Here is a 72,089-nt window from a genome sequence, read left to right on the forward strand (position 1 = left end):
TTGCAGCTTCCCTGAGTTGGTAGCCTTAAAAGTCTCTGTGTTTTGCTTGGATATAGTTTCAGGGTGGAGCCTACAGCCTTGGCTTCCCTCAGCCCCACCCTATGCGGCTCCTGAGTCTCAGTATTCCTTAGGGTCCTTCAGTATTTGTTGTAAGCACCTCTGAGAGAAAGGTGCCCTCGATTTTCACCTGCTACCAAACAGTCTAGGCTCTCCCCCAATGAGCCCGGAACTGGGGTTCAGTTCAGTTGGAAGTGGGGTTGGCAGTGGGGTTCAGAGCAGTCTGGAGCTTTTGTCTCCTTCCCGCCAGGGCAATCCCACGGCATAGCCAACCGCCCTTTCTCTGCGTGCAATGTGTGTGCCTCCGGGACCTCCTTTCGCCACTCCCCCAGGTTTCCGCCTTACAGCCCAGGCTCCCTCTGTTTGAGCCTGGGTCCCCAGGATCTGGCCTAGAACTGGGGTTCAGAGCTGTTGGGTCTGGGGTTCAGCACAGTCCAGAGCTTTTATGTCCTTCCCGCTAGGGAACGCCAGCCAGGCACTCAGCCTCCCCCTCCTCTCCAGCTCTGTCCTCTCTGAGCGCGCAGCGTGTCTCCATACCTTAGGCTTTTACAGTTCCTCTGATTTTCCTTCTGGTTTTCTCTTTCCTTCTTGTTGTAGAATTTCCAGTCAGTCAATTTTCCTGTAGCTCTGGGCAATGTCCATTTTATATTTTAGTTGTATTTTATCAAAATTGTTGTGTGCAGCTGCAGTTAGGTGTTTACCTGTGCAGCCATCTTGGATTCTACATTGTTCTTTGTTCACATTTTACTTTCTTCACTTATTCACAAAGCAATCTGTGAGATAAGCAATGTCTTCTCCACTTTACAGGTGAAGAAGTTAAGAAACATGCTTAGGGTCAGGCAGTAAATGGGAGGTGAGCTGGGTCTTAAATCTGTAGTCTTTCTAAAAGGAGGAATTTTCAGAAGATTTTATTTGTAGAAAATGTCCAAGGTCTCCATGAAAAGTTGAATTTTCTGGGAAACTATAAATGATATTGAAGAATACTCAATGTGGTATTCTGGTGACTCTGCAATTAAATAACCTTGTTTTCCAAATAAAGAGACTGTGAAAGAGGTGTAATGACTTTCCCAGAGTCAGAAGGTCCACATAAGGCTTTCTGTGTTCCTGGCATTTGTAAGTAGGGGAGCAAGTGCTCTCCTGTTGGACTGGCCTATTGGATGTTATTTATCATGGTTCTCTGTGGGGATTTAGAGTCAGGGGCAAAGAACATCAAGGTAATCATAGTCCTTCTTGATATGGATGGCCATAACAAAAGATAGTACATATCAACCTCTCCAGAGCTTCAATGGGATCCACGGGTACTGCAGAAGTATTGACTAAAACTTGGGTTTAGTTGGCCCTCTTCTTCTGGGACTGTGTGAATTATGCTGAAACTATCATGATGGTCTCAGAATCAAGTAATACAGGTTGACTTAGAGCCATGCTAGGCTAATTTCAGCTTAAAATTTGCATCTCTTCTGATAAATTTAGACCATGTATTAGGACAGCAGCAAAAAGGTACTTGGCTGTTGAAATAGATGGATTTAAGTTTTAACCTTGGCTTGTCTCTTTCTGGTTAGTTCCCTGAGGCAAGTTATTTTGCTTCTCCCAGCCTCAGTGTTTACATTTGCACAATGGGGATAATGCTGAAATTAAATGAGACAAAGTATGAAAAGATACCACTAGCCTGCTTGGTGCATGGTCAGTGTACATCTAGTTTAGATTTTTTCCCCCAGGAATACAGGTCAGGACCTCTCGGCAGGGCTGGGCTGGCCTCACCTGATGTCATTCTCACTCCAGTTTCAAATTGGGCTGCTTGCCTGTGACCAGGGAGTGTATTCCCAATGCATTCCTGTTTGCCAGCTCAGGCCTTGGGGCTGCTGTGACGTTGCATTTCTTTTCATGGAGCTCCTGTGTGGGACAGGGTGTACCCAGCTCTTAAAGTGCTTTGATGAAAATGCCTTTGTTCTAAAAGCTCTATAAATATAAGGAGCAGATCTGGGTGTGGTGCTTCCAGAATACTTCCCAAGCTGGCCATCATCAAAGGCTCAGGTCACAGAAAAGTTGGAAATGGAAGTGGTTTGCCAATTCAGTGATTCTCCAAAGCAGTAACGGCTTTTCTTTTTTAGCTTTCGCTTCTTTGACTCACTGAGCTTGATTGTACTAGGCCCATCTTGCCTTTCTTGTGTCTTCAGATTTACAAAAACCTGATTTAAAATATCTTTGAAAAGAACTGCGAATTATAAACCATTTCTCTATGTACTCTACCCTAGCCAGCTGACCTATTATCCAATACCACCCAACAGTACCCCCTGGTGGTCAGCATGGAGCTTCTTCACCATCTCTTTATCCTTCAGTAGGAATGTACTCATCCATTCATTCACCCACTCATTCATTCATTCCTTCAACAACTTTTTATTGGTTACCTATGAGGCATCAGGCACTGTAGACACTGGAGATACCAATATGATTAGATATGTTCCTGCCCTTAAGGAGCCACAATTTAGTTAGGAAACATACAAATAAGTTATTATAATTATAAAATGTTTTAACCATAACAGAAATATACACAGGATGCCACCAAAAGACCCAAAAGCATACTTATCTTGAAGATAAGGAAGCTAACACTTGAGGGGCTGCTTATTTGCATAGGACCCTTCCAAGGCCCTAACAATGTGTTTACTGGTACACAGTCACATATTTTAATAAAATCCACAAAAGTAAGCTATTTTAAAGGAATCAGTTAAAATTATGTGTTTTTTTTTCTACACTGAACTCTCTGTCATATTTCTTCTTGCATTTGGTGGCACAAAAGCACCCAAGAAAATTTTTTAAACTGGCTATAGAAAGGTTGAGTTTGGTTACATTTTGTTGGGTTTAGTGAGATGTTTTTATGTGGTTCATTGTTAAATTATTGGTAGCCTCCTCGCGCTCCTAGAAATAGCTTCCAGAAATATTTTTAATCCACTGTTTTGGCTCACCCATGCTGTGATGTAAAACTTCATGATCAGAGGTTATATCACAGTTTAAATATGTCTTCTAGTTCCTGGCACCAGGATTATGTGAGTAATGGAAGAGACATGTGATTTAAATGTATAGAGCCAGAAGCTGGTCTGCAGAATGTCCTTTAGGTTAACAGATATGCCTGTCATAATGTAAGCAGAAGGCTTGGTTATGGAAAAACTTGAGAGAAGTTTCCCCAGATTTAGCAGCAATCTTAAAATTTTTATATGGTATTACCAATACTGAGCTGTGAAAGGTAAAATAAATGTTTTCAAATAATGCATTATAGAAATCAAATTACCATCAACTATGTTAGAGGACAGATAATTGATCTTTCTATTCTCTGTAAAGTACATAGAAAATAGAAAATTATTCTATTGAAAAGTGATCAAAGAGTATGCAGCTAAAAAGTAGAGGGAAGAAATTTATTATAAAGGATTTATGGTAATTGCTATTACAAAAATACTTGTGGCATTTTTCAGTCTGTAGCTATATAGTCAGTCTGTGACTGTTTTTCTCATTCTTAATGAAAGTTTACTTTCACACCTAATTTTTCTCTTTGTGATTTTTTCTTATTTTCTGTAAAGAAGGTCTCCTTTATAATGTATCTAATCTCAGACCCATAAAACTTGGGTCAGGCCTCAGAAAGATACCTTAAGTTTGCCCAGGGGAGACCAGTGGGATTTCTCAGAGGGCCAGTGTGTGAGCAGAGAGATGGAGGAAATCTGTGAACTTGCTGAGTAGAACATGATGATGGGGATTTTCTAGGCAGAAGAACAAAGGTGAGGGCCATGCAAGAGCTTTTCTATTCAGCAAAGAGGGACACTGTGACTGTGGGCACAGGAGGCTAGAGAGGCCTGACGACAGACAATGGAGAACTGGGAAGTTTGGGCCAGATTTGGGAGTTTACTCTGTCTCTTGCAGGTTTTGGTTAACTCTACCTTCTTAGTCTTTCTCATCTCTGTGTACATACCCCCTTTATTCTTCCTCCTGTCTCATATTTGTGGTTATTTAGGAAACTATATCCCTGTGTACCCTCCTCTCTGTCTTGTGCAAGCACCTTTTTATTTATCTCTCTCATTTTTTTTTTGTGCAATAGGAATGGCTACAATCATCAAATAAAATAATAATATGGATGAGCACTACTATCTTAGTCTGTTCAGACATAACCAAATGGCACAGACTGAATGGCTTATAAACATTGAAATTTATTTCTCACAGTTACAGAACCAGCATGGTTGAGTGAGAGTCCTCTTTCCAGTTCAGAGGTGATGCTACTTCTCCCTGTGTTCTCACCTGATGGTGGATGAAACTAGAGACTTCCCTGGAGCCTCTTTAATAAGACACTAGTCCGATTCCTCAAGGCTTCACCTCATGACTTAAGCATCCTCCCGCTGATATTATTATATTTGGAGATTTTTTAGAGACACAAACATTAGGACTATAGCACCCACTATGTGCTAAGTGCTGAGAAGTTAGTTGATAATGAAAAGAGCAAAGACTTTACTCTCATGGATTCTATGAGTCTACTGGGAAGTTCAGCTAAACAAGCAACCAGACATCTGAATTTTAATAAGCTCTGGTAGAGAAACCATATACAGCACACTTTGTTTAACCTTTCACCCATTGATAGACATTTGGGCTGTTTTCACCTTTTTGCTATTGTGAATACTGCTACTATGAACTCCTCCTATGCATAGGCATTTGTTTGAGTACCAATTTAGTGGAATTGCTACCACCTGTGTCTTTGATGCTTTGTTGATCTATCTCTCTGGAATCTTTATTTATCAATTATTCCTTTTGCTTCTTCAAACTTTCCATCACTATTGTCTCCTTCTCCCTTGAGTATGAGCACATTGAAAGATTCCATTTGAAATATACATTCAAATTCCTTAAAGGAAAGTTCATGATTTTTGGATACAGAATACCTCAGTGTCAATCAGTTGTGGGAAATAATTATAAAAGAATTTGAAAAGTATGATGATAACTGAGAAAAAAAGAAAACCTCAACAAATGCAGTTATTGCAAACTTCTTCTTGTCAGTTTCATTTTTAGAGACATCACTATAATGGTTGGCAGTTTCCATTTCTATGTTGTTTGGGTTTTACCATATTTATGGCCTTAAGATAACAAAAGTTTTATACAGATGAAGGCAAACTTTTCTATGCTTCCATATGTTAATTTAGTTCTTGTTTTGATGACTTTGCACGTATAGATAGCTTGGGGTTGAGTAGAATAAAGGTAATGAAGTCAGCATACTGCAAACGCCCTCCTGTCTTGTAGCCAGAAGGACTAGGTTTGGGGCATTCCAGACTATAGTCCTAGACAAACAACCAAGAGCATTCTGTAATCTGCAGAATTTGAACACATCCTTCCAGCAATCCCCAAGTTGCTTTCTAAGTTTTTTTTGTTTTTTTTTTCCTGCTTTGAAAGCCTAAGATTTTAAATAGAGTGCTGGCTTTGTCATGTGATCAGATACAAAAATGGCACCATTCCTATCAACATTTTTTACTCCAAGTTTAAGCATAAAAGATTTGTTGAACTATAAATTTGCTGATAAACATACTTCCATTCCTTAAAAGTACATTTACTTCACTTTGAACTTGTAAGCTGTACATATTTCATGTGGCATGTTTGGTAAAGAATGTCTTGGAAGAAGGTCCTGGTTTTAGCAACTTGAGGGAATTCTTTAGTTGAAACTTCATGTAGTTCTTACCAGATATTTTCAATTCCCTAAGTAGAAAGGAGTAAAATATATTGAAGTTTTTCTAAAACTCTTAAAAGACACTGTTTTGTTTGGCAAAACTCTACCATTTCATGCAACTACTATATGTTCTTTGATTAACCTCAAAGATACTTGCTTCTCCATGAGTAACTTCATTTGTTGTTGTTTTTACATGCTACAATTTCTTTTACTTTTTTATACTTGGATGGAATGTCCATATCCATGACATTTTTAAGAAGCCTGCTAGAGGACTGGGATGCTTATTTTATTTGGGTAAGAGATGGATATTTACTCATTTGGACTTGTTGGTGCAGCTGTGTCACTTGTGAAGCCAGATCTGTTCTCATGGAACCTCTCCCTGTGTCCACTTATCATTCCTGAGGTGGGTCTGTTGTGCTTTGCTTCCATCCACCCACACAATCTGCTGAGGTAGTTTCCCTTCCCTTTGCAACTCTTTCTTCACACACGTCTGTCTTGTTTGTACCTACTTGGAGACACAGTGCCTCACTGATTCTTCCTTGCAGTGTTTTCATTACCTCATTATGTTATAATTCTAAAAGGGACTCACTCCAACCACATCTCCAGGATAACTGGAATGAAGGTCTTGGATACTTAAACATTTCCTGCCTGTGTGCATTTTTAGGCATTGACCCTGGCTGCCTGATGAAGATACTGCTCTCTCAGGGTGATCTTCAGGGGTCATCATGTCTACCAGTTAAACCATGAAGATTTTGTTGTTATTGTTAGTCCTCACCCAAGGATATTTTTGCTCATTGATTTTCAGAGAAAGTAGAAAGGAAAGGAAAGGAAGGAAGGAAGGAAGGAAGGAAGGAAGGAAGGAAGGAAGGAAGGAAGGAAAGAAGGAAGGAAATATCGATGTAAGAGAGCTACCTCGATTGGGTCTTTCCTGTACCCACCCCAACAGGACCATGATCTAACCACTGAGAACACCAGCCAACGCCATGGAGATTTCTAAAAACATGTATTTAGTTTGACATTTTATTATGTGAAGTTAGAGCTGCAATGCCTTCTCTATAGATAGATGGGGAAAATTCTACATTTTATTCTTATTAAGTCTCAGTAAGGTGTTTTTTTTTAAATAAAGGCCAAACAGTTTGTAATCTATAAGAATGGGGGTCCTCGGGAGTTGGGCATCTTGGCACACTACAGCCCTGTCAGTATTTCTTTACCCAAAAAGAATTTGCAAGTATGTATTTCATTTGAAAGTATTTGCCATTTTTACTGCCACATAATGTGCATTGTGCAAATGCTCCCTTCCTCAAGGATTTGTTCACTAAACAAATACTTATTGATGGTTATTGATGGTCCACTCTGTGGGAAGCACTGTGCTTGCCCTGGCACACAGATGTCCAGAGTCAGGCCTTGTGCCCTTAAAGGGCTTGCAAAGTTGCCAAAAGGGGAAAAGAAAAGAAAAATGTAATTGGGAGGCTATCTGCATACAAACACTATGCACCAACACTGGCAAATTTAATAATGGTGTCCCTAAGTTAATAGTCAACAGCTCTCCAGCCCCAAAGGCTTTGTGCCTGCTGAGGCTGGGTAAATAATTTTACCACAAAATATTAGATTAGAAGAAATTCATTTATGGTTTACATGGGTTATAACAAAAATGTGAGTGCCACTAGAATGTTTTTTACTAGTCTAAACTCAGAAAAACCTCTGAGCTATTTCCTTTCAGTAAATTAGGGAAATTTCTGGCTGCTTTTGGACCTTTGAAGACACAGACTGAGAGAATCCAGGATTTTCCCTTGTTTGCCTCAGTCCCTGCTTTGAATCTTTTCAGAATGTTGAGTAATGATCCCTAGAAATAATGAGATACAAGTTTTGGATACATCAAGATAAAGTTTGTTTGGCCCTTGTGTGGTTTTGTTTTGAAGACAATTCAAAATACAGAAATGGTCTCATGGGCCTTTAGATGAAAAGCCATCCAGAGAAAGTTCATAGGGAAGGAGGAACCAAATCCTGTCACTCCCACCAGAAGACCGCTGGCACCTAGCTGGGCAGAAATGCAGCTTTCTCTGGTGTTTGTGTGGTTTTCTCTATTGTTTTCCCTCTGTGCTGTTATACAACAAAAGTCAACTGAGTAAATTTGGAGATCTAATTGGTTTTATTAAATGATTCATGAAACGGGCAGCATCTCATCTAGCAAGCAGAGGGAAACGGAGCAGTTATGGAAAATGGAAGGTTTTTATAGAAAGGAGGGTGAAGCAAGAAAGTCATTAGAAAAAGAAAAGTAACAGTTTATTGGAGGAAATTAATAGCACAAGGAGACAGCAGCTTCTTGTTGGCTGTGTTGTGGCATTTCTTATTGTTGGGCTAGTAGCCGGGCTGGAAGGAAATCTTCCTTCCTCCTTCCAGGGTAGCAAAGCAGAAACATCTTCCTGTTGGGGATGCAAGGTATGGCTCTTCCTGGTGGCATAACTGACAATGACTGGTAGGGTGTGAATGCTCCCTCTATAGGCCTTGACAATTCCTATTTCAGTTGAGAATTCATTCATTAATTTTTACAGTGCTGATAAGAACTGTAACGGGCATAGGTAATCTGTATGTCCACCGTTATTTTTAGAAACAAATGCGAGGCACTAAATAGGAAGCAGTGACTTATGGAACCCATGTTAATCGTTCATTACTCATCTTAACATGTTTAAACATTATAACATAATGTTTCTATTGTTTGAGAAGAAAATTCTGAAAACAATATTTATACAAATCAATTTTTTGGCCTTCACATTTCAAGGAATGGGCTGCTGTGGAAAGCAATGCAACGTGCTTAGAGGATTGTTGAAGTTTTAAATTCTTACAGCCAATGTCTAGTTCTCCTGGCGTTTTCCCATTTTTCTTGCCTGGGTGAACATTTGTCCCTAAACAGTCAATGAGCTTAGTGAGGATTTGCAGTGGCTCCTCTTGCACTCACTTTATCGCTTTTGTTAATTGTTTCCTTACCTTTTCCTATTCCTAAAAGCACACCATTAAAATTAATAGCACAAAGAGAAATGATATTTTATGCCTTTTGGTCTTATAAAGGCAGAACTAGAAGCAGAGGGTGAGATTTTAATTCAACAGAGCAATGCCTCTTCTAATCATCAGAACACCCCTGTGACTGGGACACCTTGACAGTAGTGAGCAGGATGTTGGAAGGTCTATGGGGTGAAAGGCTGCATCATGCCTCTGGGGAAATCAGAAATAGGGCACTGACATTAGGAAGAAAGTGGTAAAATTTTCCCTGTTCTGTCAACCTTAAAAATAAAAGAGCCAATTACTTCTACCAGCAAATGGCTTCATTTGAGAGTAGCAGGGAATTGCAATTTGGGACAAGCAAGCTATGGCAAAACCATAGGCAAGTCCAGAGAACAAAGGATAAGGGCTTGCTTTTATTAGGTTTTAGGAGGAAATTGGGGAGGGTTGTTTTGAACAAAAGTTACTGGAGAAAAACAGGAATTCAAGGTTGTGGGGGTTTCTCCTTGACCTAGAGCAGTAGTTACTGCATTGTCCATGGGGCAGGGAGGAACCTTTCTCCTTTTTCTTAAAGAAAGGAGATGAAATTCCCATGTGATCAATATCCTCCTTTGTCAGAATAATTCTTATCTTCCTTCTTCCTGCTTGTTATGCAGATTGCAATAAGTGGTACTTCAGTGAGATGTTCCTCCTTCACTGTTTCCCAACTCCATTTTAAATGAGGTCTTTATTTATTTTTACATTTCCAGTCATCTCAGTAGTACCAAAAGAAGGCCTTTCCCTCCAGATTTCTGGCCACTTCCATCTCCAGAAGAATAGTGCATGATGCAAGAGGATGAAGCTGTTTTCGATGTTTGACCCTACTGATTTTTTCAGCTTAGTGTCAGGTCCTGGGCTGTGGGTGGACCCTGCCTACTATGGTCTGAATGCTGTCCCTTCAAAATTCACGTTGAGCCTGGCTGCTGTGGCTCAGTGGTTGAGTATTGAGCCAGGTGGTTATAGTTTGATTCCTAGTCGGGCACATGTCCAGGTTGTGAGCTGGATTCTCAATAGGGGGCATGTAGGAGGCAGCTGATCTATCTCTGTCTCTCCCTTCCTCTCTGATATATATATATATATATATATATATATATATATATATATATATATATATATATATATATATATATATATATATATATCCCTCAAGGGGATGATAGAAGGTAGGCCTTTGGGAGGTGATTCATGAGTGGAACCCTCATGAATGGGATTAGTGTCCTTATAAAAGAGATTCCAAAGATCTCCCTCGCCCATTTCACCATGCAAGTTCACCGATAGAAGATGCTGACTATGAACTAGAGAAAGGGCTTTCACCACACACTGAGTAGCAGCTTCCTTGATCTTGGTCTTCTAGCCTCTAAACTGTAAGAAATCAGTGTAAGTTGTTTACAAGCTGCCCATTCTATGGCACTGTGTTAGAGCAGCCTGTGATGACTAAGGCACCACCTAGCTGGACTTTGTGGACTGATGCGTGCATGTCTGGTTTATCCACATACATGCCAATTCAGGCATTCTGATTAACTGAGCCATCATTTAGGCTAAGTAGGTGCAGAGATTCTCCCGTGGAGACACTATTGGCTCTGTGGAGAAATGTACACATGTTAGAGCCTAGAATGAATTTACGGTGTTGTGGGAAGGAGGCTTTGGGTTGGGGAGAAGAGCAGGGGAGCTTTCATATTAGAAGATGATGGAAAAAATGTCAGTGTTTGCAGACAGTTAAACCCACACTTCTGGGCTCTGGACAAGCAAGAATCTTAACCAACAGAAAGCACTTTCTCAGTCCTTCTGAAATCCTGGGACAGTTTCACTGAGGAAGCCATGTGGACTCAACACAGTCTGGATTCTGCTATTGAAACATGAATGCTATCTAAGCTTTTGATTAGGCAACACAGAAACACAACTTGTGAGTTTTAGCCTGGCTGCTTGAGGACCGGAGCTCATTGGTCTTCTTGAAGTCTCAGTGCGTGTGCTTTGCTTGGGCAGGAGTGAGAGCAGGCCAGCTGGGATCTCTCTCCACCACTTGCCCAGCCTCCAGCCCATCCCTGCCCTGCTGTGCACATATTTCCTTCCCCATCATAGAACCCTTCCTCAACACCCTATAGGATGTTTTTATAACTAAGTCAAAGGCTAAAACATTTGGTACTAGTCCCTAATGGGTATTTTTTATTACTGCCACGTTTCTGTTACTGAGAACTTGATTCCTGGGTTGAATGTATGTTTTGATCTTCTATTAGGTGATATATTTTATTTGCCTATTGACACAAATTGCCTGGAGAAACTTTGCTCATTTTATGAAGAGTTATTCCTAATTAATATAGGAACACTGAGAGAGGGGGCTCCATTATTTTCTGTATCCAGAAAAAAAACCCTTTCTGAGAATCCACAAATGTAATAAACTTTCCCATTTCAAACACCAAAATCTTAAACATTTGCCTTCTTTTCTTGTCACAACCCCAATATATGTTTATAGCATTTCTGTACATTTATATATATTCTACAATTATACAATTAGTAGCACATTTCATGATCATTTTTCCATGTCACTCAATATTTTTCTTCCTGTTGTCACAAACTTATACTACTTCCAATTTTCCTTTTTTTTTGCAATACCAAAAATATGCATACTTCTCTCAGAAATATGGAATAGCATCTATTTACTCCAAAACCATCTACAGAAAATATAATAATTTAAATAATTTTAAAATCAATTTAATAGGTAATGAAGGCATCTTATTGTTGCTAAAATGTGCATCTTTTTGATAACTTATTAGAATAATTATCTTTCAAATTATCTGTGCATTTTTGTGAATTTGTGAATTTCCCTTTTTATTCTTTGCCTATTTAGGAAAGGAGAATGCATTTCCCCTCAATTAATTATAAGTGGTTTTAAAATTATAGGTGTAACATGTTGCAAATACATTTTTTTCATTTGCCTTTAAATTATATTTACAATATGGGTTGTTGGTTTTTTGTTTGTTTGTTTGTTTGTTTTGTTTTTTTACATAGAGAAAATTTTAATTTTAATGTCAAGACTGTTCCAGAATTCTAGAAGAAATAAACAGTATGTAAGCCACTATATCGGTTCTTAAGGAGCCTGCAATTCAGTTGTGGAAATAAGATAAAAATGTGTGCAAAACACACAATATGATATTTAAAGCAGCAGCTTTTCATGAAGAAGGGATGTAACACTGTTAGATGGGCTATTACTTGCTCAAAATTTGAAAACGCCTTTCAGGCTGCTGGTCCTCACTGTCTCCTACCTGGTTGATAACCACAGATTTACATGTCAGGCTAGACAAGAATCAAGAGTGTCTCCAGGCAGTGTGTGACTAATCGCACACAGATGTGCTGATGTGCTTGGCTGACCCTCCAGATAGCACTGAGCAATTCTCTCCTCTGGGTAACTGAATGCATATTTGTGCCAGCACCTTTGATAGCTTTAGCGATATAAATTGTGTTTATCTCTGGTTTATGAAAACTTATGAAAGTGTGTGGAAAAAATTATAGGAAGAATGAGAAGGAGCATGAGTTTTCACTACTTTCTTTTTGTAACTTTCAAATTATATTGTGTTGTCATGAGAGCTGAGGTATTGTTGTTTTGTGTACTTGTCAGAGTATTGACCACATTTGTTAGAATTTTTAATGTGTTTTAAAGACTCCAAGCTAATGAGACTTCACTCTGGTGCGTGTGTGTGTGTGTGTGTCCATGTGCGTGCTTGTGTTGCCCAGGTTGACCTGGCTCGTGTGTGGGGATGCCTGAAGGGCACTGTGGAGACATCTTTCTGGATGGTGTGGCAAAGCAGCAGAAGATGTCTAGAGAACAGGAACTTTCCCAATGCAGGTAGGCTTCAGCCAGTGGTGCTGGTAAATGTTTAACAACCAGGTCTTTGGGGGAACCAAGTCCTAATGTGAAGCATTTGCCCATTTTTTTTTCTGGTGCAAATGCTCCCACTGTTGTGGAGCTAGAAGGCAATGTGCACTATGGGCTCTCATAAGCCAGTTTGAGTTGTCATTCATTCATAACAGGACCACAACCACGTCTAGGGACAGAGACAGAGGGGCAGAAGTCAGCACCACAAGGGAGGTCATAGCACAAAGCAGACAGTGTGTCAGGGCCCAGCTCCATTTGCTGGAGTTAGTGCCTGGCTTAGGGGCAGCTAAACCAGGTACCACATCTTAAAACTGAGTTCAGTCCAGAGCAGTAGGACCACTGCACTCACAGAGGCTGCACTAGCCTCTGGCCAATTTCAAACCCTCCATCATGAACCAGTGGTTGTTGACACTTGGAAGCTGTGATGTCCTTCCTCCTGGTCAGACAGACCTAGTTCAGACCCAGACAAGGGCAAATGGCTGACAGAGAACAGCAGGGACTCCAAAACAGGGTCAGATATTTCCAGACTTCAGTAAACACCCAATGAGTGAATATGATGTCTTCATTTGTACAGGTATGAAGGAAGAGAGGAGTTCTACAATTTCAGTATTTGGATCTTGTGAAGAGTTACATTACACCAGTTATTTCATCAACAAGTATTTTTAGGTGAACAAGAATGACACAGTTTTGCTCTTCTGGAGCCTGCATTCTTGTGGAGGAGACAGATGGTAAACAATTTATAAAAGGACAAAATAGTTTCAGATGAAGATGAAAGCTATGAAAAGCTAAGCTGTGACAGAATGGGGACAGGAGATGGGCTGCTTCAGACAGGCGTCATGTTCCTTCTGAGAAGACAGTGTTTGAACTGAGGCCTGAAAGATGAGAAGAAAGCAATTGTTCAAAGAGCTAGGAGCAAAGGCAGAAGGCAAAGTAAGTCCCATGTCCCTGAGGCAGGAAGAAGGGAGAAGCTTAGCATGTTTGAGGAAAAGATAGGCAGAGTGCTATTGAAGTGTGGTGGTGGGGACAGAGGCACCAGCTGGAGGCAGGGTGGTAGGTGGGCCCCAGATCTTGCAGGGCCTAAAGGTAAAAATAGATGGTTGGGTTTTGTTCTAGGTGAAATGGGAAGTCCTTGTTACTCCTTGCTACTCAAAGTGGGGTTCGTGGACCAAGAAAACAGCTTCACTCAGGAGATCCTATCTCTTTACTGAATCAGAATCTATTTTAACACAATCCCCTCATGGTTTGTATGTTATTGTCTTAGTCAGCTCTAGCAGCAATAACAAAATACCACAGACTGGGTGGCTAATACAACAGAAATGTATTTGCTCACCGTTCTGGAACTTGGAAGTCTGAGATCCTGGTGTGAGCATGATAAGGTTCTGGTAAGATGTCCCCCAACACCTGCAGATAGCTGCCTTTTTATTGTGTCCGCAAATGGTATGTGTGTTTCAGGTGGGAGGAAGAATGAGAGGGAGAAGAGGGAGATCTTTCTCTCCTCCTGTTCTTTTTATATATATTATTGATTTTTTTTACAGAGAGGAAGTGAGTTAGAAACATCGATGAGAGAGAAACATTGATCAGCTGCCTCCTGCACACCCCCTACTCGGGATGTGCCCTCAACCAAGGTATATGCCCCTGACTGGAATCGAACCTGGGACCTTTCAGTCCGCAGGCAGACGCTCTATCCACTGAGCCAAACCGGTTTTGGCTCTTCCTGTTCTTTCAAAGCCACAATCTTAAGGGATCTTAAGGGATCAGGGACTTACCTTTATGATCTCATTTAACCTTAATTACCTCCTTATGTTCGCATTGGGGATTAGGGCCTCAACATATGAATTAGGACCTCAACAATTCAGTCCATACCTTATACAACAATGATTTAATATTAGTGATTATCAAAATTTAGCAGATAGAAATCACCTGAAGGACTCAATAAAACCCAGATTCTTGGACCCTCAGGGATTCTCATTTAGCTGATCTAAATCTGATTCAATGGGTCTGCCCAAGATTTTGCATTTCTAACAAGCTCCTTGGGCATTCTGCCACCGGTTCATGGACCATACTTTGAGCAGTGAATTCAACAATATATTTGGGTAACCAAGTTTCAGAGAAATAAAATATCATAAAATAATCTAAACAAAATTTTAAAAAATAGCAGACCTGAATATCTTTGTATTCCAATGACTTAATCTTAGAGAATTTTAAATGTCATTTAGTTTTTTAAAAATAACATATTTACATATTTTTTTATTTTATCTTACTTATTAATTTGGCTAAAGTTTATCTACTTTGCTTTGATAACCTGAAACTGTTTTGCAAGCATTTTGTTATCCCTCAAATCTATTGCAGGTAGAATAGTAAATAAAAAAATTAAATATGGAAAGTAGCAAACTTGAGATACAGAGAAATCAGTGCCTTACACAAGTCATGGCAGAGAAGGAAGCAAGAGAAAGTGTTTGTTCAACAGATATCTGCCCATGTAAGATAGCAGAGGCTTGAGTGATGTTCTGCAGTTTTGAATTATGCAATGAACTTTGTATGTTCATTAATGCAAAGGCATGCAGTTCTCTTTGAATACCAAGAGGCAAAAATCAATAGTGTTTTACGTCGTAGGTTTCTAAAACTGTGAAAATCAAATCAAATGAAGACACGTATGTAAAACTGTGGTTTCTCATGAATGCAGTTAACATAGGCCAGTCCTTCAAACCCTGAAGGTTGTGAAGTTTAGCAACAATGCAATGATGAATTATAGAAGCTGTGTTTTTCCTATTATACCACCATTTTACCTAATTATTTCTGGTATAAACTCTGGTGGAAACAATGCATATTTATTATGAAACTCCAACCAGAGAAGAAGGAAACTTTGGCAAAGTCCAGAATAAAATTGCGATATGTATATTTATGCATACATAAAATGAAGAATTAACATAAAATATCATACTCAAGACCACAATGTTCAATATTTGTGCCTTTGTATTATAATTAAACTTGTTTTCAGAATAGTTGATTTTCCCTGCTATGATTCAGAAAAGTTAATTTAGTAATTGGAAGATACAACTCAAGTTAAAGTATACCATTTAATAATTCATCTAAAGAAATATTGAAGGGCAAAGACAATGTATCCAGTTAGCAAAGATCATTCCCTACATAAATATAAATATGAGAAGGCTATTGACAAGTTTAATTTCATAAACTTGTGTTCTCAGAGTAAAACTTGGAGTTTGAAGATGGTCAGGAGAAAAAATGGTGCTGTAAATGTCATAGGGTTATCTTATATAGCAGAAAGTTGTTTTTTTTTTAATTAAACTTCTTATTTTGAGATAATTATAGAATCACATGCAATTGTAAACAATAATACACAGAGATCTTATATACACTTTTTTCCAGTCTCCCTCCATGGTAATATCTTGCACAATACCAGAACCAGAATATTGGCACTGATCAGGATAAGATACAGACCATTTCCATCATGATAAGTTCTCCTGTTCTCTTTCTTAGTCACACCCACTTACCTCCTGTCTCCACCCCCTCCTTAACCCCTGACAACCACTATGTTCTCCATTCCTATAATTCTATTATTTCACAAAAGTTAAGTAAATGGAATCATTCAGTATGTAACCTTTTGAAATTGACTTTTTTTTTCCACTCAGCATAATTCTCTGGAGATTTATGCAAGTTGTTTTGTGCATCAATAGTTCATTTCTTTTTATTGCTGAATAATGCTCCATGGTATGGAGTTCTAGGGTTTTTTTTTTGTTTGTTTTTTTTTACCATTTGCCCATTAAAGTCATCTGAGTTGTTTATAGTATTTGGCCATCATGAATAAAGGTGCTATAAACACTTGTGTATTTATTTATTTATTTATTATTTATTTATTTTTCACACAAGTCTTAATTTATCTGGGATAAAAGCCTAAGAGTATAGTTGCTGGGTCATATGGTAGTTGCATGTTCAGATTTTTTAAAAATCTATTAACTGTTTCAGAGGCGCTGCACCGCTTCAATTCCCACCAGTAATATTTGAGAGAGCACTTTCCTATATCCTCCAATGAATGTTCATGTATTTCTTTTGCCATGTTCTAATTGATTTATCTGATTTTTCGCTATTGACATTTAAAACTTCTTTGCACATTCTAGATGCTAATCTATGTCTGATAGATGGTTTGCAAACATTTCCCCCCACATTGTAACTTGCAGAGCAAAGGTTTTTAGTTTTTGTTTGTTTGCTATTCTTTATTTCTAATATTTTTCAATTACAGGTGACATGCAATATTATATTAGTTTTAGTTGTGCACCCCAGTTATTAGACATTATATAACTAAGTGATCATCCAAATAAATCTCATATCCATCTGATACCATATATATTGGGTCGGCAACTATGTAATTGCGGGTTTCACACATATATGGCTTCAGTTGAATTTTTAGGTTTGCAGACGTAGTACAAATGTAAAACACATTTTGTATTTGATAGTTGGCTATTCAGCTGTTAATCAGTAAAAAAAGTTTTTTGATCTGTTTTGTAGTTTTTGTTTGGCGTTCGTTGAAAAATGGAAAATCAAAAGGAACATTTTCGTCATATTTTGCTTTTTTATTTCCGCAAAGGGAAAAACGCATCGCAAGCTCATAAAAAGTTATGTGCTGTTTATGGTGACGAAGCCTTAAAAGAACGGCAGTGTCAAAATTGGTTTGCCAAATTTCGTTCTGGTGATTTTTCACTCAAAGATGAAAGACGCTCTGGTCGTCCAGTTGAAGTTGATGACGCCCTAATCAAAGCAATAATCAATTCGTACTGTCACAGTACAACACATGAGATTGCAGAGAAGCTTCATGTATCACATACATGCATTGAAAATCACTTAAAACAACTTGGCTATGTTTTAAAACTCGATACATGGGTTCCTCACGAAATTAAAGAATCACAGTTAACGCAACGCATTAGCAGCTGCGATTTGCTAAAGAAACGTAATGAAAATGATCCATTTTTAAAACGACTGATAACTGGCGATGAAAAATGGGTTGTTTACAACAATATCAAGCGGAAAAGATCGTGGAGCAGGCCAGGTGAACCAACTCAAACAACATCAAAAGCTGATATTCATCAAAAGAAGGTTTTGTTATCAGTTTGGTGGGATTACAAAGGAATTGTCTACTTTGAACTCTTACCACCCAACCGAACGATCAATTCTGATGTCTACATTGAACAACTAACGAAATTAAACAATGCAGTTGAAGAAAAGCGGCCCGAATTGACAAATCGAAAAGGTGTTGTATTCCATCATGACAATGCAAGGCCACACACATCTTTGGTCACTCGGCAAAAATTAATGGAGCTTGGTTGGGATGTTTTGCCACATCCACCATATAGTCCTGACCTTGCACCATCTGATTACTTTTTGTTTCGATCTTTACAAAACTCCTTGAATGGTAAAAATTTCAATAATGATGATGATGTCAAATCGTACCTGATTCAGTTTTTTGCTAATAAAAACCAGAAGTTTTTTGAAAGTGGGATTATGATGCTGCCTGAAAGATGGCAAAAGGTCATTGATCAAAATGGGCAATACATTACAGAATAAAGTTATTTAGTTCCATGAAAAAATTGTCTTTGATTTTCTTTAAAAAATCCGCAATTACTTAGCTGCCGACCCAATAATTATTAGACTATTAGAGGCCCAGTGCATGAAATTCATGCATGGAGATGGGTTGTCCCTCAGCCTGGCCTGCACTCTCTCCAATCTGGGACCCTTTGGGGGATGTCTGACTACCGGTTTAGGTCTGATCCTTGTGGGACATCTGGCAGCTGGATATCCCTCTCACAATCTGGAACTGCTAGCTCCTAACCACTCGCCTGCCTGATCACCCCCTAACCACTCCCCTACCAGCCTGATTGACACCTAATTGCTCCTCTGCCAGCCTGATCACCCCCAACTGCCCTCCCCTGCTGACCATCTTGCGATGGCCATCTTGTGATGATGTTGCATGAGGGCATGAAGCCACTTAGGCTTTTATTATATAGCACTAGAAGCCTGGTGCATGAAATTCATGCACTTGGGAGGGGGGTCCCCTCAGCCCAACCTATGCCCTCCCACCACCTCTGATGCACTCACCAGCCTTTAGCCCAGTTTCTGGTTGAGTGGCGCACCCCCCCCCCCCCCCCCCCGCCCCGTGGGAGTGCATTGACCACCAGGGGAAGCTCCTGCATTGAATGTCTGCCCCCTGGTGGTCAGTGCATATCATAGCAACCAGTTGTTCTGCCATTTGGTCAATTTCTGTTCTGCTTATTCATTTATTTTGTTTTTGTTTTTAGATTCAATTGTTGATAGATATATATTTATTGCCATTTTACTATTCATTTTTTTGTCTTTTATTTTCTTCTTAAAGAAGACCCTTTAATATTTTATGTAACCCTGGTTAGGTGGTGATTAAATCCTTTAGCTTTTTCTTGTCTGGAAAGCTCTTTATATGTTTCTTAATTCTAAATGTTAGCTTTGCTGGGAAGAGTATCTCCTTTATAGGCCCTTGCTTTTCATCACTTTGAATATTTCTTGCCTTCAGGCCTGCAAAGTTTCTGTTGAGCTCCCTTGTAGATAACTGCTTTTCTCTAATTGGTTTTCTTTCTTTTTCTTTAACCTTTAGAATTTTATAATATTTTATTTTAAAAAATATTTATTTGTTTGTTTTAGAGAAGAAGGGAGAGGGAGACAGAGATAGAAACATCAATTATATTGCCAAAACCGGTTTGGCTCAATGGATAGAGCGTCGGCTTGGGGACTGAAAGGTCCCGGGTTCGATTCCGGTCAAGGGCATGTACCTTGGTTGCGGGCATATCCCCAGTAGGGGGTGTGCAAGAGGCAGCTGATCGATGACTCTCTCACATCGATGTTTCTGACTCTCTATCTCTCTCCCTTCCTCTCTGTACAAAATCAATAAAATATATTAAAAAAAAAAAAAAAAGGAAACATCAATTATAAGACGAACAGCCTCTGCATACCCCTCACTGGGGAGCAAGTCCGAAACCGGGCATTTGCCCTAACTATTAATCACGCTGTGACCTCAGATAATCAACCACTGAGCCAAACCAGCTTGGCATAACCTTTTGTATTTTAATCATGATGTGTCTTTTTTTTTTTTTTATAATATATTTTATTGATTTTACTCAGAGAGGAATTGAGAAGGATAGAGAGTTAGAAATGTCGATGAGAGAGAAACATCGACCAGCCGCCTCTTGCACCAAGGTACATGCCCTTGACCGGAATCGAACCCGGGACCCTTCAGTCCGCAGGCCGACGCTCTATCCACTGAGCCAAACAGGTCTCGGCTAATCATGATGTGTCTTGATGTGAGCCTCTTTGGGTTCATTTTGTTTGGTACTCCTTTGTGTTTTCTAACATGTATGTCTATTTCCTTCACCAAGTTAGGGGAGTTTTCTGTTATTATTATTGCAAGTAGGTTTTTAATTTTTTTGCTTTCTCTCTTCTCCTTTTGGTACCCCCATGATGTGAATATTGGTATGTTTAAAGTTGTCCCAGAGGCTCCTGAACTATCTTCAGTTTTGGAGATCCTTTTTTTTTCTTTTTGCTGTTCTGATTCAGTGTTTTTTTTTGCTCCCTCATATTCGAAATCACTGATTTGATTCTTTGTCTCATCTACTCTACTCTTAATTCCCTATAAATTATTCTTCATTTCAGTTAGTATATTCTTCATTTCTGACTGGTTGTTTTTTATGGTTTATATATCCTTTTGTATGCTGTTGAAGTGCTCTCTAAGTTCATTGAGCATTCTTACAACCATTGTTTTGAACTCTACATCGAATAGATTGCTTATCTCCATTTTGTTCAGTTCTTTTTCGGGAATTTGATACATATTTATTTGTATTATCATTTTGGTAGCTTCCCTGTATTTGTTTCCATGAATTATGTAGAGTGAACTGTGTTAGCCAAGTTGATGGAGACTCAGATATGGCAACTGCCTGTCAGCTCTGTGGGGGAAGGCTTAGAAAAGGAACAATATAGCCTCTGCCAGAACCTGGGATTCTAGCAGTCCTCCCTCTTGCTTAGACACAATCCTTGCCAGTTTTTACAGTCAGAGTTATGGGGAACTTCTATTCCTGGCACTAAAACCCTGGGCTAGGAGTCCAGGTCTGAAACCCCCTTGTTCCTCTGCAGCTGAGCTATCCACGTGGATGTTGGACCAGCCCATTCTGTGTCTCTGCCCCTCCTACCAATCTTTTTTTTTTTTTTTAATATATTTTATTGATTTTGTACAGAGAGGAAGGGAGAAAGATAGAGTTGGAAACATCAATGAGAGAGAGTCATCGATCAGATGCCCCTTGCACACCCCCTACTGGGGATATGCCCGCAACCAAGGTACATGCCCTTGACCGGAATCGAACCCGGGACCTTTCAGTTCCCAAGCCGACGCTCTATCCATTGAGCCAAACCGGTTTCGGCCCCTCCTACCAATCTTGATGTGACTTCTTTAAATCCCTAGTTGTAGGAATTCGATTCAGCTAGGATTCAGGCAGTTTGAATGATCAGCATCTAGGCATTTAAGCAAAAATGATGTCAGTTTTTGACTGAATTCACACCACTGCAACAATAAAGAGAGGGGTGACTCTCCAGTAAAATGGTCACACATGAGAACTCTCCATTTATCCATGTTCCTTTCACTAACAGTGAAAAACATTTACTTATAAGAGGTACACATAAACGAGATTCAAATGACATTCTGTCTTTCCATTAGACTTTCTATTTCTGAAAAAAAAAAAAGGGGGGTGGGATTTCTAGTATTGAAAAGTGAAGCAAGTTGATGTGCCACAGTTCAAGTTCATGGCTAAAAAGTTGTGAAAATAAAATTCAAGAGAGAAAGAGACCTAGAAAAGAAAATAGACAGGAAATGTGAAAAGAAAAGCAACAGTAGCTATAACCATCAATACACACCAAGAATAGGAGTGGACATCTGTCTTCTGTGAAAGCAGGAATGAACGCTGCATGCTCCATTTCCTTTTAGGAATATACTGGCACCATTTAGCGTCTACCCGGTTCTCAGTACAGATGGCCTCTCCCCTGAACCCTGGCCTTGATCACTGTAACTCAGAGGAAGCAGATTTTGGACCATGAATCTGACTCTATAATAGACTGCTTTTATAGATAGTTATATTTTTTATACTTATATTTTATTTCTTTATCTATGCTGTATACTTTCAAAGAGCAGGGTCAATGTAGTTCAGTTCTTCCTATAATGATATTTTGCACCAGTAAGTGCTAATGAATGTTTCGATTGATGATGGTTGGAATAAAAATGGAAACAAAGCTGAGAATTTAAGGAAAAAGAAAAAGTGCTCAGTTCCAACATCTATAAAATTTAATATTCAAGAAATGTTGCTTACATTCTGGCCCACTGTGGACTATGTTCTACAATGCATCCATCAAGCAAAATGAAAATATCACCACTACTCTATTCCATTAGGGTGATCTTTGCTGAGTGCTTGCAAGCTGGTATACGTGCCAAGTTATAGGATTGATTTAAGTGCTGTGATCATATTTTGAATGGTCAAGGAGTAATTGGGGAAGCAAGCTTGGTTTTGTAGCAAATGATTACAGGAAATCTTACCTGAATCTTTCAAGTTATCATTTTACTATGCAATGTTTCATTAGCTAATTGTTATTGAGACAATGAAGGAATTGGTTCCAAAACAGTCAATTACTTAGCCCAACTTGGGTAATAAAAACATTCTATGAATTAAAATACAGTTTACTTTGAAAGGAAATCATGCCTCCCTGGAGGCTGTTCAATAGTTTGGGGAAAATGGTTCTACTATTTGCCTCTTTGTTGCAAAGTTATATGTTGGGAAAAAACTTAATTACATTTACATGATTCTAACTACTTTATGGTGCAAATTGTTAAGATATTAACAAAGAAAAACTTGCATGAGAGAGTTGTACAGAAGAACCTGGGAGCAGTGGATGCACCCAGACTGTGCCAGAGCATACTTGAGAACCTCCATCTCTCAGCTTTGAAGTTTATTCTTCTTTCTTCATTCAGTAAAAACTACAAATAACCAAACAAGGACTCAAAAAGATCCACCATAGACTTTAGATGATGTATCCACCTGTTAGAATGTGAAAATACTGAGGCCTTTGATAATTTCTAAATGTAAAGTGTTTTTTAAAATTAACTTGACTCATGCTTTTTAGTAGTACAAATGAATATTTTACTCAGTAATTATACTAGACAACTATAATATTTATGGTCCACTTAAAAAAAACTTTTTGATTTCTTTTTTTAGGAAGGACTGAAAATTATTCAGGGCTATAAAACAATGTGTTTGGGAGGCCTCAATGTTCTTAAAAAGTTTCCTTTGCCACTATTGTGGCATGCAACAAGCAGCTCAGAAAGAGAGTTTTCTTGGGACATAGAGATGGTGAATGTGGTGGCCCAATTCCCTTTTAGAATAGTTTAAATATTTCTATATCTCTTCTTTTAAAAATATTTTATTTATTTCAGAGAGAGGAAAGGAGAGGAAGAGATAGAAACATCAGTGATGAAAGAGAAACATTGATTGGCTGCCTCCTGCATGGCCCCTACCGCATGTACCCTGACCTCCTGGTTCATGGTACATAGGTCCACACTCAATTATGGAGCTACACCCACCTGGCTCTATATCTCTTCTTTTAATTTGCTGTTTCCTCTCACCTCCATGGCAGAACGTGTGCATAGACACACACACACACACACACACACACACACACACACACACACAACTCACACACACTTCTGAGCCTTATTTTGACTCTGTACCTGAGCCTCCATGTGCAGTTCTTCAGGACCTGACTGGTTGCATAGGAACCATCTGGAGCTATTTGCACCCTTTCTCGGCATGTCTCATCTGAAGGTGCACAGGGGCCACATTTGTGAGTAAGGTGCTGTCTACAAGCGACCTGTTGATTTGAAGAGTCAGAAGAGCTTGTCTAAACCTGGAGGACATTTTCCAAGCCCCTGCTCCTAGTCTCCATGAGGGGTCCTTGCAGGAGCTCTCCATTGGGGTTCTCTGCTCAGTGATGTGCCCCTGAGACACATTCCATGCTGATGCTGTAAGTGCCGAACTGCCAAACAGCCTTTGTGAAATATTAGAACTGTGTACGACTGTAGAATCTATTTCTAAAGAATAGAAATGGTTTCAAATAAACTATATTTTCTTAACATGATGAAATTAAAAGCAATATAATATTCAAGCAATTTGTACTATTAATTTCTCTTTTTCAAGATTACCTAGAACTCCTATTATACTGAATGCATAGTAGATATTAAATTTAATATTGTTGCAAGAGAAGTATTTAAAAATAGAAATAGTGTGGCTGTCTGTACCTTTTCAAAATTACATAATACAAAATTATAAGTTGCAGAAACTATGCTCTGTGGTAGATGGATTGAATCAATGACCCCAATTCATCCTGAATCTATGCCCTTTTCAATGTGCCTTTTGTGTTTCCCATCAAGAGGTGGAATATATGTCTAACTTACTTTGGCCAAGGGCATGTTCAAAGACTTAAAATAAGCAGATTTTTAAAAAGGTGCTTGCACATTTCTGCTTCTTCTTTTGGTCCTCTGCCTTCACAATGAGAACATATCCATGCTGAAAAATGAGTCAGCTCATCCCAGTTTTCCTAACTGAGAACATCCTGGACCAGCTGACAGCCAGCTTTCCCCCAGACACATGAGAGAGCCCAGCCAAGATCAGCAGAGCCCTAGGCCAATTTCAGATGACTGTCAGTATATAAGTAAGCTCAGACAAGCCCAGAAATAGTGTCCGACTAGCCCATAGAATAATGCACAAAATAAATTTTTACTGTTCTACACCACTGAGTTTTAGAGTATTTGTTGCCAGCATTGTTGCGCAAATAGATTATCAATAAAATAGCAAACACAGTGTAATCTTTGATTAACAAGTCACTTTAGAGTTTTCGTTTGAGTAATTATAAAAATGAAATCTTTGTCCAGTTATGGAATAAGGAAAGTATAAAGGATTGAGGTGAATCTACTCAGGGGATCTGGTATAATAAATATAAATGGTGTTTGAATTGTGGTCATTTAGGAAAAAAATCTACAATTGGCCTACATTCAAATTACATAAAAATAAATAAGCAACAAAAGCAAAACAAAAAATACTCTTTGGTTTACTGACCTTTGTAATTTTCTTAGAAATATTATAGAACTTGGAATATTTAATTTTATTTTTAAATAGAATCTGGATCAGTATGAAATAATGGTTTACATTCACATATTTAACATATAGAATATCATGGTTCTTTGTTTGCAAGCAACAGATACTAACTGGCTTAATTAGAAAATAATTTATTAGAAGTATATTGAGGAATTCACAGAATTGAAGGGAAGACTGTAGGACTAGCATGGAACTGGAACAAAACTACAGCATTTTTTTAGGATCAAAAAGGGAAATTAAATAAAAACAAACAATTAAAAAATTAAAGTCTACTGTATGTGGCTTTAGTTTTAGTTTTCCACTACAACTCCTTTCTTTGTTCCCTTTTACTAGGAAGAAGCAAGGTTGCTTTGAGGCGTGATTAGTGAAGGGTGCAGAATATGGCGGCCAAAAAGGGAGATCTTTCTTGCACCTCCTGCTAGGGCCAGACTAGAAATACAATTAAATTGGGGAACAATCAGCTGGAATTATCAACTGAGGTCCAGCTGAGGAGGAAGGACAGTAAAAGCCTGGAGACTGGTAGGAAGGGTGAGAGGGGCTGGCCCAGCTTTCACGTGTGGCAGGTCTAGGTCTCAGCTACCAGGGCATTATTTCCTTAAAAAGATTGATGCTTGGAGCTCTGGCTGGGCTCCACAACCCAGAGCATCAGAGTCAAGAACAGCGGCCCAGTAACATCCAGCCATGAAAGGTGGCAGGACTTCTGGCCACTGGGGAGTCTGGAGCTGGACAGAGTTAAAACTGCAGTTTTGTTTTCTTTTGTTTTTGTTTTAAACCTAGAGCACAGGATTTTCTTCTGCAGCTAGGTACTTATTTGAAGCTTCAGTGGAGTGAGGACGATGCTGACTGAGGGTACCTGAGGAAAGGCTGGGGTAGGAAGACGTGGAAAAGAAATGGCTGTGAGACCTGCATTCAGTCACAACCCCCAAACCAAAATAGCCATTTTTCCTGAGAGGCAGAGGCCCCTTTCAGAAGCCACAGCTCAGGAGAAGGAAAAACTACCACCCAAGGTGATATGGCCTGCCTCACCCTCAGGAGTCCTGCCTCCCACTCCCTGCATCTTGACCTTTGCGAGGAGAAAGCAGCAGAGGCCAAGCCTACAGGTTTGAACAGTTTCAGGACACTTCAGTCAACTGCCCCACTAACTAGAACCTGACTGATGCTTTCCCTGCAAAGGGGAGCTTATAGAAGCTCCAGATTTCCAGCTAATCCCACTGGACTACATATGAGGATATCTGCCTAGCTGCAGTTAGGGAAATATTCTGGGCCACTGGAAGAGGACTAGCTCTGGGACAGGAAAAACACACCCATCACTGTCTCTGAAATCTGAATAGTACCTCCATCTCATGGGATACCCAGAGGTCTCATACTCTTGATTTTGCCTAAAGCCTTTTCAAAAACAGACTTTTGCATGATTAAGATTAGGTTAACAATGGGCTGGCAGGGGATGGCAGGTGAAGGTGGGGCCCAGGACACCTGGGGAAGTTTGCTGACCCATCACTGAGCCCCCTGCTGTTAATAAATCAGCCTAAGGAAGCAGCTTGGACCCTCCCATGTGTAGCCAAGTCCTATGAAGAAAGAAACAAACTGTGGATGTGGATCATTTGAAGCTTCAAATAAGTTACTGGGAGCCAGAGGAGGACAGTTTCTGACCTTGGTTATCACCTAAACACCTCCCAGAAGGTTCAGAATTCACAGACGAAACAGTCAGCCTCAGTAACCAGAAGAGCAGGATTCAAAGGGAGCTCCCAGGAGGCACTAAACTCTGTTGAGATGAATGGCACTTTACTTTCTTTTTCTTTATCTTCCTTTTCTTTCTTCTTTATTGCTTTGTTATTATTTTAGTCTCCCTTTTTTTTTCTTTCATAGATCTTTTTTCCCCTTTTCTTACCATATATTTTCTTTTTTCTTTCTCCTGTTTTCTCTTCATTTTTTTATTTCTCATTTTTTGTATATCTGCTTTCTCCTCTTTTTTTCTTTTCATAATTATTTTCTTTGTTCATTTATACCATTTTCTTTCTTCTATTCTTTATTTCTTTTTTTTCCATCTCTGTCCTTTCATATTCTTTTATTCTCATTTTTTCTTTTTTTTTATTGCCCTCTTTCCTCCTTCCTAATTGTGTGTGTGTGTATGTGTGTGTGTGTGTGTGTGTGTGTGTGGTTACTTTTGTTCTTATTGTAGGGGTCTTGTGTATGGTTTTGCTTTGTTTTGTTGTGTTGTGTTTTGCCAGCACCTGCACAACAGCTTGTATGATGTGCTTGGGGGTAGGCCTCACAGTCAGCCAGCTGAGAGGAGATTGTTTCCATGAACAAGACAAAAACATTTAAGACCCAATCACAATAGAGGAGCCTACATAACTCACACAAGGGTCATTACTAGAGCACCCAGCTGGGTCCCACAAAACACTTAGTACATAAATCCACCACAGGAAAAATGGGAGGCATAGCAATTTGCTCTAATACGTAGAAACGAATACAGAGGGATAGCAAAAATGGGGTGACAAAGAAAAAACACCCAAATAAAAGAAAAGGAGGAAACTCCAGAAATAGCTAAACAAATGGACAACCAATTTATTAGATATAGAGTTTAAATTCATGGTTATAAGATGCTCAAGGAATTTAGTGAGAATTTTAAGAAAGAACAGCAAGAAAAAAGAAATAGAAACCATAAATAAGAATCAGTCATAAATGAAGAATAACACATCTGACATCAAGACTACACTGGAAGGAATCAAAAGTAGATTTAACAAGGCAGAAAATCAAATCAGTGACTTGAAAAACAAGATAGAAAAAAAACCCTCACCCAAATAGAGCATCAAACAGAAAAAATAATTAAAAAGCAGGAGAATAGTTTAAGGGAATGTTGGAATAATATGAAATGTAACAACATCTGCATCATACAGAAGGAGAAGAAAGTGAGCAATAAATAGCAAATCTGTTTAAAGAAATAATGACAGAAAATACTTTTAACCTGGTGAAGGAAAAAGTCACACAAGTTCAGGAAGTACAGAGAGTTCTAATCAAGAGGCCTATTTAGTGATGAAAAATATAATTCAGGGAGTTGCCTAATGATAATTTGGTAAAGAAATCTGTCCCAGTTGTCTCAATAATTAGAGGTGAAGTTAAGCCCCAATCTAAATTCCCTGATATATGACAATCACACTCATAAATGCCTGGGAGATCTGCCCTATTGTTCATTGACAGGCATAGCTATATATGCATGACTTTGGGATGACCAGGTGGGAAAAATCACCTAGGAGCTGTGGGACTCAGGTGAGTTTCTCAACAAATCTGAGCCTTGGTCTCTTTATCTATGAAATAAGGATAAAAAAGGTATCTGCCTCATAGGGTTGTTGTTGAAAACCTTTCATATACACCTAATCAAGTAAAGTTAACTTAGTTCTACTCAAGGGGAACTTTATTGGGATAATGAGTTGTTTGCTCTTCACAGAGAATGAAGACTGAGGCAGGTGGTTAGTGGAAAGATGGTAGGTTTTAGGCCAGATGAGCTTGGATTATAGACTTGGTTCTACACAAAATATGTGACCTTGGGAAATGTTCTTATTTTCCCTGAACTTGGGTTCCTCATTTGGAACCTGAGGAAATATGGCCTTTGGAGACTTGTTGGGAATATTGAACGTCTGTAGAGTGCTCAGTTGTATCTGGAATTTAGTGGGCAGCCAACTGTGATAGTCCCTTCTCTCACCTTAGAGTGGCTAAGGTGTTCTACTCTCATGTAGCTCTTAATGGAAAAGTGGAACAGGGTACAGACTTCAAGATGTTCATTTTATATTTATTATTTTTTAAAATATATTTTATTGATTTTTTTTTTTTTTTTTTTTTTAACAGAGAGCAGGGAGAGAGATAGAGAGTTAGAAACATCAATGAGAGAGAAACATCGGTCAGCTGCCTCCTGCACACCCCCTACTGGGGATGTGCCCTCAACCAACGTACATGCCTCCAACTGGAATCGAACCTGGGATTTCAGTCCGCAGGCCGACGCTCTATCCACTGAGCCAAACCGGTTTCGGCAAGGTGTTCATTTTATTATAGCCTTATTCCCAGGAAGGCACATAAACTGGCAGTAAGTCTAGTAATGCCATCTGCCAAAGAAACTGTTGTGCCCTAAGCAGATTTCTTCTCTAAGATCACTTTCTGCTCTGTAGGTATTCATTTAGGGCAGCAAAGACTAGGAAAGGGGAGTCATTAACTGGACCACTCCCACCACTGCCCTCCCAGCAGGTATCTCTTCTTCCCTTTTTCATTTTCCTCCTCTGTTTTCTCCTAATACTACCATTAATTTGACTTGTGGTGCCATGAGGGAGAAATATCATCTTATATCTCTGTTTCACATTTTCACTTCCAAGACATGTAAGAGTTCCTGACTGCATAGAGCTTACAGTTATACTGGTGAAACAGACTTCAATAAAAAGTCACAGAAGCATATGTACAATTGAAATCTCTATAAAAAATAGGTATATTATAGTGGAAGTCATATGTAGGTGGGTGATCATAAGATTTGATTGGACAGTCCCAATTTATATCCATATCCAAGAATAATTAATCATAATACCTAACTTGATTCTCAAAAATGGTCTTGGTCTGGAATAGAAACTATAATAATAGCCAGGAAGGTTAGGAAGACTTTCCTGGAGAAGTGATTGATGTATTGAGATATGCAGAAATACGAATTAACCAGTCAGGTGATGTGGGGTAAGAGGGTTTTCCAGGCAGAGGACAGCACTTACACAACGGCCCTACTAAAAGAACAAGCAGAGAACATTCCAGGAGTTGAAAGTCTAGTGTGACTGAAGCATGGGGAACATGGAAGTATAATCTAAAATGAGGTGGTTTAGGTTGTGGGGGACAGACCATGCAAAGCCTTAAACACCAGGTGAAGGGTGTAGGGTTTTACTGTAAAACCAAAAAGAAGCTGCCAAGCCAATATCGGTTTAGGTTGACCTATGAACTAAGCGGTCTTTGTTTGATTCCTGGTCCAAGCACATGCCTCCATCACCAGTAGAGGACATGCAGGAGGCAGCTGATCAATGATTCTCTTTCATCATTGATGTTTCTCTCTCTCTCCTTCTCTGTCCTCTGTCTGATATAAATGTTTAAAAAAAAAAAAAAAAAACATTTACAAACAACAACATGAAGCTAAAGAAGTGTTTAACCAAGGAAGTAGCATGATCAGATTGAATTTCCAAGGAATTCACTCTGATTGTACATGGAGAAGAGGATAGATGGAAATCAGTGCTGAGGGGACTAGAACTGAGGGAGAGATGTAGAAAAATCTGAGAGATATTTGGTAGGAAAAGTTAATATATTAAGTGATGGTTTGGATAAAGGAAATAGAGGATTTTTCAAAAATGCCTCTTAAGTTTCTATTTACAAAATGGATATATTATTACAAGTAAGGGGCTGAGATCAGAAATACTGAAAAAGTACTAGGTTCAGAGGAAAAATGTGAGTTTAATTTTACACATATTAAGTTTAAAGTATCTTTGAGAGACCCAAGTGGATTTATCAAGTAAGCAGATAGATATGTGGGTATGAAGTTCAGAGTAGAACCTGGTCTTGAGATTAGTTTGTGAGTCAGTGCATTTTGTGCTTGACTGATACATGGAGCTCTTTTTTTCTAGGGTGTGGGGGGAGAAGTGGTCCTTACATGGAGCTTGGGGGAATTCCAACATTACAAATGTGGCAGAAGATGCTGAGACAGCAAAGGGACTATGAAGAACAGCAGAGTGACAGGAAGCAACCAGAAAAGTGAAGTATTTAAATCTAAAGCACTTTTGGCTCAGTGGATAGAGTGTTGGCCTGCGGACTGAAAGGTCCCAGGTTAGATTCCGGTCAAGGACATGTACCTTGGTTGCGGGCACATCCCCAGTGGGGGATGTGCAAGAGGCAACTGATTGATGATTCTCTCTCATCGATGTTCTAACTCTCTATCCCTTTCTCTTCCTCTCTGTAAAAAATCAATAAAATATATTTTTAAAAAAGTCTAAAGCACTTTTAAGGCTGAAAGTAACACAGGAGGGCTGTCACCAATGCTGAAAGTGACCCAGAGGTGTTGTTAGTGGGGTGTGCTTAGAACAAGGCCTGGTGAGCAATAGCCTTTGCTGAGCCTCACCTAGAGAAGAAATGCATGGTACACACAGTTAGCTCTGATACCCTGAAAACATGGGAGTGACAAAGCGATGGAGAGCACAAGGAGAGAGCGAACTAATTTATTGAAGCTTTCTCCAGGATCTAGGATGTTCTTAACCATAAGGACTTTTAATAAAACTGAAGTAAAGCAAAGCCTGTCCTCATTACCTTCTTACTTTATTCAGCCTGATCTATCCATATGGAGGAGGAGAGGAAGTGGGGGATGGTGTGTATTAGAAATTGCACTGCTATGGTCAGGAGAGTTGTGCGAGTCTGACTTAAATCTGGCCCGACTTAATTGTTCTTTGCACATTGGTTGCTAATCAAGTATTGATAAAGCCTAATATTCATGACACCTTTGAGCTCCCCATCACTATGCCCAGGTACATTACACACCCTGTGACCGAAATATGGTCTCTGTGCCACAGAAAGACATGACAATGATTGTGGTATTCATTATAGAATTCATGTCTTTGGGAGAACCACATAGAATATAATAATTTGCTGCTCACTCAGTACACCAGTGATTAATCACATATAAATCTGATTCTTTGTAGATGCCCAAGCACAAAGAAACACAGACAGATACACACTCTCACACTCAAAGGGTGCCTTGCTTTGCTGATAGATGTGTTCCCGAAATGTGTGTGTTCAACAAATTTTTGTAAACCAAGTAATATATTTTTCCTTGATTCTACATTCTCATTGCAGAGATGATTTATACTGATTTAATATCAAATGACAATGTTTCTTAACGTTTTGGCTAAAAGTTATTTTCTTTGTTCCTTCTTTCTCCTCTACTGCCCCCACCCAATTTTTTTTTTTTTTCGGTCAAGAATTTAATGATCTAAAAACACTTAAAGCCATTAGGAAGTTACCATAAGGAGAGGAATCCTTTCACAATATTATTAATTCATGGCTCTGCTGGGACCCTGAGGTCCAGCACGTGTTTAGAAGATGACATTCTGGAGACAAGCGTCTGAACCAGAGGACCTCTGACTGCAGGGCCCTGCAAAGTTTATGACGCAAACTAGAAATGTGACTTCTCATTTGCTTTGATGACTTTCTCTGAAATGTGTCTTTCTAGACCTGGATTTATGCTGGAATAAAAAAGGGGAAATACTTAAAGACACACATACCCTATAATATAATCACAAACATTGGAAGATTGTCAACGGGAAAGAGAGGAATCAGGAAGTAGCAAAATTAAATGGAAACTTGAGTCCTAATTCATTTCATGCCTTGGCAATGTGGTTGATACAGCCAGGATGTATTGGGTAGCTTTCCAAGTTATGGGTAGAAAAGCTACAACTTACGGGTTAAGATCCTTTTCCTTTGCACCCAGAATGGAAAACTGGCCCAGCTTAAAGGCAATTGACACAGTAGGTGAAATAAAGACAGTTTAAGTTTGAACCCAATGTGCATGCATATAGAAATTGATTTTTTTTCAGTGAATTTTCTGAGCATTTTAGACATAATTAAGGAAGCAATATTCAAAACAAGAGAAATATCTTCATAAATTCTATTTTCAAATGGAAAAGAATATGAGGATATCAGATATGATGTCTATACACAAGTTGCATTTGGGGGCTCAATCTATGTGCAACTCCTGCCAAATAAAAGAGATGTTTTGTGCAATCAGGTTGCAAGCAGAGATAGAATAAAAGTTATTTACAGGGGGACTTTTCTGATATTGTGTTTTTGTATCATGTTCATTGGTTGCCTGAACGTATTCTCAAACTCTAATTTTGGATGTTTTCCCCTCAATCCCTTGGAGCAAGTTACAGATGGCTAAAAATTCCTTGGCACTTTCAATGAAAGATGTAATCTATGCTTCCTCTCCTTGAACTTGGTAGGGTCTGTGACAACTTTGATACATAGAGTAGAGTGGGCATGACACTGTGCCAATTGTCAGGCCTAGGTCTTAAAGGCCTGGCAACTTCCATTCTGGTTCTTGCAGTCCTGAGCTGCCGTATAAGAAGTCTAACTACTATGGGAGAGTCTATATAGAGAGGCTCGGGCACCATATGGAGGAGAAGACTCAATTGGGTCCATATGGCCTGATGTTTCTGCCAAAGTGCCAGGCATTTGGGTGAAGCCATCTTGTACCTGCAGCCCAGCCCTGCTGCCCCCCAAAACTACCCAGTATCTGCAGTCAGCACCATAGAAGAAGTACTAGGTGAGCCATGCTGAATTTATGACCCATGAATCATGTGGATAAATACAATGATTTTTGTCAAGAAGCAGGTCTCTGATAAGAACCTTTGAACCATCCAAAACAATAAAAAGTTGTCCTATTTCAGAAATTCCTTTCCAAGACACATGACTCATTTATAGCCACCTGCAGATTACAATCTAGAGCACGAATTCCAGGCAGCTTCGAGACATCTAAATTTGATTAGGCAGACAAAAAAAATTAAATTCTTATCTGGTTTTTGAAACTTTCTCATGGATGCCTGAAGAACAGATGCCATACATTCTTATTGACCTTTGCTCTGCTGATTATAATCACATTCCCGGACAGAAAGTGCAGCAGATTAGAACAAGTCATAATTTTTAATAGGCTATTTCAGGAGCAATATATTAGATTTGTAGAAACCTCATTCCAGAACATTAAGGCAATTTTATTGAGGAAATGTAAGAACTAAGCTCTTCTACCTCTGCTCAAACTTAAAGGAATGGATGGCTAAAGTTGCAAATTGATTTGGTATACATCATACTTGCAGATACTACTCTTCTGTCTTAAATAAATCAATAATTTCAACTCAGTTTTTGCTCTGTGTATAGTGCACACGTTTTTCTAAAATGGTCAGGTAGTGAACTGCTCTGGGTATTCAAATATTCAGATATGTTAGTTAATTGAGAATTTCAATCCATACCAAAAAGCAGTAACCAATTTCAAAGAATTTCAAGTAAGTGAAATGATTTTTTCCTCATCTAAAGATTCAGGGGGTGCTTGTGTTTCCACAGTGCCCACGGGGGCTGTTAGGAACCTCATGTTGTAAAATGCAAGAAATTGGGAAATCGGGTCTGACGTCTATTCTCACTCCAGATTCCAGAATCTGGATGTTGTTCATTGACCATGTTTCTTTTGTGCTTATAAAAGAAAATCCACCTGTTTGCTTGAACTCTCTTGTGCTCTAATTTGGTGTAAACAAGCATTTACATCAATAAGCACATATCCCCTGGAAAGGTTTTCAGCTAAACTCCTGGAAATGTTGTGAAGTATTCTTGTGGGAGCTTTGTACAAACAATTTTAAACACCTTGGCAGGAGCAAACGTGCTCTCAGGAAGGTGAGCAGGAACACCATGAGGGCAGCAGCGTGGAGAATGCAGGGACTTGAGCGCAGCAGGCAAAGTGACCATGTCTCCCCTGGAGGGCAGCACATTAGATGGTTCACTGCCATTTCCCCAACGATTCCAGACACAGGCTTTCAAAGGGGTCAACTCTTAGTGCATATGTCTGGCTAGCATTGAGGAATTTCCATTGAGAACTGTGTCATCACCATCCAGTCACTTTCATGTATGGAAATGGAAGCAAAGGCATGAAGATAGCAGAGCCAGTGTGCTCCTCCTTCTTCAGGACACAGCCTCTCAGGCCAGAAAGCAAAGCCAAAGGGGCCAGGTCTGATTTGAGTATTTGTTGACATCATCAACAATGTAAATCAGAGCGAGATGCAATAGGGTGGATTTCTGGATTTATGAGAGTGGGATGAATCTGTTTCCCGCCAGTCTGCCTACAGTCTATGTGCCCTTTCCCTCATGGCCTTGGCCCAGCATGAGAGGAATCTCACAGAACATAATGGGCTTTGGATGCCAGCTCTGGGCCGACCATTTCCCCAGTGTGTCCCTGCATTCACAGTGCAGATATAATATTTCATTCACAGCCAGTTAGTTCCTGGCAGCCAGAATGGTCAGCATTTATGTTTCTTCTTCTTTTTTCAATTCTCACTCGAGAGTATGCATTTATTGATGTGAGAGAAAGGAGAGAGAGAGGGGAGGGTTTGATTTCTATATGCAACCTGACTGGGGATTGAACCCACAATTTAGGTATGTGCCCAGATGGGGAATTGAACTTCCAACCATTTTGGTATACAGGATAATGCTCCAACCAACTGAGCCACCAAGCTGGATAGCAGTTAGGTTTCTTTACTGAAGTTTTGGAGACAATCTCCAAATTGGCAGAAGTAACCCCAAAATTCTAACCACCTGTTAACTGGCTTTGAAGCACATGGAATATTGAAATTAGTTCCTTTTTATGGATATACATTTTATGTATAAAAAAGTAATTATCCAATGAAAATCTCCTTATGCCTTTCAAGCACCTGTGAATATGAAGTTCCAGTGACTGTATGAATTGAATGTGAAGGTGAATGACTGTATAAATTGAGGGTGAATGACTGTGTGCATGGAGGGCAAATGAATGACTGTGCAGATAGATGCTGAGTGAATTTGTGCATGGAGAGTGAAAGAATCACAATGTAGATGGAGGGTGAATGAAATGACTGTGCATGGAGGATGAGTGAATGAATGAATGAATGGCTATTCCACTTGCTGGATCATCAATAGGAACTAACAAATAGCTGCCAAAGGGGGCAGTCAGGCTATTTGTGAATGAGTAGGTAGTGTATTTATGTCACCTGATGATTGAGTTAATTTATTAATGGGGTCAGTTAGATCTAAAAATTGGATTTTCCAAGTCTGAACTTTCTGAGCATGTGAAGGTTTTTGGGTTGCCAGGCACACGGAAAATCCCATTGTTAATTGAGCAAATATTGACTGAAAATGTGCCCGGCTCTGTGCTGAAGCTAAAGTATGAATTTAGGCAGGAGTGGTTCCTGCCTAATAGAACTTATATCAGGAGGGGAAGTCACATTAGACACACTGTTATATAAGTTGTTGATTACCATTCGACAAGTGTGGTAATGGAAATGTGCAGGAATAAAATGGAAATGACCAATGAGAATATAAAAAAGGAGATCTAACCTTGTAAGCTGGTAGATAATACCAAGATTCCTTTAAAAAAGATAATTGAAGTTGATAGAAGTTAGCTAGGGCAGAGGGAAAGGGGTTCTAGGCAGAGGAACAGCTGTGGGAAGGCCCTAGAGTTAGGTGGAGCTTGGCACAGTGCAGGAAGCTAACTAGCCAGTGGGAGAGTTGGACTGAGATCACCAAGGGCCTTTCAGAATATTTTAAAGATTTGGGATTTTATGCTAATGACTTTTGGGAGTCACTAAGGTTTTCAAGTGGAGATGTGATGTGATCAGATAGGGGTTTTCCACAGACTATTTGGCTGCTCTGCAGAGAATGTACTGGAAGGAACAAGCATGGACACAGCAGTTAGGAGCTGACTGTAGAATCCAGGTGAGAGACACTGGCAATTTTGCATGAGGGTTGGAGGAAGGTTGGGGACAGAACCATGATGGCACCATCCCTTTGGCCTCAGCCCTGCTCACTATGCAGCTCATTTTTGAAGTGGAATTTGATAATCAGAGAGCAAAGGCAGGAAGGGAAAATCATCAGAGTCCAGTAATTTAACAAATGCTATTGCTCACCACATTAGGCATTGTTTATAGCACTCCAGGGTACAGAGTGAACAAGATCAAAAACGAAATGACACTCTAAAGGCAAGTAACCTTAAAAGCCATATTCCCCCATTTTTTTTCACCTCAAACACTTCCATCTGTCATGTTATGTACTGCATGGAAGCACTAATATAATCTTTATAGCTTTTCCTACATTTCCTTTATTCATCATTATCCTTTTTCTTTCCTCTTTTGTAATATATCCTAAGGACCTAGTATAACATTTATTTCAATTTTCTAAAAAGTTATTTGAGAAATGAAATGCTAAAAGTTGAAAATGTATCAAAATTTTATTTCTGCATAGAGAGCTAAGTTTTGCTTTGTGGTCTAAATATGAGATATTTATTTAGTAATTACTCTGCTAGGCACTGTCCTAAGTGATTTTTATGCATTAACTCTCTTAACATCTATTTTCATAGCAATAGTAAGTATTATTATTGTCTCTATTTTATAGTTGAGAAAACTGAGGCACATGTCAATTAAATAATTTGAAGAGGGCTAGCAGCTAGCAAGTGCCAGAGTGCTATGCTGCCTCTCAGATAAAGAAGATGTATAGAATTCCTCTTTTTATCCTGGTCCCTATAATAAATTCTCTTCAAATTAAGCTTTAAGTGGGTACAACCAGAAACCCAGCTCCATTGGAAGAAAATTCTCACGATATTCTGCAACCCAGTCCTGTCATTCTCCCTCTGGGTTGTGGGCCTATGGCTGCTGTTGCCCTTATCAAGGGGCCTGGTTTTCTTTATGCTCTGGAAGCCATGCTTTCCCATGCTGAGCCTTCATATGTCATTGAGAATGAGGAGAATGTGATGAAATGCTATAAAGGCCAGAAAGGGGATCATAGGAAGAGAACGTCCCTTGCTTCATCAGCCCACTGGACTATCCTTTGGAGGATAAAGTTTATAAGCTATGAGTGAATCTGAAGTTTTGATGGACCAGACTTTGGAAAACTTCCCATCTGTTTTGTGTTTAAAAATGAGCTTTTCAAATCAGAGATTATATTAATGCTAGAGCTGGAAACATTCCCAAAGGTAGGATCATTCAGATGTGATTTTGTGGAGAATGTATTGAAGTTTGGTATCTAAATCAAAGTCTATGTCCCTGGTAAATAGACCCTATGTCCCGCTCCTGGTCCAGGGACTCTTTGACAACTAAGTAAGGAACAGATTGGTGGGGACGAGGGGGAGTGACAGAGCAGGGAAAAGGGCATGATGACAGGGAGACAGGGTGAGGAGAACGGTTAGGGAGGATAGCATTTCAATAGACCAGGTGCTTCTCCATGCTGGCGTAGTGTTAGGAAATTATCTTTACTATCCATAGGTGACACTCTACTAGTAAGTTTGACTTGTCTTTTGTAAAATCACCACAGTATCATAGAGGGCTCTGCCATAGCACACATCTGCTCAATCATTGAGGAGGGGTGGGGGCATCTTTTAATTGCTTTAATTTCTTCTTGTATCTTCATGGCCCACATGCCAATGAAGGTTTTGAAAAACAGAAGTCCACATGTGCAAAATCAGAAAGAAAAAAACATATTTGAAATAATGGGAGAAGCCACGCTCATCATTGTCATGAGAGAGTGATTGCAGGCTGGAAGGTTTGAAAGCAGTCATTTGTATTCAGAAAAAAACATCTTTAATGCAGAGATCTCTGTGAAGAACGCTGGTCACCAGCTGGGCTCCATCTCTATGAAGGAAGACACAAGAGGAAGTGGGTCCAAGAGGATGGATATGTGTTAAGTGTAATATAAATACACAGTTAAAGCAAAACTGATGTATAGGGGAAATAATCTGGCAGCTCATCCAGCCCCCAGGACAAAGAGCCCACAAATCTTTTTTTTTGTTTTTGTTTTTTTTGTTTTGTTTTTTGGGTTTTGTTTTTTTTTTGCTTTGTTTTTCTTAAGGTTTATCCAGAATACTTCTGTGTCTTTTGAAATGAAATGTCATTTTGGTGCACCAAACAGTCACTGTTTTGTCCACTGCTGACAATTTGGACCTCTGGGCCATTATTCCACTCAGTCCTAGAGCCCAGGTCACCCCATCTGCTTCTGCAGCAGGTGCAGAAGGAAACACCAGAGCAAGGAGCAGGTGGTAGTATATGGACCTGATGGGGATGAAGAGGTGGGGTCAATGCTGATGGAGGGCAAGGCTTTATGAAGCTAGTTAGAGACATGGTAATTTATAAGACTGAATAACTTCTTTAAAATAGATTTTTTATTATTGATAGTATTATATATATATCCAGCCTTTACCTCCCTCCTCCCAGTCCCTTACTCTCTGCCCACCCCCCTGTCTTCAGTACCTTATTGCCCATGTCCATGGGCTATGCATATAAGTATGTAAGTTCTTTAGTTTCTCTCTTCTTGTCCCCTCAACTCCACATAAGGTCTGTCAGTCTGTTCCATGCCTCCATGCTTCAGATTTTACTTTGATGGTCAATTCATTTTGTTCATTAAATTCCACAAGTAAGTGAGATCACGTGATCTTTATATTCTCTTTCCCAATCTCATTTCAAAGGATTATAATTTTGGGTATATTATTATTAAACCAAAATATTTTAAGGAACTCTTCCAAACCTCAGATACAAAGAGAATCAATTAAAGGGAGGAGCTTCATTTTGAAAAAGTATCTGGGGAGAATTTCAGGGCTAGCTTCAGGTTGACACCACTTTTTGCCATTCATGCTTCAGAGGTGTGTCTCTGTGTGTGTGGTGTGTGTGTCTTTGTGTATAAAGGGAACATATTTGCAAAGCTGGTTGCAATTTCACAAGAGTATTCTTAATTAATTTTATAGTGGAAGTGAGAGAATTATTTAGCGTGTATATGGCTATTTAATCTCCTTTCTTTTTTGTCTTTGGTTAAATATTTTATTGAATTTATTGGAGTGACACTGGTTAATAAAATTATAGTCTTAGACATAAAATTCTATAATACATCATCTGTATATTGTATTGTGTGTTCACCACCCAAAGTTAAGTCTCCTTCCATCACCATTTATCCACTCTGTACCCTCTCCTACTTCCCCCACTTCCCTTCCCCCCTAGTAATCACCATACTGTTTCTGTGTCTATGAGGTTTTTTTTTTCCCTTTTGCTTAATTTCTTCATCTTTTTCTCCTAGCCCTCCTCTCTAACAGTTGCTTGTTTTTTATATCAATGAGTATTTCTATTTTGTTTGTTTGTTTATTTCATTCATTAGATTCCACTCTTTGCTACTTTCTTGAGGATTAAAGACAGAAGCTTATCGCCAACAGAACTTGCCCTGAATAGGTTTTCTTAGAAACTAAGTGACTAGGAATGGTGTCTCTACAGTAATACCACTTCCTCCTTCTATAATCCCCACAGAGGCTTCTCTCTCTAATAATGAAGAAATTAAGTCTCAAACATTTAGGCATTCAGCCCTTTATGTTTATTTTCTCACCTAAAAGAGAACTTGGAACATCCTCCTGGACTCAATTCTCCTTACCTGTGATATTAGGGGCTGAGAAAATAATAACAAGAAGTTTTATTTTTCAGAGTAAAATTGCCATTGCTGACAAATCAAATTTATAACACCAGGAAAGTCTGTTTTTAATTTCTGCCATCTTTCTGGAATAGTGTGTGGCTGATCTCTCACTTCTGGAATTAGATTGCATTCCCAAGTTCAAATATGCCTGCATTTAATTTGAATATGTTCACGCATGCTGTGTCTGTGCTGACCGGTGAGGAATGGGGCTTAAACACTGCAGCACTAGCTGAGGAGCATCTTAACTTGTAACAGGTCTCCTAAGACTCAAGAATTTTAAACCATTGCTTTTCAAAAGGTGAGTCTGATTGTGCATGTGCCAAAGGGAGAAATCGGCAGCAGTGGGGAATAGGGGGTTTTATGAAGAATCACAAAAATAGAATTATATTTAGTCAGGCAATTCTCTCTTTGCTTATATATCTAGGAAATAAGCCAGAAACGTAACAAGGAATCAGCATGATTACTGATCCTGAACAGGTAAAAAATGTCTCCCCTCTTTTAGTTTCTCTTTCTGCCAGCTGAAGACAAGTTCTGAGGTGGCTGTTTCTAGAGGTCTCAAAATTCTTGGTGTGAATTAATATGATTTATCATATGGAGAGAGCTAAAAATCAAAGTCAGATGATCATCTCCAATAATGGTAAAAATATATTTTACAAAATTTATCAACAGTCTATGTTAAAACAGAGAAAGCTTTAGAAATGAGAAAGATTTCTTAACACAGCAAGTGATATATATCTCAGCCCAAACCCCACATCTAGTGGGAAACACTACAGGCATATTTACTAAGTCAGGAACAAGAAAAGAATAGCCATTACTCACCATTACTCTTAACCATGTACTGGAGGTATTAGCTAGTGTGGTTGAACAAGAGAAAATAATTAAAGGGATAAGAATTAGAAAGGAAGAGGTAAAAGTATCCCTCTTTACAGATGATATTGTTATGTATCTAGAAATCCCAAAATAATCAATGGGAAAATCTACTCTAAAAATTTTAGTGTGGACTCAGGATATAAAATTAACTTACAGAAATCAAAATCATGGCACACACATTACCTAAAATATGGAAGATAAACCATATTTAAATCAGCAAAATATAAATGCTTAAGCTAATACTGAATAAGAAATTGGAAAATTACATGAAGAAAACTATAAAACACACTTAACATTTGAATAAATAAGACACACCATGTTTGTGCATAGCAAGATCAAGCAAATATGCATCAATTCTCCCCTATAACAATTTATATGTTTAATTGATTTAAAGCACATTTAGAAGGATAAATAAATAAGAATAAGAAGAGGAAGAGTGTGGAGTATAGTCCTACGATATGTTAAAATATTTTTAAAGCCTCTATAATCATAACAGTTGCTATTGATATATGAATAGACAGACCAATGAAACCAGATAGAAAAATCGAGAAGGAAATACAAGAGTATATGAAAATTTAGTATGTGAAAAAAGGAGAATCTCAACAGTGGAGGGAGACAACTAGATAGTCATAAGGAAAAATATAAATGTAGAATATTTCCTCACACTATGTAGTAGAATAAAATCCAAATCTATCAAAGATCTAAATACAGAAAATAAAACATTTGAGTACTAGAATAAATATGGATAAATTCCTTTATTGTCTTTCAGTTAGGAAAAGCTTCCTATCTATACTCAAGATCAAATAACAATAAGAGAAAAGATAAATACAATTGACTACATGAAAATATTAAAATAAAAAGAAACTTTTGTAGCAATAAATAAATAAATAAAATAGCAACAACAAAAACAATAAATCTGTAGTAAAGTAAGAAGACAAAGGACTTACCAGGAAAAATATTTGCAACTGACATTACAAAAATGGGCTAATATTCCTAATATATAAAATTTTTCTAAACATTGATAAGACACCAATAATTCAAAAGAGAAGTGACAAAAATATAAACAAAAAGAAATAAAAATTTATTTTAAAAACATAAATATCATATTGTATTTTATCAAATGCTTTCTTTGCATCTATTGAGAAGATGATGATTTTAATTTTTACTTTTGTTCAGATGGTGGCGTATTACAATGATTGATTTGCATTTGTTGAACCATCTTTGTGCCCCTGGCATGAGCTCCACTCGATCGTGGTGTATTATTATTTTTTGATGTATTATTGTATTTGATTTGCTAGTACTTTGGCATTTTTCATCTGTAGTCATCAGAGATGTTGGTCTGTTTAGTTTTCTTTTTGTGTGTGTTACTCTTGCCAGGTTTTGGTATCAGAGTTAAGTTGGACTCATAAAATGTGTTAGGAAGTATTGCCTCTTCTTCAATTTTTGAGAGAGTTTGAGAAAGATAGGTTTTTAATCTTCTTTGAATGTTTGGTAGAATTCACTAGTGGAGCCTTCTGGTCCTGGACTTTTATATTTTGGGAGATTTTTTATGGTTGTTTCAATTTCCTCACAGTTGATCAGTCTGTTTCGATTTTCTGATTCTTCATGATGTAGGAAGGTTATATATCTCCAGGAAATTATCCATTTGGTATTGAATTTGGTGGCACATAGTCTTTCATAGTTCTAGTATGAACTTTTATAATCTGTAATGACTATAAAACAGGAATAGAAGGAAAGTACCTCAACATAATAAAGGCCATATGTGACAAACCCTCAGCCAATATTATACTCAATGGCAAAACACTGAAAACGTTTCCTCTAAAGTCAGGAATAAGACAAGGATGTCCACTCTCATAAGTTTTATTCAACAGAGTTCTGCAGTCTAGCCAGATCAGTAAGGCAAGAGGAAAAAATAAAAGGCATCCAAATCAGGAAGGAAAAAATAAAAATAGAATTATATTTAGTCAGGCAATTCTCTCTTTGCTTACATATCTAGGAAATAAGCCAGAAACGTAACAAAGAATCAGCATGACAATGTGATTCTGTACATAGAAAATCCTAAAGACTCCAAAAAACTATTAGAAACAATAAACAAATACAAAAATCCACTGCCTTTCTGTATACTAACAATGAAGCTTCAGAAAAAAAAAAGCAATTCTTTTGTAATAGCAACCAAAAGAATAAAATACCTAGGAATAAACTTAACAAAGAATGTAAAAGACTTATATACTGAAAACTACAAAACCTTAAGTCTAATTATCAGTTTGCAAAATTATGGAGGGTAGAAGAACATAGTAAACAATACCAAGAGGTTGAGGGAAACTCCTTTTGGACAAATGAACCAATTTTCCCCCAAAAATAATTGGTATGGGAATAAAAGGAGGAGAAACTATTGCAGATTTTAAACGACTTAAGAGACAACAATCAAGTGCAATGTACATTCTTATTTAGATTCTAATTTGAACAAAACAACTGTAAAAAGACATTTGAAACAACCAAGAAAATTTGAACATAAGTGATTATTAAAGAAGTGGGGTCAATTTTGTGGGGTAAAGTAATCGTGTTATAATTATATATTTTTAGTCCTTACCTGTTGAGGCATATATAGAAATATTTATGGGAATTATATAATACTTGGGATTTAATTTAGAATAATCCAACAAAAAGTTGGGAGTGGGTAATGAAGGAAGCAGGACAGAATATGGATACATATTGAAACTAGGCAATAAGTGAACAGAGATTCATCACATAATTTTCTTTACTTTTCTCTCCTGATGTTTGTTGTGTTTGAACATTTTCAGATAAAAGTGTTAAAAAAATCTTGGTGTCAAAAGGACAATTATAAAAATACCATGTAACAGTTTAAGTGAAACCTACAAAGTGAAAATAGAGAATTTATATCCTTATGAATAAGTAACTTTTAAAATTGATCTTAAAACCTTCCAGTCAATCAGTGACAACTTCCCTTAGGAGTTCATACTTCTGAAAGTCAGCTAATCAGAACAGTCTCTGCCACCATCAAGCCTTTCACAGCCAAAGCTCAATCAATCCCCAAATACTTTAACTTCTGAAAGTCTCCCAATCCTTGAGCTCTATGTTTTCCAAAACCCTAGATAAGATCACCAGTTTGCTTTGTTCAGTAGGACTAACTTATAAGTACTACCTTGCAAATAATGGCAAATTCAGGTCTTTGTTTTACAAAAAGAAGAAACCCATTCAAAACAATTTTTGAAAGTCTGTTAAAATCAGGAAGATCAAACTTTGGGACCTTGAACCTGTATTTATAATCAATTCAAGTTGCACTGTCTTTCTGAAGATAAATTATAGATGAAGCTCAGCCATTGAATATGAACTCCTATCTCCCTCTTTCCTGAGCAAGAGGAATCAATTCAATTAATAAAACTCAGCATTATTAGAAAAAAAAATGTTGGGGAAAAGAGGGATAGAGCAAAGTGATGTTTTATAAGCTACTCCTTAAGTGTGATTTGTCCACCTGAAACACACTAATCCTATATAATAAAAGTCTAATATGCTAAGTCATCTGGTGATGGGTTGACTGTTCAACCAATCAAAATGTAATATGCTAATAATATGCTAAGGTCGCTCAACCACTCGTTATAATGTGTACTTACCACCAGGGGGCAGACAGTCAACCAGTTGACCAGTCAACCAGTCACTGTGATGTGCACTGATCACCAGGGGGCAGATACTCTGACTATCAGGTTAGCTTGCTGCTGGAGTCTGGCTGATTGGGACTGAGCAAGATGGCTGTACATACCCTGGAGCCCTCCCATGGTTCCTCCCTGGCTGGCCAAACTCCTTTGTCCCTCTCCAGATCTGAGCATGCACCGGTGGGGTCCCTTGGCCTGGCCTGCACCCTCTCACAATCCAGGACCCTTGAGGATGTTAGAGAGCCAGTTTCAGCCCAATCCCACTCAATGCAGGAGCTGCCCCCTAGTAGTCAGTGAACTCCCACAGGAGGAGCGCCACTCAGTCAGAAGCCAGGCTCATGGTTGGCAAGCACAGCAGCAGAGGTAGGAGCTTTGGCCACCTCTGTGACAGCTCTAAGAATGTTCAACTGCCAGCTCCCCATGGGGAGTGGCCTGAGCCATCAGTCAGACATCCAGCGAGAGGTTGCAGGCCGGTTTGAGGGACCACACCCCCCCTCCCCAGAGTGCACGCATTTCAGGCACCAGGCCTCTAGTAATCAATAAATGTTTTCAAAGAGATACTTGCTTTTATGTTTTCTAAAACAGATTTCAGTGTGTCTGTCAGAAAAGAAAAGAAAAGAAAAAAAAAGAAAAGAAAAGAAAAGAAAAGAAAAGAAAAGAAAAGAAAAGAAAAGAAAAGAAAAGAAAAGGAAAGACTTAGGCAACTAATCAAATTGTGTATTCCACTTCTAATACCTATTCTGAATGAATAAAAAATCATGTCCCAAAACACGTTATGTGATGTGTGACTATTCCTGAGTGAGATCTATATTTTACAGAAGTGCATATATAAATGTTAAAACTCCAAAGGAATTCTCTGATTTCTGATCTGTGTAATACTTTTCATTTAAGACTTCAAAGAAGATTATATATATATATATATATATATATATATATATATATATATACATACTAGAGGTCTAGTGCACAAAATTTGTGCATGGGTAGGGTCCCTACACCTGGCTGGTGATCAGGGCTGATCAAGTTCGCCACCTCCTTGCCTCCCAGCCTCCTCCTTCCCTTGCTCCCAAGGCACCCTACTGCCACCCGTGGTCACCCACCATGCTCTGTGCTTCTCCCTAGTGGTCAACACATCATAGCAAGTGATCGAACTCCCAGTCTCCTGGTGGAACTCCTGAAGGGACAATTTGCATATTATATTAGCCTTTTATTATATAGGATACACACACAGACACACACATCATGATGTGAACAATGCTTAGGATTAATTTATTCAAGATATGTTATAAAAGCGTGTTTTAGTTCTTTTATCAAAGTTATCAATATATTTATTTAGAAATCAATATCATCTGTATCTTATCAAACTGTGAAGAGTTTCGGTATGTTAGGTAAATGAGTTATTCAGGCATGTCATATATCACTGGAGTTTACTGCTATTCTTTATAAATTAAGAAATGACTTCATAGATTTCTCTGGTGACAGTGATTAAGTTGTTTTTAGTCCATCAAGCTGATAGAAAAACTTACCACCATCTTAAAATGATCAAATATTAAATACTCATCTACATGTAATTTGAGCACACCAAGGAAAAAAATCAAACCCTTTGTGAATAAATTCAGTTTAAGAGAAATAATGTTTTGAAAGCTGCACCTGAATATCTTTGAATACTGAAGCATATTTATGGATAAAGTTTTCAATATTTTCTCCTTGTGGTCTAAATTTTGAACATTTCCACATGGATAACTTCTCAAGTACTTTTATCCATGTGCCATGGTACTATTCCTTTTCATTTTTAAGTTGTGAATTCTCCTAATTTGTTGAGTGATAGGTGGAGAACTTTAGTATCAACTACACTCCAGCAGTAAAAATGGGCATATTCAGTTATTGAGACAATAAAACCAAACAAATGTCCCTAGAGACAGTCTTAGGAGTGTGATAGTGACAAGGAAAATCTATTTTAAAACAGGGTTCTTATTGTGGCTTTGGGGGTCAGAATCCTAGACTATCAGATTTTCAGAGTGGTCTTGATGGTACAATCAGATTAAGGCCAACTACACAAAGCCAACCTTTTGATGGGATATAAACATTTTAGCCTACCTGTCTGGATATTTTGTCTGCACAACTCAAATCAACCATTATTTGAAAACTGAACACATTTTTCTACTTGTATTTAGATATGCCAAGCACTTTTATTATTATCTGCACTTTTTAGACAAAGAAACTGAGGCTTAGAGTAGATAAATAAGATCTGCAAGGTGGAGCTAGGATCTAGGCTCAGGCTGTCACATTCCAGAGGCCACTCCTTCTTAAACACCACGTAATTCATATGCCCCAAGAATACTTCACTTCAATATTTAATTCATGAAATTTCTTGCACTTAGGGGGAAAAAACATTAATCTCAACTGAAACTAATTTCTTGTTTAATGTATATTTCCTTATGTCTTCTTATTACATCCATTCACCCAATTTCAGCTATTGTTGCTTGGTCCATTTTCCCTCTGGACTAGAAGTTCCTTTAGTGCAATGGTTATATCTTATGTTTCACCATATCCCTAGTACTTAGCACAAAACTCTGCACATAGTAAGTTTTAAATTAATATTTACATAATAAATGATTACACTTTATTTTTCCTTTCCTGGCTGTGCAAGAAGGAGAATAATCTTTTAAATTAGAGCCTTATTTAGATTTGGGGTTGGTTTTAGATTTTTTTGAATGTTGGCCAATGAAAATCTAGTCAAATCAAAGAAAACCAGATGTTCCAGAAAGTAAGATGTCCTACATACAATATCCTGAATCATTTTCTTATCAGTGTAATCTGAAAATAGTAAGTAAAAGGTTATAAACCAGGATTCTCATAATTTTATTTTAATTATATAGTTAGGCAACACAATTGTAGCCATTTTCTTGCACCTAATCTGAGGGGTGTGGGGGAGTGGGGGAGTGGGGTTAGGGCAGAAAACAAAACAAACCAACAAAGAACCCAAAGGCTTGTACCTTTTCTAGGTGAAAAGATCTATTTATAAATTGAGGTTCATGAACTCCCTGGCGAGACTTGACTACGTCTACAAGTGAGTGCATTTCTGAGAACTCGGGTTAAGAAATTTGCTTTTGGAGAGCTGGGTAGTGTGGTGATAAGAGTTCTTCCTGTGCACTGCTCTCTCAAAGCAGCTGTCAGAGCTGTCAGAGCCCCAGCCAGCCAACTCAGTAGCTGTTGCTCTATTTTCCTCCATTCCTGCTCTGTAAGAGCCCTCAGAACAGAGAATGTGTTTTCCTTCATTTTTGTGCCCCTGCACCTAATATGACATATCCTATAAATGGAAAGTTCTCAATAAAAATGAGAAGAATTAAATCTTAGAAATTTCTAGAAATTGTAGGAATTGCAATTGTCTGGAATCTTATAGAATCTTTTGGAGTAGATGAATCCTTTACTATTATGTATCTAAGTTTCTTAGTACATAAAATGGGACTAATGTTATATACTCTGAGGAGAGGGGATAAAAAGGAAATGCTTAGTTTCTTCAGAGACTAATTGTAAGAATATTTTTAAAAAATATTTTTCTTCGTAAATTCATGAATTTCACATTTGATTATGAAAAATAAAAGACTGGGCATTTTTCTAACAAATTAGTTTGGCGCATGGCAGAGAAAATGTCATTTTTTAAAACATTGTGACTCAAGTTCTTTGAGATCCTTTAAGAATTTCTTCTCAAAAATTCTTAAAACTTTGTATTTTGCTAGGTACTCTTATTCATGCTTCTGGATGAAACCAGTTACTAAAACTCACACAGCTAGAAAGAATTTGAGCTGCATGAGCAAGGCAGACAACATTGGACAGAGAAACAAGAACATAGGTTTTAGTCTTAGTTCAGTTATTAACTCGAAGGTGATCTTAAGCATGTCATTTAATCTCTGAGGACTTCCATTCCATCAATCTGTAAAGTGAGAGGGCTGGTTTAGATGACCCTTATGCACTCTTTCAGCTTTCACAATCTATAAATCTTTAACCTAGTTCACTTCCTCCTTTGAGCAGGGACAGCTCAGTTCAGACTAATAGTCTAATGAGAAGCAATCCTTTTGGGTTAAAGTGTGTTTACTGGCTTTTTTTCTATGTGCTCCAGCTCTGCTCTCACCTTTTCCACCCTACTTTTTCTCCCCAGAGGCTGACCTCTAAGGACTGCATTGCCAGGTTACAATTGCCCTGTTGCTTTTGGCTAGGTTCAACCCTTGGGAGGCATCAGCAAAAGATCGGAAGATGGAAGGAAAGGGAGGTCAAGGTTTCCATTAGCTGTCCTTATTCTCCCCTGGGCCCTCCTAGGCATGGGGGCTGCACTTCTCTGCTTCTGTGCTGAAGACCATAGTTCCTGTGCCACCGCCCTAGGAATTGCTCCTGCTTTTGTCTCTTCCAGTCTAAGGGTGAGAGTTGGCTTCTTTCTGGTTGTGGCTACCCTGGAAATGCTTCTTCATTTCTTGTTGTTGGTTTTTCTTAATCCTGTCCTCATTTTTGTAAAGAGGCCATTCATTAAACTCTCTTTCACCCTTTCCCATTTTGAGAAGGCTAAGCCTATACACTTACTGAAAGTGGTTTTGAGAATTTTTTCAGGTGAAATATTTTGTTAAGCTGATTTAGGCATTCAATACAAATAGGAATTCATTAAATACTTTGATAGAAGTGGATCTGCACAGAGACATGATAAAAGTTACCTCCATTTTTGAAATCCTGACAGTTATGTCACTGGCTAACCTGAAAATTGTAACTCGTGTTTCATCTTTCTTAACATTGCTGTGGAAACGGTTCCTAGATTCATTGCCATGTCCTGGGGAGATTAGTATTGAAACACTATTTATAGAAGTGTAGCTGGTTGGTTTATACTGAATCTGATTTATTTAATTAGATTACTCACCTTGGGAGATGGAACATATATTTTTTTACTAAAATCAAAATACCCTCAGTATATACTATTGAGAACTCTCAAGATGGTTGACCAATTTACCAAGAAAAAATAGACTCTTGGCACATTGTGGGCAAATTTTCTCCAAAAGAAATCTGGTGGAACACAACTTTGTCCACTTCTGAATCTCAAAGAAGAACTGTAAGGACAAATGGTACTGAGAGAAGATTCTGAGGACTCCCTGGAACTTTAGCACATTGAGATCTCTTCTGAAGTAAGAGAAAAAAAAAGAATTAGCAACCAATTCCCAAAAACACCAAGAGAAAACTAATTGTTTGCCTGACACAACACAATTTGAGTAAGTCTAAAAAGTGGAATAAAAATTAATGGGTAGACTGGGGCAGGAAGAAAAGGCTTTCAAAGCAAAAAGAGAAGCATAAGTAAAGACACTGTGGTGTGGAATGACTTAGTCTATTCAGGGTCAACAAGAAGAATATATAGAGTTCTATTGTAGAGTTTAAGGTAGAGCTGTAGTTGGAGAAAATATGTATATGCTATGCTAAGAACTTTGTACTTCAGCCTATACAGTTACTTATTATAATTAGTTAAATTGTGTTCTCCCCCCAATATATTGAAGTCCTAACCCTCTGTACCTGAAAATAATTCTATTTGGAAAAATGGTTTTTGCAGAGGTATTGAAGATAAGGCCACTAGGGTGGGCCTTCATTTAATATGGCTTGTGTCCTTATAAGAATAGGAAACACCATGTAAAGACAGAGGCAAAGATTGGAGTGATGCAGCTATAAGGTAAGGGATGCCAAGGATTGACTGTCACCACCCAACACAAAGACGAGTGAAGGAAGGATTTCATTGACAGTCTCAGAGGGAACATGGCCCTGATGACACCTGGATTTGGGTTTCTAACCTCTAATAGGGGTGTCGAACTCAATCAGAGAAGGGGCCAAAATTTAAAATCCAGCCTAAATCGCGGGCCAAATGGTTTACTGAACAGTCATAAACTGACAATGTCATAAACTGACAGCGGAGTGCAGTGATGACAGCGCGGTGCGGGCCACATTGCAAGGCCTGGCGGGCTGGATTTGGCCCGCAGGCCTTGTGTTTGACACATGTGCTCTAGAACCATGAAGGAATAAGTATCTGTTTTGAGCCACCTAGCTTGTGGTAATTTGTTATGGATGCCTAGGACACTAATCCTCCTATATAATAAAGAGGTAATATACAAATTGACCCTCACAAGACGGATACCTATGACCAGGCCTGCAGGGGGTTTAGTGAGGGATGACCAAATGACTGAACAAGCAGGCTGCATGGAGCAACCAGGCCAGCAAGGGGGTTAATGAGGGATGACCAAATGACTGAATAGCAGATGGTGTGGGGCAACTAGGCTGGTGGGGCGGGGAGACAGTGGGGGGGAGGTAGTTAGGAGTGATCAGGCCAGCATGGGGGGGGGGGGGCAGTTAGGGCGACCAGGCAGGCAGGTGAGCTATTAGGAGCCAGCTGCCCAGGATTGTGAGAAGGATTTCCAACTGCTGGTTTAGGCCCCATAGTCAGACATCCTCTGAGGGGTCCCAGATTGGAGACAGTGCAGGCTGGGCTGAGAGGACACCCCCCCCCCAATATGCATGAATTTTGTGCACAGAGCCTCTGTTATTAGCATAAGTACCTTTGGGACAAGGACTGTTACATAAATGGGTGAAGTGGAACAGATATAAAACAATAGAGAGTGGAGGAAATTGTGGCAAACTATAGAATGTGTGCTCACATTTACGTTAAAATGTCACCTGCAGCAAAGAGGAAGAACCTGTGGATCAAATTAGGTCTGTTAACTCCTAGAAGTAGGAGTGTAACTCCTACTACATAATGGTAAGAATTTGGAGGGTTTTAAGCAGAGGAATTATATTAGTTGTGCATTGTAGAAATATTACTCTGGTGGCAATGAGGATGATGAAATAGAGGAGTATAGTAAGGAGAATTTTGTAAGAACCAGGTGAGATATAGACTAAGGAAAAGATAGTGGATATAGAGAGGAGGGGCTGTAGTTTTTAAAGTAAGGAAGTAGGATAATTGAGTTTGGGAAGCACTGAGTGGATGCTAATGTAAATGCTATGATTGTGCTGTGTAATAACTACTTCAAAACTCAATGCTAAGAACAATTAGTATTTATTCTCATGGATCTGAAGGTTGTATGTGGCTTGGCTGCTAAGGCTGGGCTTAGCTAGATGGCCATGTTTCCGACTGTGGCACCTTGGAACAGCTCTGCTTCTCATGGAAAGTCTGTGACTTGAATGAAATAGCACTGCTTCATGTGTCCTCATTGTGTTCAAACTAGCAAGCTAGATGGCATGTCCTTCTGATAGCAGTGGCAAAGTGTAAGAGGAAAAGAAGAATCCCCATATAACTGGGTTGAAATTGGCACACTGTCTACTCTGCCATTTCCATTGGCCAAAGCAAGTCCCATAACTATGTCCAAAGTCAAGAGTCATGGAAGTGGACTTCTCCCATAGGTAGACTACAGCAATAGTATGGATGGGGAGGGATGAAGAATTGGGGCCAATAACTCAATTTACGATAAACTTCCAAATGTCCACAATCATTCACATTTCTTCCTTATGCAAAATTTACTTACTAGCATCCCAGCACCCTCCAAATATCATCAAATCATGGCATCTGGCTTATAGTCCAAGACTTCAACATGTATATCAAGTCCAGATGTGGCTTTTCAGATATCTATGAGCTAATAGATAAGTTATCTGACCCATATATGCCCAACATACAATGGTGAAAATATGGGCATGCTGATCATAACAAATAGTTGCATTAGGGAAGAAAGGGGAGACATATACATTGGCCTATAGCAATTTTGAAAACTCACCTAGCAAGTGGAATCAGGTTATTCTGCTTTTGGTAGTAAATGTGTCTTAATTAGACTTAGGCTTTGCTCCCTGGGAATATCTTCTTAGTCCTTAATTCTTCAAGGATTTTGGTTTACCTGAGAGTGTTTTCTTAGTTTTTAATTCTGATACCTGAGAGTGTCTTTTTAGTCCTTAATTCTTCATAGATTTTGGTTTACCATTATAGACGTTTTTGGCCATTTCTGAAGAAGACATTAAAAAGATGCCCATTTTAGTGGTGGAGCAGCTTTTTAAGACTTCTATACCTTTTGCATAGCTGGTTAGGGGCTCAGAAGTCTACAGATTTTGATAAATCTCAATCTCTTTTAATTCAGGCTGCCAAGTCTTTTCTTGTAAATCCTTATTAATATCAGCTAAAAGTTATCATCTTATGCTTCCAACACTTCAAAAAACTTTCTTGCCCAAGTCCATCAAATCATTAAGTATCTTGTTTATCTTCCAAGTTCATAGGTAACAGTCTTTCAAAACGCTTTCTCACCACATGTAATAGGTCATTGTATCAGTCTCCTATAATAATTTTTGCCACCCAGCCCTAAAGCCATTACATATGATGACTTTTTCTTAAGGGAGTATGCCCCTCCCAGAATCAATTCTTACATTCCAAAATTCACTGGTTTAAAATATCAATCATTTATTCCCATAGATCTGAGAGTTGGCTGGCATATGGTTGACCAGGCATACTGGGCTGGACACAATGAAGCTAGTGCTAAGATGTGGGTGCAGAATCTGTACCATTCACCATGACTGGTGAAGAAGAGGAAGAGCAGACTGGGCATAAGGAGTAAAGAGCTCAGTTTGGATACATTGATCTTGTGGTGCCTGTGGGACACTCAGGTGGAAAAGATGTAAGACTTGAGCCTAGGAGACTGGTCTTGGTTTGAGAGAGAAAATTACACATCATCAGGTTGTAAATTGTGACTAAGGACATGGAATAGATGAATATATAAGGTGATCATATAAAAGGATAAAGGCTCTAAGATGAAATCTCCAGGTATACCAACATTTAAAAGGTGTGAAGGAAGAGCATCTTACAAAGAAAGCTTAGATGGAACAGAGATATAGGAGAGAATAATGTTGGGAACACAAAGGAGGATAATTTCATGATTGTGGTAATGGATTAAACTGCCAACTATTGCAGAGTGGTCAAACCCTGAAAAAAGAGCATTTCTTGGATTTGGCAATTAGATCATAGATAGAGAGACCAAATAACTTATTTTCAAACTAGGACACATTTGAGAGTGAACAGAGATGCTATTAATAATTACAGCAGAAGGACAAAGTTGGAGGAATCACAATACCAGATATCAAGCTATATTACAAAGCCACTGTTCTCAAAACTGCCTGATATTGGCACAAGAACAGACATATAGACCAATGGAACAGAACAGAGAACCCAGAAATTGACCCAAGTCATTAGGTTCAATTAATATTTGACAAAGGAGGCAAGAGAATTCAATGGAGTCCAGACAGTCTCTTCAATAAATGGTGTTGGGAAAATTGGACAGATACATGAAAAAAGTAAAAGTAGATCATCAACTTACACCATACACAAAAATAAACTCAAAATGGATAAAGGACTTAAACATAAGATGGGAAACCATAAAAATATTAGAAGAAGCCAGAGGCAGCAAAATATCAGACATATGTGTAGTAATATTTTTACCAATACAGCTTCTAGAGCAATGAAAACTAAAAAAAAAAAAAAATAAACAAATGGGACTACATCAAAATAAAAAGCTTCTGCACAGCGAAAGAAACCACCAATAAAACAATAAGAAAACCCAATGAATGGGAGAACATTTTTGCCAATGTTATCTCCAATAAGGGTTTAATCTACAAAATTTACAGGGAACTCATACAACCTAACAAAAGGAAGTTAAACCAATCAAAAAATGGGCAAAGGACCTAAATAGACACTTTTTGAAAGAGGACATACAGAAAGCCAAGAGACATAAAAAAAGAACCTGCTCAAAGTCACTAATCATCTGAGAGATGCAAATCAAAACAACAATGAGGTACCATCTCACACCTATCAGAATGGCTATCATCAACAAATCAACTAATAACAAGTGCTGGCAAGGATATAGAGAAAAATGAACCCTCATGCTCTGCTGGTGGGAATATAGATTGGTGCAGCTACTGTGAAAAACAGTATGGAGTTTCCTCTCAAAAAATTAAAAATGGAATTCCCATTTGACACAGTAATCCCACTTCTAGGAAAATATCCCAAAAATCAGAAACACCAATCAGAAGGGATGTTCATAGCAGCACAATTTACAATAGTTAACATTTGGAAATAGTCTAAGTGCCCATCAGCAGATGAGTGGATTAGAAAACTGTGGTATATCTACACAATGGAATACCATGCTGTTGTAAAAAAGAAAATACCCTTACCATTCATCAACAGCATGGATAGACATGGAGACCATTATGCTAAGCGAAATAAGCCAGTCAGAGAAAGGTAAATATTACATGATCTCATTTATTTGTGGAATATAATGAACAACATAAAATGATGAACAAAAATAGATTCAGAGACAGAGAAGCATCTAACAGATCCTCACACCTCAGAGGGAAGGCAGGGGAGGTTGGGAATGTGGATGGGGGTAAGAGGTCAACTAAAGGACTTGTATGCATGCATACTAGCATGACCAATGGATGTGGATACTGCAGGGGTGGGGGCATGTGCTGGGGGCCGGGGGTGGCCGGCGAGGGGTGGATGGGAGAAAAAGGAGACATATGTAATACTTGAAACAATAAATAAAATAAAAAAATAAAGACATAAATGAATGACAAAAAAAAAAGGAAAGAAAAAAAAATTACAGCAGAACTACAGTACTCTTAGGCAAACAAAGACATATGGTTACATTAGTCTCTGATGAGACCTGCTAGCTGTTTCTGCAGGGTAAGTAGAGTGACATGATTTCTGGTTGGCAGAAGAGTGATATGGAACAGGGAACTGCGGAGACTCCTAGAGTAGATTTCTTCCTGGGACTTTGCTTCTAAGGAAGTGGGAAGAGGGGACAATGACAAAACCATGGGCTTTGTACAGATGAATATTCTTCTAACAGAGGAGACCTCAAATAGCTTCTAACAGGGAAACCCTCAAATAGGGTTGTGAATCCAAATAAACTGACTGAGATTTTTTTAAGAGAATTTAGAAAATAGAACCAGCTAGTAAAAACACCCCCATTCTTTTATCTTTATATTTTTTAACAACATAGGTAGAAGATCTGTTGTTATAAAAGTAAGTAGAAGAAACCAGACAGTGGAAAAGAACAAACATGGGCTCATGTTGGTTTGTTTTTTGTTTTTCTAGAAAAAACAAAACCTTGAAATATTTTGTTTTCAGAGGACCTAGTGTTAGATAGTGTTAAAGCAATATTCATTTTGGGAAACCTAAGGTAAACATATATTATGATGCAATGAGTCTCAAATTGGGTAGACAATATTAAAACAATTCAGAATATGATGTATAGCTGCGAGGAGCATAATACTTTTTCATTGGTTTGCCCCTGCTCACTTTCCCTCCAAGTTACTCCTCCTTCCACCATGTACTGTTAAAAATTATTTTAAAACCAGACTGATGGCACAGGTCCCTGCTTAACAAACCCTCTTTGTTAGCCGCATCAGTTGGCTCAGGCGTTCATGTGAGCAGGCAGCAAGAATAATTGCATGATAATCTAGGTCAAGTTTTCTCTTTCCCACCATTGCCAGAGAGTGAGAACGCCAGATTCATTGACTGCGGGAGCCAGCACCAGGCACAGGACTGCGCTTTATCTGTGTAGTCATGTTTCTTTGATTGGGCTCCGTGGGGGAAAACAAAATCCCACTCTCAGGCAACACAGTGAATGATTCTAAGAGCTTTCCCTGATCTCAAACCCTATCAGCGTATTTATGCACATTTTGGTTCTTTTTAAAGAACCCTTTCAGTTCACTAGTGACTAATAGAATAATGTTACACTTCGGCTAAGCCATGTTGCATTTGAAAAGAATCTTTTCTTTTAGGACATGAAAGATAACTGACTTAACAACTGGCAATGGAAAACCACTTCATCTATAAACAGGGTCCCAAAGAGAGGCAACTGATTTTAAACTTTTGTTAATTTCATTGAAATTTTAGGACTGTTAAAAAAAATTACAGACAGAGCTTTAAAAGCAGCATATAATGTAAACTGCCTCTTTATACACTGGCAGATTGATGGACCATTTTTCCCACTCTTCTTTTTGAATGGGAAGTGGAATATGATCTATGTTTGTCAACTTTAGCGTGGATTCACTGAATAGTATAAAGACCAAGTTAAAGCTGCCTTCAAAGTCCTGGCTCAACCTTTTATTAGCTGTATTAATTTGAATCACTTAGTTAAGATTTTTGTTTAATTTTTTTCTCATCTATAAAATGGGGAAATCATAATGACTACCTCATAGGAGTTTTGCAAATATTAAATGAAGTTGTATTTGAAAAGTACCCACTACAGGATCTATTATATAATCACACAAAGCTTAATAAATATTAACTAGACTTTGTTTCTCTTGTCATGGACCCTGACTATGGAGGACTAGAAAACAATTTCAAGAAGACTCTAAAAAACCATAGTATTTGTGGTGAGGCATTGCATTTTCCAAACCTCATGTCTGGAAAATGGGGCAATGTGTCAGTACCATGAATGGTTCTCTGCACAATAATGTTCAAGTTCAAGGAGGCCAGGACCCCCCAACATTAGGAAAATAGGAAACCTAACTCAGAACAGGTCTTGTACCTCCTTCATCCCAGTTTAAGCCCACCCTGGACATTATCAGAATTTGGGTTCTTTGTACTCCTCAGGTTGGAATTCTCTAAATTATTGGCCTGCTTTTCTCTCCTAGCCCTTGAACCTTTTATCTTCTCAAGTCTTAGCTCTATTAGAACTAGGGTCACTGAACTCTGGCCTTTTGGCCTGGCTTGAGGTCATCTCATAATGATGCTTATTCCTGGCCTGCCACTCATCCCCATGAGAGACCTACTCCACTGGTTGAGGAACTGTCTCAATTCTATATAAGAACAGAACATTCCATCATTAATGATAAGAATTCAAGTGAGATATGTAACTTTAAAATACAAATATTATCTTCTATAAACCAGACTGGATGAACACTTAGCATATTAGGCCTTTATTATATAGGATTGTCCTCTCAGAACATACATTCTAGCAGGTGGACACAGGCAATAAACAATTAACATACTGAATAAGTAAATTATAGTGTATGTTTGAGGCATTAGTGCTCTGGGAAAAGGCAGGGAAGATATGGTGGATCAAAAATGTGAAGGCAGAAAAGTGCAGGTTACAGCATAAATAGGGATCCAAAGCATCATTTTTTTTAAATCCTCACCAAGGATATTTTTCCATTGATTTTTAGAGAGAGTGGAAGAAAGAGAGAAAGAGAGAAATACTGATGTGGGACAAACATATTGATTGGTTGCCTCCTGCAAATGCCCTGACCAGGGCCTCAGGCCAAAGAAGATCCTGAAACTGAGGAACATGCTCTTGACTGGAATAGAATCTAGGATCCTTTTGTCCACAGGCTGATGCTCTATCTACTGAGCCAACCAGCTAGGGCCATATCATCATTTTTAATGGCTGTATAATATTCCATTGTTTGAAAGGGCCATGATTTATTTAAAAATTTAGCTTATTCCCAATTTACTGTTATAAATAAATCTTCAATGAATATCCTTACATGTGTGTATATATGTATGTATAAGTATCTATCTATCTAACTATCTATCTATCCATCTATCATCTACCTGTCTAGTTATTTTCTTAGAATAAATTTCTGGAAGTTAAATAGTATAAGCAGGTGTAAAACTTACCTTATAGCAAGTTTGGATTGATTTACACTTTTTCCAGAACTTACATTTTTTACTCATATTCAAAAAATATGGTATTAAATTAAAAAAAATAACACATTTGAGGTAACCATTAGGTTATATAAATACTTGACTAGATGTTAATACACCAACATTTAATAGTTTTTATTTATTTACAATACTACGGGTGATTTTTGCTTCTTACTTTATACTTTTTTTGTATTTCCTAGGTTTCCTATATTCTACATGAATTTCCTTTTGTCTAATAGCTTTTGTTCTTACTTGAAATAAAGCCAAATCAATTTTAAGTGAGCAAATAATATTGGGAAACTTTGTTAAAATTCAGTTTTCTGGTCACTAATTACTATTTCTTCATTTTCTTTTCAACCTTGTAAAATGGTTAAGGTGTCCTAAAACACAAACTAGCAAGTCTTCCTGTCCTCTCTGGCCAGACAGCTTGGCTGTTGGTTTAGAACACATCTGAATAAGGTGTGTTCCTCTTCTGCTATGTGGCTTAGTCCCTAAATTTTGGAAATGAGTTTTCATAAAAGATCAGGCTTAACTCAATTTAAAATATGCTGTTACTTGATACTAGATGCCTGGTGCACGAATTCATGAACCAGTGGGGTCCCTCAACCTGGCCTGCGGGATCAGGCCAAAACCAGCTCTTCAATATCCCCCCAAAAGTCCAAGATTGCAAGAGGGTCAGGAAAGAACTGAAAGGTTGGTCAGCCAGGGAGGGACCGTGGAAGGTTCCGGGGTGTAACTGGCCCATCTGGCTCAGTCCCGAATAGCCAGACCCCAGCAGCAAGCTAACAACTGGTCAGAGCTTCTGCCCCATGGTGATCAATGATGTCATAGCAACTGGTCGACTGATTGTCTGGCCTGATCCTGGTAGGATCTGTGTGCACAAGCCCAAAGAAAGGATTGGGCCCACAACTGCCCTCCCCTGCAGACCTGGTCCCTCCCAACTGCCCTCTCCTGCTGGCCATCTTTTGGCAGCCATCTTGTGTCCGCATGGGGCAGCCATCTTTGACCACATGGGGGCAGCCATCTTGTGTGTTGCAGTGATGGACAATTTGCATATCACTCTTTTATTATATAGGAAGGTTCTAAGTGCTAGGGATACAGAAATAAATAAAAAAGGACAAAAAAACCTTGCTTTCCTGATCAATTTGCTTTCCCTGCTTGCCAGATCATCCACAACTGCCCTCATGTTGAGGGGGGCAGGCCTGCAGTGGAGGAAAGTTGGGGGAGACCAGGCCTGCAAGTAAGGCATTTGAGGGGGACCAGGCCTGCAAGGGGAGGGCAGTTTGGGGGAACCAGGCCTGCAATGGAGGACAGTTGAGGGGGGACCCAGGCCTGCAGGGGAGGGCAATTAGAGGAGAGACCAGGCCTGCAGTGGTGGGCAGTTGGGGCGGACCCAGGCCTGCAGGTGAAGGCAGTTGTGGATGATCAGGCCAGCAGGGGAAGACTGTTGGGGGAGATCAGGACAGCAGGGTAGGGCAGTTGTGGGGGATCAGATCTCCAGGGGAGGACAGTTGAGGGAATCCAGGCCTGCAGAGGAGGGCAGTAGTTGTCAATCAGGCTAGCAGGGAGGGCAGTTAGGGGTGACCTGGCCAGCAGAAGATGACAGTTGGGGGAGACCAGGCCAGCAGGGGAGGGCAGTTGGAGGTACCAGGCCTGCAGGGGAGGACAGTTAAGGGAGACCTGACTGGCAGGAGAGAGCATTTAGAGGCAATTGGGCCTGCTGGGGAGCAGTTAGGCATTGATCAGGCTGGCAGAGGAGTGATTAGGGGGTGATCAGGCTGGCAGGCAGAAGCAGCTAGAAGCAATTAGGCAGAGGCAGGCGAGCGATTTGGAACTAGCAGTCCTAGATTTATAGGGATGGTTGACTGCACATTTAGGCCCAATCCCAGTTGATCTGACATCCCTTAAGGGATCCCTGTTTGGAGAGGGTGCAGGCTGGGCTGAGGGACATCCCCCACCCCCATGCATGAATTCCATGCACTTGGCCTCTAGTATTAAAATATTTCTCTAATTAATCCCCTTTTAATGTGCATGAATTGCGCTCACCAGGCCACTAATAAGCAAAATAAGTAAGTACATCATTGGCAGATTAGATAGTGATATATATTAAGGAGAAAAGTAAATCAAAAAAGTGGGCTATGTTGTAGAGGAGGAAGAGAAGATACTGGAATCTGAGATGGGGTGAACAGTAAGGCACCTCATTGAGAAGCTGTGATGTTTTCACTAGGACTAAGGCATATTTCTTGCTGAGACCTTGAAACATTCAGGAGAATGAATAGTTTGCTTGACTCTAGTTAATGTCACCTTGGCAGTTGACTTGTGATCAGACCCTCTTCTTTCAGGATACGTGGGAGCTAAAGTGATGGGTGGATAATTGACAAATAGGAAAATACAGCTACAGTGTGGCAGAGTAACTGGAGAGGAGAGGTCACAGAGATAATGAGAGGATATATTTAAAGCTGGGAGACATGTCAGTGACAGCTCCTGTTTTAACTAAGCTAATTTCTCTGCCCTTCACTTCCTCTCCTTGGCCTCTGCTTTGTAGTTCTTTGGCTTAGTTACAATTGCCTTCGAGACACCCTTCAAAACAAATAAGCAATACTCCTATATGTTTAGAAAATGCACAAGGTAATAACATTTTATTGAAAGGTGATAGTGTAGCACCACTTGTTGGTAAATACTGTGATTTTTTAAAATATTGAAAATAAATATTTTAAAGTGGCAGTACATTTTATGTACAGAGAATAAATGTTAATATAAATGAACCCTTAGCATTTACAGCATTGCTTCCTTACATGTAATTTAAATATCTGGATTATTATTCAAGCCCCAGTGTATTCCTTCCCACTCATTTAAATACTTGGTTCATACAGTGTTCACAGCTTGCCGGCTGAATACTCTCAAAGCAAGTATATAAGTTCTTTGGGAAAAAAATATACATGTGGTACCAACAATGAGGATTAATGGTATAATGCAGGGAAAGGAGGGAAATAGTTTAATAGTAAATATAAAATACATGCTTTTTGGAAGAGATAAAAGTATTTTTACCTAAAAGCCTCCAAAAGCTTTTAAAACTCTGAGTATAGCCGAAACCGGTTTGGCTCAGTGGTAGAGCTTCGGTCTGCGGACTGAAAGGTCCCAGGTTTGATTCAGGTCAGGGGCATGTACATTGGTTGCGGGCACATCCCCAGTAGGGGGTGTGCAAGAGGCAGCTGGTCGATGTTTCTCTCTCATCGACGTTTCTAGCTTTCTATCCCTCTCTCCTCCTCTCTGTAAAAAAAATCAATAAAATTAAAAAAATAAATAAAATTCTGAGTATGATCAAGTTTCTATTTTCTAAAGTAAGGGCAATGAGGCATGGCATGTCCTAAAAGATAAATAATTGCAGTCCTATGTATTTGCTTTGGGATATATTTTTGTATGAACATTTGAATATCATTGTGTCTGATGTTCAGTATTAATAAGTCCAATAAAATGGATGCTTGGACGGAGTCTAGTGGGTTTATCCATTTTTTAAGAACATATTTTTATTGATTTCAGAGAGGAAGGGAGAAGGAGAGAGAGATAGAAACATCAATGATGGCCGAAACCGGTTTGGCTCAGTGGTAGAGCTTTGGTCTGCGGACTGAAGGGTCCCGGGTTCGATTCCGGTCAAGGGCATGTACGTTGGTTGCGGGCACATCCCCGGTGGGGGGTGTGCAGGAGGCAGCTGGTCAATGTTTCTCTCTCATCGACGTTTCTGGCTCTCTATCTCTCTCCCTTCCTCTCTGTAAAAAATCAATAAAATATATTAACAAACAAACAAACAAAAAAACATCAATGATGAAAGAGAATCATCGATTGGCTGCCTTCTGCACACCCCCTATTGGGAATCAAGCCAAAACCCGGGCATGTGCCCTTGGCTGGAATTGAACCCGGGACCCTTCAGTCTGCAAGCTGATGCTCTATCCACTGAGCCATATTGGCTAGGGCTGTGTCTCCATTTTTATTCTATTTCAGTCTCCCCATGTAATTTTGCTACCTGGACTTCAGAGCTACTTCAGCTCACTTTCCTTCAAACTTTCTCTAGAGTCTAGAGGGCAACAATGCTAGGAAGTACTCAATAAATGTTAATAGCTGGACAGATTGAAACCTAAAGAGTTAAATAAATCTGCACTGGCTGGTGTGGCTCAGTTAGGTGGAGCATCGTCCTGGGCACCAAAAAGTGGCAGGGTCGTTGCATTCTAGGTCAGGGCACATGCCCATTTGCTGTTTCTCTCTCTCTTATCACTGTTTTCTCTTATGGTTTCTCTCTCTGTGTGTGTGTGTCTGTCTATCTCTTTCTTCTTCTCTCTAAGTCAATTAAAAAGAAACTTAAATAAATCTGAATATTGAATTACAGTAAGTGGCATATGTGAGCTAAAGGGAGAAACTAGATAGAAGAGGTGCTAATTCTTGATGGAAAAAGGTACATAGCTTCCTTTTCAGGAAAACCAACTATTAAGTACCTCCCCACCACCCCATTTCATGTAGCATATCTTATTACTAGTTTAACTGAAGTTGGTATACAATGCCTTCCATAGAGGAGATGGGGAAGAGAGACTCAGGAAATGAGTCTGAGCTTTATTTATACTCTTGACTGAAATATTTAAAGAGAATGTCTACAGTTACTGGAAACTGGATTGGAAATCTGGTCATTTAGACAGTTGCGATCTTTCCTTTGTTGGCATGTAGGTGGCCCATGCAGGGTACTTGGACGGTGCCTCTGTCTGTCGGTGTTTGTGGATGGATCACTGCCATAGTTTCATTAACAGAACAAAACTCAATCTGATTCAGATCAAATGCAGAGTGATGAGGGCTCTGGCACCAGCCAGCAGCCACAATTACTCAAGGTCCAGCATACAAAGTGACCTACTTAAATTTTTCTCTTTCCTTTGAAACTCTGTGCCCTTCCTGATTGTAGGGGCACAGGAAACACAGGGCTTTAGAAACTCATATGAAGGGCTCTGAGCTGTCCCCACATTCCTGTCTGGAAAAGCTTGTTTCTCTTTGCTTTGGTTTCACCCACTTTTCTTGACTCCCTAATTTATTTTCTCTTCTTTGAGGTGTCTCCTGCCCTGATTGAGATTACCACTTCTCTCAAGGTGCACCTGACAAGGTGAATATTTAGTGTGCAGTCCAAACCCTGGTGGCTTAAGTGCATACATTTAGTTTCATACAGACCCTGCTCTCTTCTTCTTAAATTACTAGGTAGGAATGGGTTTTTCTAGCATAGCTTGTCTTTGCCAAGGCATTGTTGGCCATTCTGTTATGGTACTGAGAGTGAAAGATTGATTATTTGAATGTATTCAAGTTCCACTAAAAATCACTTGGCATCTCTGAAAAACTTGCCCCCTCCCACACTGCAAAGGCCCATTGAAAGATCCTTAAGGATGCAGAGGTCATTTATGTGGGCACTTAGGGATGAGCACCCCTCCCTGGGATGCTTCCTGCACTGTGGGGACAGGGGTGCCCTGGGGAAGCTAAGGTCTAACAGAGTCTGCAGATAGAGAAAGGGTGGCACCTAGTGAATAACCAGCCTTGTCACTGCAGATTGTCACATTCTGTGAAGTGGAAGGTTTGTTTCAGCACCTGCTCTTCATTAGCATAATTTCACATGCAGCCATTCCCCTGAAGCTTTAAAAGAAGAGAAGTTGGTTTCACCTCCCTCCATTCTTTTGTGTGAATTTTCCAGTTTCCCCCTACTTTGTCTACATAAATGAAGAGGTTCAAAGTGCCACAGTGACAAAAAAAAAAAAAAAAAAAAAAAAAAGGTCAGCCTTGTCTCAATTCCTCTTCTATGAAAAGTCTTCCTTGATATGACCAAGCAGGGTTACATGAACTTCCTACCCCAAAGTGATTTCAAGAGAGATGACACACCCCCACCAGTGCCTGGCATGGCTTCAGTGTGATCAAAGTGCACCCAGGTGAGCACTTCTCTTTGATGAAGGAAACTGAGCTTTGGCTTTGGTGCAAACAGTGACGCCTCTATTTTGTAGATGAAACAACTGGCATCTCTGAAGCCCTGAGTCAGGGCAGGAGGAGAAGGAGGAGCAAGGTTTGAATCTCAAACATATTTTCTCATTTCCCATTTCTAACCATCAGAGTTTTCCTGCTGGGTACAAAAAATCAAAATTATGGACTCCCCCCCCCCCGCCCCCCCCAGGAGAGAGATCATTGACATTTGTTGAGATTCCCAAGGTGTTTACAGGAGCACTGAAAGGTCTTATTGTTTAATCACATATTTATTTGAATTCTATTTATAATCTGATTATTCAAATGTAGCTTTGCTTCAGATCAGAGCACTCTTTCTAACATGATACTCAATGGCAGTAAAAGGCCATGGCCTTTCTAAATGGGAGGTTTGCTCACATAGGTGATACTTAATTATAAGCCAACCAACCATCCTTCTGAGGAAGATAGACTGTATCTGGTTTATAAACCTAACCATTCATCCAAACCACATGGAGTATAAGACAGAAGGTCCTTGTGACCTGCAGAGCTACTGGCTCAGATTTTCAGGATGGAGTTAATAAATTGGAATTTTTTTCTAGATTATCTCAAACCCACTACGTGTCTGCACTCCAGCATTAGGAAAGAGTCCCTGGAATATCCTTCTGACTCTAGGATTCCAGGATGCTTTGAATGTTTTTGTATAGATGTGATAAATGCTTCATAAACTAGAAGAATGTAATGTAAATATAAGGCATTGTTAGTAATCACCAAAAACCTCTACATTTTCACTGTGTGTCTATGCAGGGCTGAGCTTAGAACCAAGGAGCAGAAATCAAGATGAATTATTTAAAAAGGCATTCCTGTGAGTGATAAAGTTGGTGTTTCCCTGGGTTTTAGGTTGCTGTGAACATAGGGACAGAAAATCAGAAGCAAAGCTTGAAGGGTTCAGTAGGTATGAGGGATTAGAGGAAGATGAAGTCTCAGAATTGGGGCAAAGACAATGAACAAAAACCAGGAAAAGAAGCTGGAAAGAAGCCAGGCAGGTGGTAAAAAAAAAAAATAGAGGATTTAGCTTGGAGACCCAAACCCAACAAACAGGAATGAGGAGATCCACAGAAGTTTGAGGTGCAGAACAAGCACACAAGAGAACTGCTCAAAAAACCCGAACAAGGCACTTTTATTACTGAGGCAACACTTCCTCTGGATTGAGTTTTCTCCCTAAATGCAGTTGGCTGGAGCCATGGGGGTCTTTGGAGAGAAGAATAAGCAGGCTATTTATGAAACAGGTGTATCTTACTGACCAGAAAACCACCAGGTCTGCTGTCTCTTCAAGCCTGTAGAGTAAGAAACCCATACCCTGAAAGAACTATGAACTGAGCTCCTCAGCAAGCAAGCTATGTGACTTTGAGGCACCTAAATCCCCTTGAGCAAACTGCATTTATTCTTGCTCAATTTCCTCATCTTTAAGATGAAGGTGTGGAAAGGACAAATGACCTCTAACATCTATAATTCTAGGCATGCCAGTAGTGATGCTGCAGATAGCACTTCACATGCAGATGCTGGCTCTGCTAGTATTATCTCCACACTCAAGTGGGGGCAGCACATCTGGCACCAAGCCAGACTGAGTGTGAAGGGAGTGAGGCTGGCACCTCCCTGAAAGTCAAGCGGCTCATTCATCATAGTGACATATTGCATGCTATCATGTATACTACAAATAGCACATAGATGATTAACCAGGCCACTGTCATAGCAACAGCATTGTTCAAGCTCTTTATTCTTGATAAGCAGGCTATATGAAAAAAAAACATGTTTCCAGTTTCAGCTTCACAAAGTTATAACCTTACACTTTCTGGTCCTAGATTTCTCATTAGATTGAACCACATGAAATTTTCAATTTTCAATTCTTGATCTATAGACACAGCAACTCTATATACTGCAACTTATATAAAGATAATGGGTTAACCTGAAAAATAATTTTAATATAGAACCATAGAGAAGTTCTATTTCAGTTTTGATATTTAAAACATTTTTAATTGATTTTGGAGAGGAAACGAGAGAGAGGGAGGGAGAGAGAGACATCTGTTGCCTCCCAACCAGAGACCAAACTTGGACATGTGCCCTGATTGGTAATGGAACTAGTGCCCCTTGGTTGCATGGTACAATGATCAACCAATTGAGCCACACCAGACAGGGCTTTGTTTTGATTTTAATAAATATTTTGAATATCTACACTGGGTCAGGCCCTGAACTAGGTTCTGCATACACAACAGTGAACAAAATAGTCTCAATAAATACATTTTAAAAACACAATAAAAAATGGTCTCAATAGCTAACCTCATAAAGCTTAAGATCTTTGGCAAGCCAGATTTAAGTCCGATTATTTAAATGTTCCTAAAGTATCATATAAATTGTATCTTCTCTATTGAAGATGAAGAAGAAATCTACCACCTGGGATGGATTTTTAAACTTTGTTTAGTTTCTAATGAAAAGATACTTAATACCCTTCTGAAAATGCAGTAGAAAAGGATCTGAGAGTGAGTGAATTTATTCAAAGCCTGTTATATTGAGACATCTTTAATTCAGCTGTTCGAGAAAATGAAGATTAGGGGTTATTTCCATTTTACTTATGACATGGACAGTAGGCAAGTGTGCAAAAATTATTATATTGTAAAACATGTGGCATATGCAACAGAAAATATTTTGAAATTTACTGATCTGTATTGCATTTAAAACATAACAAAGTTAAGCAGAAAATGTAGCTTTTGTATTGACAGATCCAAATTAATGCAGTGAGGTTAACTAGTCTTTTGCTAGCTTTAAAAAAAAAAAGCATTTGTATTGTTGAAAGTCTTTACAGATGTCCCCTTTTTTTCTCCCATTGACCCCCTCTTCCCCAATCCGACTCCCTCCCCAGGTCTTCACTACACTATTGTCTGTGTCCATGGGTTATGCATATATGCATATAAGTTTTTTTTTTTTTTTTTTTTTTTTTTTTTGTGTGTGTGTGTGTGTGTTTTGTTAATCTCTTCCTGCCCACCGCTTTCCTCTGAGAATCATTAGTCTGTTGCATGCTTCCATGTCTCTGGATCTATTTTGTTTGTCAGTTTCTTTTGTTCATTAAATTACATAGATAAGTGAGATCATGTGATATTTGTCTTTTTTCTGACTGGCTCATTTCACTTAGAATAATACTCTCTAGGTCCCTCCATGTTGTCTCAAGGCCTCTTTTTTTTTTTTTTTTTTTTTTTTTAACAGCTGCATGTTATTCCATGGTATAAATGTATCACAGCCTTTTTATCCAATCATTTACTGATGAGCACTTGGGCTGTTTCCAGATCTTATCTATTGTGAATTGTGCTGCTTTGAACATATCTCCTTTCTGATTTGTGTTTAAAACTGTTGGTTTATGGTGTAAAAATGATCAACTTTATTAAGGCATGGTCTTTATACTTTACACTTTTCAGAGTGGTTTATAATAATATAGAGAATAGATAGGTTCCAGATTTTATAAGTTGAATTGCATGATATTGAAGGCCTTCAATTATTTTTAACCTATTATTCTGACAATTTCATGTGACTCACCCTAATAACTAATGTGAGAGTTCATAGGTTGTTCATAAAAAGGTGATTGGGTAAATTCTACATGGAAAACTTTTAGGCCAATAAGAAAATTTATGAAATAGCTATTAAATATATGACAGTTATTGCTAATATCTTGCTAATATTTTTTAATAACCTGAATGAGCAGGATTCTGTTCAAGATGGTGGGCATAGGTAAATGCAGTACTCAAATCTGTTGATAACCATATCAAAATTATAATAAAACTATGGAACAACTGTCCTTTAAAACTGCCTGAAATTTAGCTGAACAGAGTTTTACAAATAAGGATACATGGAAGAAGTCACATTGAGACTGGTAGGAAGGGCAGAGATGCAATATAGGTAGGTCTCTTACCCATGTGTGGCAGATAAAAATATAGAGGGATATCTCAAGTGTAAAGGTTTCCCCTGAGGAGCAAGGGATTCCACCCTCACCCCAGGCACCCCAAGCCAGGGTTCCAGTGCTAGGAAGACAAGTCCCCATAACTTGTGGCTGTAAAAACCAGCTCTGATTGTGGTTAAATGAGATAGAGGGCTGTAGAATTGCAGATGTTCCTTCTAAAGGACCCATGCTTAGACTTACTTAGACTCACTTGCTCTGAGTTTCAGTTCTAGGGCATCAGGGACATATGAGAGTAGGAGGAGCCGTTTTCTTCTGGACAGAAGTTCGGGCAGAGACCATTGTTCCTTTTCTGGGTCTTCTCCCCACAGATCCAGCAGAAAGGCAAAATATCTGAGTCTCCATAAACATGGCTAACACTGTTCACTCTGCCCTGGTGATTTCCTGAGACCCTGACCCATTCAACTTGTGGGCCTTACCTAAGCTGTTTCCAGTGGCTTTTCCATACAAATGATCTATCTTGGCTTATGCTTTGGACTTTCCTAAAATCTCTTAAATAAGCAGCATCTGGCCTCAGCGTACCCCATATCTCTAGCCAAATGGCCCCAAGCCTGGCACTACTGGCAGCCAACCTTGGTTCACAGCTTGGCCTCTCCTGGGCATTTCCAAGCCTAGCACAATTAGCAGCCATCTGCAGATTGCTTTGTTGCTCATGAATGGTGTCCCCAAGCAGGACACAGATGGTTGATGACAGAGGCCTACACCTCCCAGGAGGCCTCAAAGCCAGAATAACCAGTGGAAAGCTTCCAACCCTGTTGAAGCACCATCCAACTTCTGTCACAAGTGACACACTCAAAGGCAAATTCAGCAGGCACCAGAGCCTCTATGAAGTAAGTACTGCTGCATGGGGTCAACACTTGCATAGCTGATCCTCCACGGTGGTCACGGCCTGTCCTTGTAGCCAGTTAGCTAGTGGGTAAATTTCTTCCACTGAGGTGCCAACAGCAAGCAAAGCTCAACTACAACAGTAGAGTCCATACAGTCTACATAGGTAGTTCCCAGATCCAGTGATCACAGAGGCTGTGCCACTGAACCCTATATAAGGCCACTCTAAAATCCTAGCTCTACCTAATAGATAGAATAAACAAACACAGAGAGGCAGCCAAAAATGAGGAGGCAAAGAAACATGTCCCAAATGAAAGAACAGAACAGAACTCCAGAAAAAGAATTTAAAAAATAGAGACAAGAAATCTACTAGATGCCAAGTTCAAATCACTGGTTAAAAGGAAGCTCAATAGAATTAGAAGAGTAAATGAACTTAGTGAGAACTTCATCAAAGAGATAGGAAGCATAAAAAGAGTTAGTCAGAAATGAAGAATACAATAACTGAAATACAGAATATATTATAGGAAATCAACAGTAAAGTAGATGAAACAGGATCGAATTAGAGATTTGGAAGCTAAGAAAGCAGAAAACACTAAACAGAACAGCAAAAAGAAATAAGAATAAAAGAAATGACAAGTGTACTAACATTTGTATCATGGGGTGGCAGAAGAAGAGCGAGAACAAGAAGTTGAAAACTATGTGAAAAAATGACAGAAATTTCCCTCCCCTGATGAAGGAAATAGAAATACAACTCAAGGAAGCACAGAGAGTTCCAAACAAGACGAAACCAAAGAGGCCCACACAAAGACACACCAAAGATTAAAAATAAAGACAGGATCTTAAAAGCAGCAGCAACAACAACAACAACAACAACAACAAAACTGTTATCTAAAGGGGAGCTCCCATAAGACTGTCAAGTGATCTCTCAACAGAAACTTTGCAGGCCAAAAGGGATTGGCAAGAAATATTCAAAGTGATAAAAAGCAAGGACTGACATATAATCAAACTTATTCTACCCAGGAAAGCTATCATTTGGAATTAAAGGGCAGATAAAGAGTTTCCCAGACAAGAAAAAGCTAAAGGAGTTCATCACCACCAAACCAGTATTAGAAAAAATGTTAAAGGGTCTTGTTTAAGAAGAGGAAGGAAAAAAAAAGATTAAAAATGTGAATAATAAAATGAAAATAAATACATATCTATCAATAATTACTTTAAATGAAAATGTATTAAATGTTCCAATAAAAAGATATATAGAGGCTGAATGGATAATGGAATAAGACCCTTAAATATGCTGTCTACTCACTTCAAATTAAAAGACATACACAGATTGAAAGTAAAGGGATGGAAAAGATATTTCATGAAAATGGAAACAAACAAACAAACAAAATATTGGGTAGCAATACTTATACCAGACAAAATAAACTTTAAAACAAAGCTATATAACAAGAGTCAAAGAAGGACCCAGCAATTCTACTTCTGGGTATTTATCTGAAGAAACCCATGTCACTTGCCCTAGTTGGTTTGGCTCAGTAAATAGAGCATCATCCTGCAGACTGAAGGGTCTGAAGTTTGATTCTGATCAAGGGCAAGTACTTTGGTTGAGGGCATATATCCCCAGTAAAGGCTGTGCAGGAGGCAGCTGATCAATGTTTCTAACTCTCTATCCTTTTCCCTTCCTCTCTGTAAAAAAAAAAAAATCAATACATTTTTTAAAAAAAGAAATCCACATCACTAAATAAAAATTATGTTCATTGCAGAATGATTTACAATAACCAAGATATAGAAATAACTTAAGTGTCCATTCACTCAGATGAATGAAAAGAAGTGGATCATATACACAATTGAATATGACTCAGCCATAACAATGAATGAATTCTAGCCATCTGCAACAGCATAGATGGACCTAGAAGGTATTTTGCTGAGTTAAATAAGTCAGACAGAGAAAGACATATGCCATATGATTTTACTTATATGTGGAATCTAAAAACAAAATAAACAAACAAGCAGAACAGAAACAGATTTAGAGATGCAGGGAGCATTTTTGACAGTTGCCAGATGGGAAGGGGTTGGGGGTGAATGAAAAAAGTGAAAGAATTAAAAAACAAATTAGTAGTTATAGAAAATCATGGGGATGTAAAGTGTAGCATAGGGAATTTGGTCAATAATCTCTCTCTCTATATATAAAAGCCTAAGTGAACATTGTGACTAAACAACCAGAACTACCAGTCACTATGACTCACATTGACCACCCTGGGGGAAGACGCTCAGGAGCTGCCCCCTGGTGGTCAGTGCACTCCCACAGTCAACCTCCTCTGGCAGTCAACTTATCATGGTCCTTCCCCCTGGCTGGCAGGCCCCAATTACCTGATTGGGGCTGGGCCCTGGGGTGGGTAGGGAACTGGAAGTGGGTGGCGGTAGGTGCCCTTGGGGCCAACCTCCCATGCCCTGTCCCACCCCCCATCTAGCAGGCCCAAATTGGCCTGCTGCCCATCTGCCACAGTGATGGCATGGTGGCGAGGGAAGGCAGAGGTGGAGAAGTGGGAAATCGCAGGTGGCAGGATGTTGATGATGACAGTGTCAGCATCTGGCATCTGTTCCTTCCACACCTGGCGCAGCAACTGTCACCTCCTCTCCTGACCCTGCCAGGACCTTCAAGCCCCAATAGGCCTAGCCCTGATCGGCTTAGCCCCAATTGGCCCTGATCATCTGCCAGGCCTAGGGACCCCACCCTGAATGGGTTTTATGCACTGGACTTCTAGTATAGTAATAACTATGTGTGGTGTTAGGTGGGTATTAGATTTATTGGGGTGATCACTTAGTAAGTTATACAGGGAGGGGAAAAAGTAGATCTACAATTGTGCATATGTGGAACATAGAGTGTATACTTATTTTTTTAAATATATTTTTATTGATTTCAGAGAGGAAGGGAGACGGATAGAG

Source organism: Pipistrellus hanaki (genome assembly GCF_964339955.1).
Source record: "Pipistrellus hanaki genome assembly, chromosome: 1".
Lineage (NCBI taxonomy): Eukaryota > Metazoa > Chordata > Mammalia > Chiroptera > Vespertilionidae > Pipistrellus > Pipistrellus hanaki.